Source organism: Hemicordylus capensis, chromosome 1, assembly GCF_027244095.1.
Source record: "Hemicordylus capensis ecotype Gifberg chromosome 1, rHemCap1.1.pri, whole genome shotgun sequence".
NCBI lineage: Eukaryota > Metazoa > Chordata > Lepidosauria > Squamata > Cordylidae > Hemicordylus > Hemicordylus capensis.
In genome coordinates, this window is record NC_069657.1 from 40,848,805 (window position 1) to 40,920,893 (window position 72,089).

At 42.6% G+C, this 72,089-nt stretch overlaps 1 long non-coding RNA gene across 1 annotated transcript; it reads right to left on the bottom strand.

Moving 5' to 3' along the window:
• Positions 1–23,316: 23,316 nt before the first annotated feature.
• Positions 23,317–47,995, bottom strand: LOC128342365 (uncharacterized). The gene is made up of 3 exons (XR_008314939.1): positions 47,868–47,995; positions 46,284–46,370; positions 23,317–23,421 (listed from the first exon to the last, which is right to left on the bottom strand). It is a non-coding gene; the product is annotated as an uncharacterized LOC128342365 (long non-coding RNA).
• Positions 47,996–72,089: the final 24,094 nt, after the last annotated feature.

Sequence of the window (72,089 nt, forward strand, 5' to 3'; positions counted from 1 at the left end):
CACTGCCTAGGGATGTTTATACTAAGCAGTATATAAATTCAATAAATAATAATTAATAATATAATAAAATTAACTTTGATCTGATCCACCAGGCTCTTATATTCTTATAACATTTTTTTAAAAAAATACAGTGAATGCTGGGGGGGGGGGCTCAGCATGGATTGGAGCAACTGTGCTGGAGAAGGAGATATTTTCCCCAAAATCTACTCCTGCCAGCTGCTTTTATGGGTAAAGGTGGGATTGGGCCAGGGAAATGGTACAGAGGGAAAGGATAAAGCACCTCCACACCAGCACCTATCTTCTGATCAAAATAGAAAGCCCCACCAACAGTTAGAAAAGTTAGAAGTTAGAAAAACAGTTAGAAGTCAGAAAAACATCAGGAGATTCCATTGTGGCTGTTTCACATCACATCAGTTTTGGCCCCATGTCTATCATTATTGTACCTGGAGGAATAACACTTGGGAAATAATATTTGTTTGTTTGTTTGTTTGTTTGTTTGTTTGATTGATTGATTGATTTCTATACTGCCCTTCTAAAAATGGCTCAGGGCAGTTTAGACAGAGAAATAATAAACAAATAATATTTGACAATTCAAATTTTCTCAAATATTCTTCACATACAGCAGGAGAGAATTGTTAAGATAATCCTCCCAGTTCAGAAGTAAGTATTTGTTTTTTATTAATCTCAGCATGTCCAGATTCCAGAATCTTCACACCTGCATCTTTGTAGTGGTTAGCATTAATGAACAGTCCATGAAGATGAGCATTAATGGTCAATAAAGGTGAGAATACAATTACAAATGGACATACTCACACCGACTCACTTGGAAGAAGAAAAAGTAGCCCAAACATTGTGAAATGGAAAACACCATATTTTGTGTGTTGCTTGTGCGGTGTGCAGCAGAAAGCAGCTGGATCAGGACCAGGGAGACGTGAGTTCAAAATCCTCATTCAGCCATGTGATTCTGTGATTTTCATGGTCTGTGACTCTGGGTTAGCTACTTATCTCTTGGCTACCTTCACTAGGTTGTTGTGAGAATAAAAATGACCATGTATACCACTCTGGGTTCCTTGGTGGAAAAGCAGGATATAAATGCCAAAATAAATATTGACTAGCTAACCGGGCACATAGCGTCTGTGTCCCTAGTTCGACTCTCCCCCCCCCGTCCCTTCTCCCTGATTCTGTCTTCCGAGATGCCCGCCCAGCCCACTTCTCTCCCCCACCCGCGGTTTCTCCTGCTGGTTTCTCTGTCCCCTATGGCCACCGCCTCCTGACCCCGGTGGGCACACAGGCTACTGCCACTTCCTCATTGCAGCTGCTGCCATTTCCCCTGGCAGCAGCTCAATGGCCTCTTGCCGCGCATGAGCTCCTGCCGCCCTGCCAATCCGGCACCTCCGACACCCAGCCAATCCGCTGGGTGCCAGGATGCATCCCCACGGCCACATTTTCAAGGATTAATTATAAAGATTCTGGGGACAGGAGTAGAACCAAGGTCTGAAATTACAAGAAAGCAGATTTAACCTAGATACTATGATGAATTTCCAAATTGTTAATGCTGTTTGACAGTGGAACAGTCTGCCTTGTATGGTGGTGAGCTCTCCTTTACTAGAGGTTTTGAAACAGAAGCTGGTCCATCTGCCAAGCTGTTTCTTCATTCTCTTCTCCTGAAAGAGGATGATGCTGTGGGAGTGGGGTGGAGGGTCATTTTTAGAAATTATAGCATTATTATTATTTCTTGTTTACACAGTCAGACAGGTGTTATTGACTGGTTTGTTTTATCCAGACATCGAGTCCTTCCCAAGGACCTGGGATGCCAGAATTTTATTGTCAATGGTTATAGATATCGTTGCAGAATATAGGCTGTTCCCAGTAAAGCTGCTTTTTGTAATTAGCTGATGGTGATTTCTGTGGCCCCTATGGTGCTGAGGTGCTCTTCAAGGTCTTTTGGAACTGCACCCAGGGCGCCAATTACCACTGGGATTATTTTGGTCTTTTTCTGCCACAGCCTTTCAATTTCCATTTGTAGATCTTTGTATTTGGTGATTTTTTCTATTTCTTTATCTTCTATTCTGCTATCCCCTTATTATACTATCCAAAAGCTCAATAGAAATTTCTAAGGATTTCCTGTCTCATATTTTCCCCCTGATAAATTTCGGAAAATATTTGGGGCGCATATTCTCCCCAAGAATGTTTGAGATTGAGTAGCATTTCACAGTGCAATCTGTGTGGTAAAAATTGGTATGGAGGTGTGGTACTGTGACCAGAGTGTTGTGTTAGGCCATGGAAAAAACGGTTTCAAATTCTCAGATTCTCAAGCACAGTGTGGTTCCATACAACCTCCTGTTTGAATCCCTGTGAGACTGAAGCACTACTTGAAGGAAGTGCAGAATGCAAAAAAGATTATCAACATCTGGATTTCAATGACTGATGTAACACACACACACACACACACTCCGGGTGGGGTACAATTGCATGTAAATAAGGTTCCAACATGTGTTCTGCTCCAGTTCACATATCCAATAAAGCTGAACCTCAAAGTCCAGGTTGACATCTAGCAGAGGTGGTTCAGTACATACCCCTGATTTCAAATGTATCAGTCTTACTAAATCTAGTCCCAGCAGGCTAGGTGTGGAATTAGTGTAGTACTTGCCAAGAACATTATCATCTATATTGTGCACTCTAGAGATGGCATGACAATGGCATAAGGATTGATTCAATGGCAAAAGACATAAGGACTGATTCAGCTGTGAACATGAAGAGCCTAGGCTTGATGGGTGCTTAATGTGTTTTCTAGTAGCCCTTGAGAGAAGTAGTTGTGATAAATGTGAAGATTCAAGACAAGGCCATGGATGACAGTTTTAGCTGTGAATTATCAAAAACAAACAAATGAAGGTGTTGATAATTTTGCATATTTAGAAAAACATTATACTTGTATTAAATTGACTTGCAGGGGAAAAAAACCCATGAGATTTAAAAAATGTTCTGGGAAGTGACTTCAAGGTTATTTCATTATTAACTTGAGCTGTATCTTTAGCTAGCCTATGTTCCATCACAATTCTTGTAGGGAAGGCAACACAATGGATCAAGGGTAAATTGTAAAACTGAATAGAATATTATATTGGCACAGTCGTGCCAGTATAGTTAAGATGAGGAGTGTTTTCAACATTCTGCCATTCTAAGCCTAAACATTCTATTGCTTATAAAGTCTACTCAATCCCTCTGAAATTGTGCACACATCAACTAGGGAACAAAAGGCACCACTCCCCCAGATTTGGTGCAAATGTTGCGGGAAATCCTCTGGAACCTTTGCCCTCCTTTTTATTCAGTCCCTTGCTTTCATCCTTCCATCAATATTTGATGGAGAATGGAGCGTCTTACTGAACCAAAAAGGATTAGACCAGGTTCCAGCATTTGAACTCGCTGTTTGACAGAGAAATTCAGTTCAACGACAAGGGTGGTGCTCTATTTAATTATTTATTTTGTGATCACGAAAGGCAGAGTACAGGTCAAGAAATCTGACCAGCACTGGGCCCAGAGGGCATTCAGCTGCTAGCTTATATAGATTAAAAACAAAAAAGCAAGCAAATCAAAAAGCAAATCAAACAGGACTCTTCAATACATGTCTTTGTCATTAAAATAGCTGTATTCATACTGTGCCAACTAGCCTTGGCATAAGCTACTGTTTAGTGCTTTATCCACTTCTTATCAGTATCTTCTGATGCCAGTCATGTTACTTTTCTGCTGAGAAGTGAATTTGTCTCATACCCTTGGCTACATTTTTATCTGGCCCTGGAATTTACCCCTGCTAACTTGGCAAAGAGGCACCTTTTGACGTGGTGATTCTCTTTATTTAGCAGGGGAAGAGTAACTGGCCCTATCCACCCCCAGCACAGTCCCTCCAGTGACTGTTGCTGGTGTCTATCTTATGTTTCTTTTTAGATTGTGAGCTCTTTGGGGACAGGGATCCATCTTATTTATGTATTATTTGTCTATGTAAACCACCCTGAGCCATTTTTTGAAGGGTGGTATAGAAATCAAATAAATAAATAAATAAATAAATAAATAAATAATATTTGCTACCTCTTTGGCCAAGACCTCACATTCTTTTTGTTCAGGCCCTCTGCAGGCCTAGTGGCCTAGAAGCCTGAACCAAACTTTACACTTATTGATGAGCCTGTATTAAACATTTCCGTATCACAAATCCATTGCAAAAATGGCTGAGATACAGCAGTTTAGGTATTTAACTCCTAAAAAGAGGCTTTAAAATGTTAGCAATGCTATTTGATTTATCATTGCATTACAAGGATGCTGGGCTGAAGCAGACTTGCCTTTTCCAGCAGCATTTTGATAACTGAACCTACAATTCTATTTGCACACCTAGAAGGAATTAAACTCCATTGAACTTAGCGGGACTTGCTTCCATATAATGAAGGAATAGTTAAACAATCCCTGAAAAATGGCCTTGTGGGAGAGGAGAATAATGGAAAGGTTGTTTTAAAAGTGTGAGTGGCAAACAATGTAAAAATCCTGTGAGGTAAACCCACCCGCACCCCACCAAACACACAGATTGTTCTCAAAGAATCTGACATTAGCCAAAGCATCCTACAGGGCATAAGATCTGTTAGTATATTTAAAACAAAACTGCCAATAGTCCATCTTCTCCTGCTTTGTAGGGAATACAGTTGGGGTGTGCACAAACAAAGTTGAACCAGCTCTGGTTCAGTCTGCTTGAACCAGACAAAGCCTAGTTCGATGCGAACCAGTTCAACTCCAAAGGGCAGGGCGACAGCGAGAAGGTTGTTTAAGGTTCTTGCTGCTCACCACTGCTTGCCACATGATGATGCTTGCCGCCACTCGCCACCCCCAGTACACCCCAATTTCCTCTGGAAATCTATTTAAACAGGCTCCCCGTACATGGTTCCAGCATCAGCGGATGTGCAGTGGCCATTTGCCTTCATCTTTTAGCTGGAAATTTTGCTGGGGAGGAATGTATCCAGGCAGACATTTAACAGGTGCAGTTTCCCTAATCACTTCCTAGATATGCCCCTGATGGATTTCTGTCTGATAAATCTCTGATCAAGGCAAAGAAGCTTTTCTCACGATCGATGAGAAGAGCTTCTTATGGGTCTGTTGGGAGAGCAGGCTTAGCCCGCTCTCTCCACAGATGATCAAAAGGCAGCCCTAGGTGGCCAGATCGGCTGCCCACACAACTGCCAGCTCCGTCACAGAGCTGGTGTGGGCTGCAGGGATTGAGGGCTGTGTGGCCCCCCAGAAGTTCTAGTATGCCCCACACGAGCACATGGGGCATCCTGGAGAGACCTCTGAGCCCGGGAAGCTGCTTGCAGCTTCCTGGTCAGGGGTCTACTTATGTGTCACTACACGCCACAGCGACACACAAGCAACCAAATGAGGTTAACAGAGTGCTCACTCCGTTACGCTCATTTAAAGGGAGGGGGAATTAGGTGGGCTAGCTGCTTTGGGAGCACTGGGCTCGCCTTCGAGCCCAGTGGTTCCCACAATCCCTAGAAAGTGGGCTAAGCTCCCTTAGCCCGCTTTCCAGTGATCGTGGGAATAGCCTCAAAGTGTGGGTGCATGGAGCCTAATTTCTGAAGCCATAATAATATACCAGACTGTACAAAATCTTTACAGCTTATAGCACGTGGAAGTTAAGATGGGCACGTTAACTTGCAATTTCCATTCTTTTTAGAGCACAAGTGAAAATGCAATGCATCTTAATTCTCATATTAAATGAAAGGTTTTTTGGATTATTGAATTAGAAAATAGATTCATTGCCAGCCTTTCTGAAGCATACATAATCAGCAGTGAAACCTTCAGTTTATAATCCTCTGCACACTTACTTAGGAGTAAGTGTGCCGTTGCTTTTAAAAACAGTGAAACTGACTCAATCCATATCCATATATTTTGAAGAATTTGTGTGAAATAAAGTCATATTTTACACAATCCTGCCACTGAAATGCACAATCCTGCCATTGCAGGATGCAGTGCTACCTTTTACACCATGAATATATACAGTTAAAATTTAAATACATTTTGTTATTTTTTTTGAAGAAATTTTGAATGTCATATTTTGCAATTACCTACAAATATGAAATTTTGTGTGAATAATCTTGCCATTTAAATTAGCTTTATGCACTACATTTTACACCAGAATATGCTGGTGTAAACTTTTTAAAAAGTTTGAATGGGATGTGATGTTGTTTTGCAGTTTTTAGAAGAAATGCTGAATATAATATTTTAACTGTTATTGTTCTCACCAGATTTTTAACAATCAATAATTAAATCAATAATTTCAAAATGACATTAGCCCAAGAGAAGGAGAAGATCCTTCGCAGATTCAAATTTCCTATTATTCAAATTTACCTTATTTGGTCATTATTCAATAAAATGCATAATGTTTGAAGTTGAAATCCTACAAATTTCAAACTGTTCTTTTACTTCTCTTTTGCAAGCACATTAATAAAAACTTCAATGACATGTATTTAATTTCTTGAACTTTCCTATAAGTGTAATCTACACAAAATAACCTCACCTGGTCAATGATGGGTTTCACCTACCAGTTTATTTATAAAATGTCTATCCTGCCCTTTGCTGTAAAACAGCAACAAGGCGACTTACCAAAAAAACCAAAAATAACAAAAAGAAAATTGTAAATACTGTTCTAACCAACAAGATAAATCAACAAACCAGCAGGTTAAAGACTATGAGGTCATTCACACAATCATAAACTGTGTTCTACCTGGGTTTGGGAACTGTGTGTACTCTCAATTTTTGATTGTGTGGAAGCAAGGTAGGAGGAAAACCTGGGTAGAAATGATTGTGTGGAAGCAAGGTTAGATGAAAACCTGGGTAGCTTTTTCTCCTACCTTGCTTCCACACAATCACTTCTACCCAGGTTTTCCTCTAACCTTGCTTCCACACAATTAAAAATTGGGAGTACACACAGTTCCCAAACCCAGGTAGAACACAGTTTTCGATTGTGTGAATGACCTCTATGTATTCATGTACCACACAAAAAGATGAGGTTCTTGGGATACTAACACATGCCACCCAATTAATAGTTCTGATATTTTCATGTTTAGTGTTAACTGGGCTGTTTTTTCCAATCTAAATGAATTAACATAAGTGAAGTTCAGACAAGCAACTAAACATGGTTGGTTAGAATAATGATCTCTGAGGCTATTCACACGACTGGGCAGGCGGATGGGCAGGAAGGCTTTGGCAACTTACCTTCCCCCACAGACAACCAGCCAGCTACTGCTGGGAGTGCTGCACACAAGCAGCCTAACCCGGGCAGCAGGAATGTGCATGAACCTATTTGGAGGTCCTTTTAAGGGCCTCCAAACTGGTTCAAATGACCGGCTGTTTGGCCGATTCGAAAACAGGGGGCATACCTTTAAGGGTGGGGGAGGATGCCTTTACCCCTCCTGCTGTGTTTCCCCCGCCGGCACTCCAGTTTAAAAATGTCCATCAGGGCGGCAGCGTACCACCCTGCCACCACATGCCACCACATGTCCTCTTTGGCTGGAAGTAACAGGAAGTACCTGGTGTGTGTGTGCACATGCTAGGCGTGCTCACACACCCGCCCGACATGCACATGAGTGAGCGTGAAGTGCGTGCGTGCCCTTCATGTGCACGTGCACCAGGTACTTACTTCCTGTTACTTTCGGCTGAAGAGGACAGGGGGCGGCAGGGAGGTACGCAGCCTCCCCAACGGACACTTTTAAAATGGAGCACCAGCAGGGAGAAACACAGTGGGAGGGGTAGGTGCACCCTCCCCCACCCTTAAAGGTATGCCACCCACGTTTGAGCCACCCGACTCTGGTTCCGTGCACATCACGGCCGGTCACGGCTGCCCTAGCCTGGGTTAGGCTGCTTGTGAGAACAACCTTTTTGTCTGAAGACTACTAAGCCCACACACTCCCTCCTCCTTCTCCTTTTTCCTCTCTGTGCAGTTTGGAATCCTGGTTTAATTAAACTTCAGCTCTGTAGCTCATGTGGTCAGGAACTCTGCTTTAACTCTGGCTTATTTTAAACCAGAGTTTAAATTTGATTTAACATCCTGATTTGTAAGGCAGAGTTTCCTGTAGAACCTTGGTTTAAACAAACCAGGATGCCAATGTCACAACTCTGCAACTAAGCTGAGGTGATAAGGGGAGGAGGGAGCGTGCAGGCTTGGGATTCATTGAGAGGCCTAATTATTCTTAGTTGATTGCCTGAACTGGCCCTATGGGGTTATAATTCTGAGCAAAATTTACTGTTTTTTCACATCTCAATAAATGTGTTGAAGAAGGAAGGAAGGAAAGAAGGAAGGAAGGAATCTCATATACTATCAAACGCCTGAGTAAACAGGATACACCTGGTACCTAAAAGATAACAGAGCAGACAGATAGGTAGGTAGGCAAGTAGGTGGGTAGGTAGATTAGATGGATATAGGAAGAGCATATGATCAGGCTGTGTATATCTTACAAATATAATCTTGTATTCTTTATTATATCTGAACTTCAGCAGGGTTACACTGCAGAAAAAGGATGAATGAAGACTAAATCCTGCCACTGGTATCCAGTCTATCACATTACAGCTAGGATCCTTTTGTGGGTTGGTTTTTGTTATGTATTGTAAAGACACAACTTAAAGTGAATTAATTTTTTTGGAAATGATATGGAATGGGGTTTTGAAAAATAAGACTTGTAAGAAATGTTTGATAAAATGTTGAAGTGAAATTGAAGGCGGCCTGGAATTTGAATGACTGTATCTGGAGAACTAATTAAAGGATGCCTTGGAAAGGAAGAAAACAAGGAATAGGAGAGAGAAGCCCCCTTTGCTTGTTCAAAGGGCTGGAATAGGTAACCCCACCATTTCCTTCTTTCTACTCATAAGACACCTGAGAGGGCCATTTCCTTCACCACCCATAGGCAACCAGCATGCTCCCACTTCTTATACTGAGCCACAAATTACTGAAACAAATCCTGATGAGGTCCTATGAAAACAGCTGGCTTTGTGGTATTGGGAGTCGAGTGTGAGCTAAAAGTCATAAAAATTGGAGCTAGGGAAAGTTCAATAGGCAAATGGAAAGCTTGGAAAGCACACACCAATCAACACCTAGTGCCACAATGTAATGCAATGATCTTATTTATACCAGATAATAAATGTAACAAAGAAATGCTTTCAAAACCACTGGTTGACTGAACATTGACCTAATCAGCTCAGTACTATTAAGGAATAAGAGGTCATCTATCCAAGAGTTAAGGCTTTTAATGTAAACCACAGACCACCTACTTCACTCGACAAAAAAAAGAAAGAAAGAAGTTCAAAGGTTTGGGAAATGAACAGTGCTGAACTCCCAAAGTCTGTGGATGGCTTGTCCCATGTATTGTGGTTCCTTGGAAAATCAGTCCTTAAAAATAACCTGAATAGCTGAGATTCAGCAGCTTCTCCTCCTCTAATGACTGAATGAATTTCTGCACTGCTCTTTCAAGGAAGGTAGTATTTGTTTTTATTATTTGTAAAAATACAAAACAAACACAAACACAACAAGCAGAATGTTACTAATTCCTTTCTGTCCTTATAACACACCAACACTAACATTCTTTTCACTAGTCCTCACTAACTACTAATCATGATGGCTATATGCCACATCCAGGTTCAGATGCAATATGCCTTCCAATACCAGTTGCTTATATCTCCTACCATTGCTTGTATTTAGCAATGATGGGAGAGATATATGAATCCCAGTTCTGGGCTTTCCAGAGGCATCTTCTGGTTGGCCACTGTGGGAAACAGGATGTTGGAAGAGATATGACTTTGGTCTAATCCAGCAGAACCCTTCAGTTTTTATGTTATTTTGTTCACAAAAAATTACAAGATCCTTATATGTACGAATAATACCATAATACTGCTATCAGACTAAAAAAGACATCTTCATTCTATGAATTGTTCACAATCCTGCTGTACTATGCTCTCAGACCAGGCAAGCAAACTAACTACCTGCATATGAGTCTCTGACATTTGACTTTAATTCTGTATATCTAACAGCATAGGTAAAATTTAGCATCCTTCATATTGGCCATGGTTTACACATGTGCTCTCTTACTGTTGGAGGTAATTTGATATTCCACTTTTGTGCCACTAAGTTGTTGGTTTTTTTGCTAAGGTACATCAATTGTTTATGAGTTCAATTTGTTCTGCATTTCACTGATTTTCCACATAGTTTGGTAATGAATACAGCCATGGGATCCACTGGTACTTCATTAGAATCCTAATGCATCCTTTCCCCAGTGCATGTTCTAAAGTTGGAATTTTTGAATAATGTGTCAGCAAATTGTAACATATAACAAAGGACATGCACAGCTTAAGAAAATAGGTGAGCGGAGATCAAATGGTTACTGTCCTATTAACTGTCAGTTATTCCTATTCCAGTTTAATGCTTGTGAGAAACATTCCTAACCAGTCCCATGTGTGGTATGTGCACTGTGTGCACTGTGTGTGTGGTATGTAAGCCATTATTTTGTGTTGCTGCTGTTGTATTTAGAAATTACTGAGACTGTGGTGTCAGTTCCAAACTGATACCAATTAATTTGTATCGTGTTGATAATGTGCAGGGTTTTATGTGTTGAATCGAGCCAATATACTGGATTGGTTCAATTTATCAGAATACGGGCTAGGGAGATTAGCTCAGTTCAAGAAGAAGCGGACTTCCTTCTGTCTTCTGATCTGAAAGCAGCTGCCTTCTGAGCAACCACAGTGGCAATACTTTGAAATGCTGCGACAATCACCCCACAATTGTCCCACATGACACTGCATCCTTTCCCCAGTGCATGGGGAAGTAGGTGGACATCCCCTGTAGTTAGAGGGGGGCACCATTTCCCCCCAGTAATGCACTGGACAAAGGGCACCATGTCATAATGTTGCTTCCTTCCCAAGGGTATTGTGGGGTGACTGTGGGGTGAGGGGTGGGGAGATGGCATTTTAAAGCATTGCTACTGTGACTGTCTGGAAGGCACCCGATTTCCAGTTACATGAAAGGACACCCACTTTTTTGAACCGAAGTAGCCTCCCACCACCAACTGTCTCTGACATGATACAATATGCTATTGTATTGTATCAAATTGTATCTTTGCATTGGATTTCTTTCATTTGATCTTATCTGATGAAAAATTGTCCAGTAAGGCTCGCATCATATTCATTCTGATGATCAACCCCATGTGATGCACAACTCTACAAAGTACTATACAAAAAATAAAATCGAAAGGTTCTTTCCACAATGGATTAACATCCAATATATTGACATGAAAATAAGACGAGCAGGGATAATAAAAATAAGCAAATTCTTGTACATTCAAGTTGCACAGTGAACAGGTACGATGGCCATTCCTGGAAACTATTCTGGAGGGGAGAAGGCAAGTGAGAGTTGGTACCAGTGAGACCAGAGGAGAGGGAACAATCTTACACAGAATCATTACGTGCTTCTCTTTTTCTTTGAAATATCTCTCCTGGAACTTTTCCAAACAGCAGTTAACTCCGGCTTCCCTATGCTTAGGATTGGGGCATGTTCATACCAAGGAAGAATTTTCAGCGACTTCAGAATTCACCCTTAACGCATAGCCAATGCATCCTTTAAACACTGGCACTTTTAAAAACACTTTCCTGGGATACGCCTTCATTTCTTTGGAGCCATATGGAGAGACCCACAGATAAAGGGATGAACAGAGGTGCGGCTTTATGGGGTGTCTGCTGACACCACTCTGGACAGACTAGTTTCATGTGCCCTGAAGACACTTTGTGCTCATCTCTTTCTATTCTTTTCTTTAATTTTTAAAATTTCTTTCTTTCTCTGATTCATTTGTAAACATTTAATTTGCTGTGGGCCTTGCTCACATCTGCCACTAGCTGCAGGGTTGTTGTTGTTTAACACAGAGGTTAATGGAAAAACAAAATAGGAGGGAGGAGGTGGGTGCGCCGGCCTCTTCAATATGATGAGTCTCAGAACTAAGTTGACTAAGAGATGCACAAGGAATCTTTGTCCTGGAATTCACAGCAATGCAACTTCATACAGGTCTTTTCTCCTAATATTTTCAGTTCTTGTTAGGTGGCCCTTCATGCTAAGCTAGCTGACACATTTCTTCCCCCCACCCTCTACACCTAGCTTAAATATCATCAATTAGATATTTATGTTCTGAAATTAGAATATGCAAGTCTATCTATATATTTATTGTCTTTTAGGTGGAGGAATTTAGCTCGAAGAAGTTGCTTTTTGACAACTGACACCAAACCACAGCAGAGACCACCCAGAGCCAGCGAAAACACTGGCTCTGATTGCCAAACAGAATGGAACGAATTAATGATAGCTTACTGGATATATTTTATGCCTACCGTCTTTTATCACAGCGAGCGGGGTCTGAGTTAGTGTTTATACCAAGTAAATAAATACAGGATGGGAGAAACAGCAGCCCAGAAGAATGCTGGTCGTTCTGAGTATTAAAAAGATATCTGAAAATCTGTTTCAGATGACAAAGCACTGTCCCTTTGTTCGAAGTGTCTGCCTTCCTTTCACTCATAACTCAGGAAAACCAAAATGAGCCGAAAGCTCAATGGGTTAAGCACTGAATTAAAGACATGGGCATGTTCAGGGGCTCCAGTCTCTCTGACCCATATGATTTATCATCTTGTATGCATTGTAAGTACAGAGTTCACTTCATTTTATTCTCGTGTATAGCTGATTCCATTCTAAATGGGTAGCAGCAGATTCAGAGACAAATATAAAATACCAGGAGGTGCAGAGCATCGTTGGCTGGGCAAAGTCATTTTGTGTGGATTGCACTTAGAGGAGAGTCCAAGAAATGAAATATGTACTATAGAATTTTTTTATGTGTTTGCAAAAAGAAAGTAAAAGAACAGTTTTGAATGTGTGGGATTTCAACTTCCAGCATTATTTGTTTTATTGAATAATTGCCATACATAGTAAATTTGAATCTGAGAAAGACCCCTGCTAACTGAGCAAAGAGGCACCTTTTAAAAATGTTGACTCTCTTTATTTAGCAGGAGAAGAGCAACTGGCCCTGTTATTATTATTTACATTTATATCCTGCTCTTCCTCCAAGGAGCCCAGAATGGTGTACTACATACTTACGTTTCTCCTCACAACAACTCTGTGAAGTAGGTTAGGCTGAGCGAGAAGTGACTGGCCCAGAGTCCCCCAGCAAGTATCATGGCTGAATGGGGATTTGAACCCGGGACTCCCCAGTCCTAGTCCAACACTCTAACCACTACACAACACTGGCTCTCTATCCATCCCCAGCACAGCATCCCTCCAGTGGCTGTTTCTGGTGCCAATCTTATATTTCTTTTTTAGATTGTGAGCCTTTTGAGGACAGGGAACCATTTTATATATTTATTTATATCTATGTAAACCACTTTGGGAACTTTTGTTGACAAGCGGTTTATAAATATCTGTTGTCATTGTCGTCGTCATCATCAGTCTCTCTTGGGCGTGATGCTATTTAAAAATTATTGATCTCATTATTGAGTGCTGCTAAACATGGGCAACATCAATTGGCATGCCCCATATTCATGGTATGCTGGGCCTTATTCTGTCACCACCTGAATATCTTACATTTGGAGAGAAAATCTTAAAATCCTGCAGTTTTCTCTTGCTACAGCAAATAAGGAAATGTCATCTTTCCACAAATGCTTTTGGAGCAGAAGTCTGAACTCAGTTCTAAATAGATTAGATGTTGTATACAAATGGAATTTCAGATGTAAAAGTGTAGACGACATTAATAACCTTCATTTGATTGGAATTCGAAGAACTGGGTTGTGCAATACATTATTTTATTCACCACCCTATCTCCCAAAGAATGCCCGTTTTTTCCCTCCTCAGAAATTATAAGCATTGTGATAGTCTTATTGTGGTTTATCTTATTAGAGTCTATAATTGGAGATGCAAACACATCCAGCTGCATTTACCTGAGCACAAAAGACAAATGATGATGCAATATGTTATCTACCTAGGCAGCAGTATTATAGCATTTGTCTATTGGAGTACTCTAATAGTGTCTAATGCGCCAATGGCCATTCAGTGTTTGAACTTTTGAACAATTGTGTTCTACTAAAATATATGGAAATGATAAGATCAAAACTTGTACAGTATGGGGATTAATGGGCTAGAAAAATTTAAACAGGTCTTAGGAATTGTATTGAACAAGAAATGCAGCTTACATTCTGCAAGCTTAATAGAAGAACTAGCCTGGGGAAGCAAAGAGTTAGCAGAGAACATTATTATGGGAACAAGGATTTTGCTATACATTAAATACTTATAGAGGTGAGATAATTAATATAATCAAGGGTATAATCAAGGTAATTAATGAACTACCTACCTACCTGGCTGCAGTGAATTCAACAGCATGTTTTGATAAATGATAAACTCCCACAAATGAGTGAATGACCTCATTTGACTAACCATGGACCTTTTTAGCCTACTTTCTAAGAGGCTTATGAGATCACCCGGCATTCTGTGTGTGTGTGTGTGTGTGTGTGTGTGTGTGTGTGTGTGTGTCCGTGTGTGCCCCTCTCCATCAACTTCGCAACGCCTGGACCAATGTGAACCAAATCATACAGTTACAAATCATACAGTCAACAGGGTACAGTTGTGGGGACACATAGGGACACCTCAATGGCGTAGTTTGTGATTATGTCTTCCACCCCGATCCAAGATGGCGGACATGTAAACTTTTGAGGCACAAGTGGGCTAACTTGTGAACTGCTTAATCGATTTGGACCAGATTTGCTACAGTTGTAGGGACACAAAGGGATGCCCAAATGGTCTGGTGTGTGATGATGTCATCCACCCCAATTCAAGATGGCAGCCACGTGAACATCTGAGGTGCAAGAAAGCTGATTTGTGGACTGTCTAACCAATTTAAACCAAATTAGGGACAGTTGCAGTGAGTGACACATAGGGACCCCTCAATGGCATAGTTTCTGATGATGTCATCCATGCTGATCCAAGATGGCGGACATGTAAACTAACGTGAACTGCTTAACCGATTTGAACCAAATTTGCTACAGCTGTAGGGACACATAGGGATGCCCTAACAGCATGGTGTGTGATGATGTCATCCACCCCAATTCAAAATGGCAGCCGCGTCAACATCTGCTGCGCAAGCAGACTAGTTTTTGGACTGCCTAACTCATTTGAACCAAACTGGGTACTGTTGCTGTGAGTGACACACAGGGACACCTCAGTGATATAGTTTGTGATGATGTCATCCACACCCATTCAAGATGGCAGATGCATGGACATTTGATTGATTTGAACCAAATTAGTTACAGTTGTAGTGAGTGACACACAGGGACACCTCAGTGGTGTAGTTTGCGATGATGTCATCCACCCCAGTTTGAGATGGCTGACAGGTAAACTTTTGAGGTACAAGTGCACTAACTTATGGACAGTCTAACTGATTTGAACCAAATTTGCTACAGCAGAATGGACACATAGGGATGCCTCAATGGTGCAGTCTGTGATGATGTCACATACCCCAATCAAAGATGGTGGATGTATACACTTTTGAGGAGCAAGTGCACTAACTTGAGGACTGCCTAACCAAACTGAACCAAATTTGGAACAGCTATAGTGAGTGACACACAGGGACGCCTTAATGGTACAGTTTGTAATGATGACATCCACCCTGATCCAAGATGGTGGACATGTGAACATTTGAGGCACAGGAGATCTAACTTGTGGGCCTCAATTTGCACTATATTTAGTCCAGATGTTGAGATAGTGAAAGGAAGGTAGGTTGATTATTTCTTACTAGAACATCTTGTTAAATGATATTCCAACTACCCCCCTTTAAGATTATAGGTACCCATGTCTCTCCCCACCTAGTGTACCAACAAACTGTTGCTTAATTATGTGGGTACAAACTATCCCTTCATTTGATTAAATTATGGTGCACACTGATGCAACAGATGGGGGAGAGACAAGCATGCATTACCACACTTCCGCCCCACACATTTCAGTAGGCCAGTCAGAATATTATCTGAACTAGCCCAGTTAATCCCAGATTATGTCAACTTTAAACAAGCAGGATGTTCCTGCTTATCTTAAATGTATATTCAACAGAACAGTAATTGATCCTAAAGGTACACTAATGTAACTATTGGAACTGAAAGGACTCACTTTGCTTCACTTACTTGGTCCTTTAGTACCAGAAAAATGTATTTTCAGAGATTTATGTTTCTACATTATGAAGAATGAATTATTCTTATTGAGGAAACCTCCTGATAGGTTGCAATTAAAAAAGAAAACCAGAATCCTTCTAGGATGCCAGTTTTCAATTGAAATTTCACATGAGATAATATGAAACAGAAATGAACGTATGAAATTAACTTGAATAGTTCATCGCATTTATTATTACGTTTTTTGGGTCTGAAGGAAAATGCATTACCTGCATTTGAAGCCATTTCAGACACCATTTTCCACCCTAGGGGAATATTTTGGATTGATTCCTGACAGGAGTATATGAGGAAAAAATTACATCAGCATGGAAAATCAACAAGGAAAGCTCCAAGAGAAAGTTATGAGCAGGATTCAAGATTCTGCTGGTTCTTTGTTACAGGGGTTTTCTTTCCCCCCTGCAAGAAACCAATGTTATTAAGTCGCTATTCTTTATTTATTTGGAGATTGTACTGAGGAAAATATTATGTCAGCATGGAAAATCAACAAGGAAAGCTCCAAGAGAGAGTTCGGAGCAGGATTCTAGATTCTCCTGGTTCTTGGTTACAGGGTTTTTTCCCCCTGCAAGAAACCAATGTTATTAGGTAGCTATTCTTTATTTGGTAATTATTTGGAGATTGTACTAGTCCAGCTTCTCCAGCACAGTACTGACTATTCTAATGGCAAGCAGCATGCACAGGCAGAGATTTTTTCAGCTTTGTTATCAATGGACTCTCTAATTGGAGAATGTAGGGACTGAACTAAGCATGTGCTTGTTAGACATAGGATAGACTCTTGTATCTACTAGGAATCTAGTAGAAAGCTGAAGCTAACCTCTGCATGGAAATGGTGCAATGAGGGAGACAAGCTTTCAATGCAAAAGCACTTAACATTTATTAAAGAAAAATCAAAATATATAATCTGACTGGGAAACTAGCAAAATAAATCATTTACTTGGAGAATTTGCTAAACTACACTCACTTAGACTATCAGCATAGAAAAAGCAATGCATTCAATATAGTGATTAAAATGGATGGGGAGACCATAGAGGTCTGGAGTTCTGACTCCTAGTAAGTCCACTTGATGTTAGAGCTGAGCTTCTAACTTTGCAAAGCTATGTGGGGATGGTTACCGAGAGAGGTGAAGGGGTTACCTGATAAGAAAAACAGCAAATTGGGGGAGCACACTAGTAAGAAAAGGAGGGGATAGGGAAAACATGATCGTGCACCTAAGTGGCAATCTAAGTAGACCAGGTGATTTAACTCGGGAGCAGTTAGACACAGGTTCAAAGAAAAAGTGGAGACAAAGGCTAGACGTGGTGAACATGAGAGTGTAATTATCTATCTATCTAACTATCTATCTATCTATCTATTAGATTTAGTCTTCTGCCCTGTTCAGGGTGGTATTTCATGGGTGGGGACACCTGTGATTTCCCCACTGTCATGGATGGACCACCACCTGGTTAAGAGAGGACTGACAACCACAAACTACCTCTACAGGGATGCAGGACCTATTAGGATGGTCCAACTGAGTAGGCGTGTGCATGGAAGCAAAAAAAACAACCCCAAACCCCACCATGGTTCAGTTCAAATTTGAATATATTCAAACCAAACCACATTGCTCCGAACCACTTCGGTTGAACCAAACAGCTGGTCCAGTCCATTTGACCGACTCGGTCTGACAGTTTGGGCAGCCAATATACTTGTAAAGGGGAATCTAGTGAGGAAGTGGTTTAGACCTGCCTGTTCTGGATGGGATTACAATCCCCCTGAAAGGTAAGGTATGTAGCTTGGGAGTACTTCTTGACCCAAACCTCTTCCTGATATCTCAGGTTGAGGCAGTGACCAGGAGTGCTTTTTTATCAGCTTTGGCTGATGTGCCAGCTATATTCATTTCGCAAGACAAACAACCTTAAAAGTGGTGCATATGCTGGTAACATCCAGGCTTGACTACTGCAATGTGTTCTACACTGGGCTGCCTTTGTATGTAGTTTGAACACTGCAACTGGAGCAGAATGCGAAAGCCAGGTTCATCTTTGGGGTACCACCCACAGAGACCACATTACACCTATTTTAAAAGAATGACACTGGCTGCCTATTAGTTTCCAGGCAAAATACAAAGTGCTGATTATCCCCTATAAAGTCCTGAACAGTTTGGGCCCAGGGTATTTAAGAGAGCACCTTCTTCTTCATGAACCCCACCACCTATTATGATAATTGTGGGGGGTCCAGTAGCGATTGCCACTGGCTCTCTTGGTGGCAACCCAAAACCGGGCCTTCTCAAAGGTTGCCCCGAAGCTCTGGAACTCACTTGCAAATTAAATCAGAATATCCCTGTGAACGAATGAGGCCTGAGCCTCCTCTTTTTGTGTTACAGATTTCTGTATTGCATGTGTATTTGCTTACCCCCTACGTTTGGTGTTAAAAAATTCTGTGCAGGGGTCAGAAGCTCACTGCTGCTGTTCTACAGTTTGGCTTTTGGAAGGAAAATAGTCTTACTGTTAAAAATTTTGGAGGGATGGGAGAGTTTGATTTGATGCTCGGCCTTTTGGCTGAGATCAAGTGTGTTATTTGACTTAGTATGTTTAAAAAATTGAAATAACTTGAGTTTGTATTGATTGGTTTATTCAGAAAAATTGGAGAGGGGGACTGAATAAAAGGAGGCTGGCCTGCAGCAGAGGTTAGTCAGAGTCAGAGTTGCAGCTCAAGATGAAGTCAGTTGAAAAGTGGGAGAGCGGAAGAGTTCAAGCTAGTTTGATTTGGAGTCATAGAGAGCCTGGAGAGAAGAGCTGAGAAGATCTGCTGAAATTAAGAGCTGAGAAATCACTGGGAGAGTTAAGCTGAAAACTCTCATGAGATCTGAATCACCCTCAAAGCAACTGTAGAAATGGTCTTGAATTTCACCTCCATTATGGGAAAGAAAGAGCCAGACCTCAAGCTGAGAAAGGGAAAAAGGCAGGCTTGCTGCAAAAGCTGATTAGAGGTGGTTGATTATAAATAAACTCCTGGTAAAGATTTTGGATTAAGACACAGTATTAGGTGCAGGTTAGATTGGATGTGTTTCTCCTCTTTTATTTGTTCCTTTATGCTCATATGTCTGCTGTTTCTATGTACAAAATTTTGTGAAATAACTACTGCTTGAATTGAACTGTTTTAGAGTAAAATCTCTCTTTTTGAATTCAACAATCTATAGCATCTGTCTGTTTTTCCCATCCCATGCATAGAAGCCTTTCCACACTACCTAACTTTGAGAGAAACAGAGGTTTGGAAGGTAGGGGTGTGTGTGCACAGAGGATGGGAGTGCACACAGAGGATGTGGGTCTGTGGATGTGCAGAGGACATTTATTTATTTATTTATTTATTTATTTATTTATTTATTTATTTATTTTTGACATTGTGTATTTTACAAACACCTTTCCCAGTCCCCATCCCCCACCCTGCCCCTGAGTCCAGCCTTCCCTTCCCCATTCAGCACTGGTTGGGGGGAGATGAGAAAAGAAAGCAGAGTTGGAAAGAGAAAGAGGGAGAAGGGGAGGGAGGGAAGAGAAGAAGGGATACTCACTATTGCACCAGTAGGTGTGGGTGGATCAGAGGGGTTTTTATTCTAAGAATAGTTCAAGTACGTTGTCCCAGATTTCTGACTATTTATCCAATTTATTTACTTTTATGAGGGCTCATTTTTCATGTGCCGCCAAATCAAGCTGGTCATATTTATTACATTTTTATACCGTCCTATCCAAAGGCTCTGGCACAACAGATAGTGATCCAGAGGCAATTGGGGTATTTTATTTATTTATTTATTTATTTATTTATTTATTTATTTATCTATCGAATTTGTATACCTCCCCAAACTTTTGTCTCTGGGAGGTTTACAATAACATAAAACCAGTTGAAAACGTATACAAAAACTTAAAAACAATTTAAAAATAACCAGAAATTAAAACCCCAAAATATTAGGAAGCTGAGAAAGCTTGGGGGAAAAGATGGGTTTTCAGGTGTTTTTTGAAAATTGCCAGAGATGGGGAGGATCGTATCCCAGCAGGGAGCGCATTCCACAATCTCGGGGCAGCAACCAAGAAGGCCCGTCTCTGTGTAGCCACCAAACGAGTTGGCGGTAACTGGACACTGACCTCCTCAGATGACCTTAATGGGTGGTGGGGCTTGTAATGAAGGGGGTGTAGGGCAGTGAGCAGTGACGAGTGGGGAGAGCCAGTAAGAACCTTTGACAACCTTTCTCACCACTCCCTCACTGCCCCTCGCCCTTAGATGTTGAACTGGTTTGCATCGAACTGGACTGGTTCGGTGTCTCGATCATGAACTGGCCCAGTTTGATGTTGGACTGAACTTGCCCCAGTTCGGTTCACAATCAAGCTGCCAAACCGGCCTGGTTCGATGCAAACTGGTTTGACATCAAATGGTTCATGCACACCCCTGTTGGAAGGCTGTTTCAGTAGACACAGCCAGAAAAAATACAAAAGTCTACTTGGTAGCAGCGGTAAAGCTGGACACTGATATTATTTCTGTTATGGCCAAGTTTTGTTATATTATTTGTAAAATACGTACTGGTTTATTGTAAATGTTTGCTGGTCAATGACCGAATAAACTTATTACTTCAAGATCACAGGGCTGGTTGAGACTGGGCCATGACACATCCTATCTCTGGTTGTTTTTGAACGACTTTTAAAAACACACCTGTTTTTTCAGGCTTTTAGTTCATGATGTTTTAAAATTTTTAAGTTTTATATTTGGTAATTTTAATTTTTATATATGATTTTTATGTTTTGGGTTGATGTGAATGAAATATATATATTTCATCCATCAATCCTCTGACACATATTGAAGATTGCAGCAATGGTTGACCACCGCTTCAGCTCCAGCTGCTCAAGTTGCCAGGAGAGAAGAAAGGTTTGTTTCTCCTCAAACCTGCATGATTAGGGACTAGAATAAGGAGGAGAAGGTATTGATCTGGGGAGAAACACAAATCAATGAAGGCTGCTGTCAAGCTGCTATCCAGGGGGGACTAAATAACATAAAACTTCTACATCCATATAGGTGATCTCTGTATATACTTAAATTAGTTCATCGCAATGCACAGCACACCCCAGGCATTTATAAATAAGAATATTAATTATTAACTGCTAACTGCTTTTGATTTAGCATGTATCTCTAATTCATGCTCATCTAGTTTTAATTTATTTCTGCCTCCTGCACAGTTCTATTTCAGAAATTTGAGAAGATGCTGGGTTATATATCAGTACATAGCAACGCATCATCTGCTTCCTAAAGAACAGATGTTGTATCCCGACAAGGCTATTACTTAGGTACTTTGGTGTAAGTGACTAGACCAATGATGACATCTTTTCTCAAAATGTTCATCCTGTGTGGACATGCAGTAAGTCTTTAAAAGGTTATTGATCTGTTGAAGGTTGAGCTGGGTAACATTGCATCCATGAAGGATGTTTTATTTTGCTTTAATGAATTGAACTGATATTCCACTCCCAATTTGGTACACTAAGCCAGCCAATTGTTTGTATCTACATCTGTTTTTGACCTGTTGATTTCAACTGGCTATGAGCTTATCCTGAAGATGTAAGGATTAGGAGTTCATAGACTGAATTGCAAAAGAGACAGCAGGCATACATTTACCTTGCCCACCCACCCCAAAGGGCAGGCCTTCTCAGTTGCTGCCTCTGAGCTTTGGGAAGCACTCCCTGCAGAGATATGGAGTTTGATCCCGCTGCCAATTATTTGTTTTTGAAAGAACCTTTTAAATCAGGGTCAGGGATGGCACCTTAATTGTTTTAATTGCTTTAATGGCTCTAATTTTATTGTTTAAACTGTTGATTTTAATTGTTTTGTAAACCTAGAAATGTGTGTGATATAGAAATGGAATGAATGAATGAATGATTGTATGAATGAATGGAGAGCGACTAAAACTCCAGTGCAAAGGGAGGGCGGGATAACCCAAGCAGCCAGTTTTAGTAAAGATTTGTTAATATCTTCAAGATAAAACCAGATGTGACACTAACTAATTTGTGGTTGATCCCCCCCGCCCCAGCAATTCAAAGTGCAGTGGCAGGGGGACAATCAGGATTGGGACCACAGTATGCTGGGAGGAGGCTAGGGGTGGAGCACCATTGTGTGAGGGTTCAAAGAATCCAGGCCGCCATGCCCAGGGGCCACACCTGGTACCACAGCCAACTCCCTGCATCTGATGTCAGATGCAAAAGGGGCGCGGTCAGGTTTGCAAACAGGGTTGTGCATCCCATTTGCAAGTAAATTACAGTTGGTGCTGCTTTTGCTGCAGTGGCAGGGAGCACCTTTCCCTGCTTGCAAAGGCAGGGAGACACGTTCTTGGACAGTCTGGGAACCCAGTACTGGCTGAAGCTTTTAAAAAATGAAGCTGCATCAACCTGCCTTTGCAAGTAGGGAAAGGCGCACTCTGACACTGCTGAAAATGCAGCTCTGGCTCTAAGTTACTTGCAAACAAGGGTGTAGCCCCATTTACAAACCTGACCATGCCCCCTTTGTGTCTGACATCAGACACAAGGTGCATCTGATGCCAGAAGCAGGGGTGTGGCCAGGGGGCTGCAAGCTGCTGGCAGCAGCTGAGCACGGGCCACGGGTGGCATCACTAAACCCCTGGAGGAGGCATTTCACTTTGGACCACTTGAGCCACAGTACCAACACCAACACCCCGAAGCTGATATAAGCCCTGGAGATGAAGGGAAAGCTTCCACTGGTACCAATGAGTTAAAAGCTCACTTTCCATGTGCCACAGTCCTGATTCTGATTGGGACCCAGCCCAGAGTTGCTATTGTAATTAATTAAAAATGCAAGAACAAATAACACACTTAGCATCACAATTGGTTTGCACTTCAATCTAAATAATCAGAGCTTTTCTTTTTTTAAAAAAATCTTTTTTTAAAGTTAGTTAGTTAGTTAGTTAGTTAGAATGGAATGGAATGAATTTGCCACACCACCACCTTTGGGAAGGAGGTGCATAGGGAGGATGTTCCTTCCAACTCTATTACTCTACTGCTCTAGTACTCACCTCCCAAAAAGTAATGCTCTGCTACTCACCTGCCAAACTTCAGGACTCCAAAGGGCCTCTCCACATGACTTTAAGAAACAGGGGCATATCTGAGAGAAGGTACTACTCCAGTATTCAAGTCCATTTAATTGAGCCTAGAAACAAATAAGTAACCAGTACAACTCCTTGACCAGTATTATGTAGTTTCTTATACTCATTCGAATCTGTTAAAGCTCATTAGGATCTGTTAAATGAACATCAGCTGACAATGCATTTAACACATACATTCAACAAATAAGGAGCAATAAACAAAAAAACGTGAAGATGAAAAGCAGATTTTTTTTAACGCCCTATGAGGCTTAACAGAGAAACTGGCAGAATACAGATATTGAGAAGGTGAATATACAGAAATTGAAGATGAAAGATAAGTTGGTGCTAAGGAATGGATACATATTTATGTTAAACATAAATAACATACATAATCTTAATTTGAATGCTAAGTGGGAAAAGTAACCAGTGCAAAGAAGTAAAACATAATAATAACAGAGGAACATGATCATATCATATTTGCACGCAAAAAAAAGAGACAGGCAGCAAAATGAAAGATAGTAACAAGAAGCTCACATCTGATGTTGTTTGATCAGCTAAACAAGCATTACAGTAATCCAAATGAAACACACTTTATTTTTTAAAGAGAATGAAACAGTGAGGTAGAACCAACAGAAAGGAAAGATGAATTTTAGTGATGTCTAACAACTGTAGACAGGTATTGACAAAATCTGAAATGAAAGACACAAGTAACCAAAACAGCACCAAGTTTTCTAGTTTTTTATAATAAAACTAGCCGGGCCGGACACAGAACATCTGTGTCTCTAGTTCTCCCCTCTCCTTACCACCCACTGCTGTTTCCTTTCCCTCCCTGCCTGCCCACCCACCACAATTTTCTTCCCTGCCTGCACACTTGCTGCCGCAGTTTTCTTCTCCGCCTGCCCCTTCCACCCCACCGTTGTCATTTTCTCTGCCCGCCTGCTGCCATTTTCTTCCCCCCATCTTTCCCACCTCACCACAAGCCTGTCCGATGGCATTGCTGCTTTCGATTCCCCCCTGCCAGCAGCTCGCTCTCAAACTCTTGTGAGAACTGCCACACATGGGATTAGCAATGGGTACACCTTAGAGAAATATAGATATAGAGATAAATAATAACCACAGGAACTGATTACAGCCCTCTTCAGGTATTACACAATTATGTGTGGGACACAGGATTGGGACTACATTGAATAGTCACACACCCTGCATTGACACATAGCCAGCAATAATTGTAAATTGTACAGGGCCAGTTTGGCTGATACTTTTCTGGCCCACATGATTAAAAGGGGGATTTCCCAACAGCACACCTGTGAACATTTTCTGCAAAGGTCCATCTGCCCTCCTAGCATCCTGTGGGGAGCTGTTAGTTCAAACAGCACTAGTTTAAACAGGTTGGCTGAACAGACAACCCTGCAATAAAGGGACTTGGTAGGAGGGCAGAATATCTGTGACAGATGTCACAATGGACACACTCTTGGCATGTCCCCCTTTTAATCACGTGGGCCACTAATGTATCGTCTGAACTTTGTATTTAGGTTACTTATGCAGACAAGTGTTGAATGTGTCAGCGCTTTGTGGACTAGCTTTTTAAACTTTTTTTTTTAATGTATGACTGTATTTTTTTTATTGTGTTTTAGTATTGTTGTATTGGATATGTTTGTTATTTCTATTTCTGCTGGCCAATGGCTGTAATAAAATTGATGATGATGATGATGACAAGTGCTGAACCAAGAGATGAGGCTAGCTGGCATATTCCTGGTTCCCTTCACACATTTACTAAAAATGTAGGAGGAAAATAATTGAGGAAGTCAGGAGAAAGATTGGAAGAAGAATCTGTAGGGGGGGGAATGCATTTCATGTCTGAAAGGAAGTGAGAAGACAGCCATGAAACAAGAAGACGAGGTGAAATATGAGCAAGGGAAGAGAAGAGGCTAGGAGTGGAAAGGAATGACTGATATACAGCTATGATCATTATTAATACTACAAGACTCAGAGATGCAGCTAGGTAATTTTGGAGCTTGAACCTAGTGGGCTTATAGGGAGGCCCCTTGCAAAATAAGCATCATTTCCACTTACACATGCATACACATATATGCTTAAGGTGCCAGCATGGTGTACTGGTTAGAGTGCTGGACTAGGACTGGGGAAACCCGAGTTCAAATCCCAATTCAAACATAATACTTGCTGGGTGACTCTGGGCCAGTCACTTCTCTCTCAGCCTAACCTACTTCACAGGGTTGTTATGAGGAGAAACTTAAGTATGTAGTACACCGCTCTAGGCTCCTTGGAGGAAGAGTGGGATATAAAATGTTAATAATAATAATAATAATAATAATAATAATAATAATAATAAAATAAATAAGAGCCAGACAAAGAGTGCCTCTCCCATCAACAATATGGTGAGACGTAACTTCAATAAATCTATACCGGATCGCTCGTCGCCCAGGTCAACAAGGACCGCGCCAGGTGCTGGAGTCCCTGGACATCTGGTGGCAAGTGGGCAACAGGACTCAGGATCTTCAGTTGAGCAACCAGGGCTGAAGACAGCAAAGTTACTGGAAGAAATGTCGCTAAACCGAAAAAAATATACGAAAAATGCGAACAAGGAAATAATGATCTGCTATTACAAGTCTAGTCCAACTAGAAGAGGTTATTTAAAAAGAATGTACCAAATTTGGAAAGAGAAGCATCCAGATACAGAAATAACAGAACAAAGGCTAGCAGACCAGAGAAGATTCATAATAAGAAATAAAGTATTCACAGGAGTTGAGCTGGAAGAACTGCAAAGAGCAACACAGGCTCGAGATATGGAAAAAGAATTACCACCAACTGAAGCAGTTGCTCAGGCGCAGGTGGAGGAGGTGTTGGAAATAGAGGATGCCATTGTTGCTGAACTGTTTCAAAATCAAAACCAGGCAACCTCCCCTTTGCCTTCACCTCAAAACCCCGAATGCCATTTAACAGAAAAGCAACAAGAACTAAAGCAAAAAATAACTGAGCACATGAACCAAACAACCACCAGGGTTCGACTTCCAGCTCTAAAAACAGTTGCCAAAAAACAACTTGCTCAGGTATTAAAAGATGTCAATGCTGCACTTGCAAAAATAACAACCAATAATTTGCAAGAAACAAACCAACTAATGTACAGTGCAGCAACAATAACAACACAAGAGCTCGGATATAAGATCAATGGACCTGTCAAAAAAGAAAGTAGTACATCACCTAAATGGAAGATTAGATTAGAAAATAAAATCTCCAGGCTTAGATCAGATGCTAGTAAATTGAAAGATATGAAAGACAAGAAGCTGAAGAATGAAAACACCAAACAGTATCTGATCCAAAAATACCACCTAGATTCAAGGAAAATTAGAGAAGTCCTGGAAATAATAAAGCAGCAAATAACAGCAGTGCCAAAGAAGATTAGCAGATATGAAGCCAGAACTACACAACACAGGCAGAATCTCCAATTCCAGTCTAATCAGAGACGTTTCTACCAAAGCATAGAAGGAGAAACTGCAAGAAACCTGGAAACACCAAATAAAGAAGAAACAGTGCAATTCTGGGGGAAGTTATGGGACAATCCAATAGATTATAATAAAAAAGCAGGCTGGATGAAAGAGGTCAAAAAATGTAACCAACAAATGCAAGATCTAATAATAACACCAGGATGAATTTATTTTATATTTTATTTATTTTTACATTTCTATACCGCCTTTCGTTAAAAGAAAACCCCAAGGCGGTTTACAAAAATTAAAACATACAATAAAAGCAATAAAAACACCAAGCAATAAAAACACCAAGCTAAAAACATATCAAACAAGCATAAAAAACAAGACAACAAATAAAAACACACTGAAGCAGCAGTAAAAATGATTATTAAGTGAAAGAGCAAAGAAAATTAAAAATTGGACTGCTCCAGGCGACGGTGAATTGCATGGCTTTTGGCTTAAACACCTAACAAGCCTTCATAAACAACTATCAAAACAGTTCAATCACATTTTGCAAGGAGGTGATATTGAACAATGGCTAACAACTGGGAAAACTCATCTCATCATGAAAGACCCAGCAAAAGGTGCAGTTCTAAGTAATTATAGACCGATCACCTGCCTGCCAACCATGTTCAAATTATTAACTGGAATAATAGCAGATGAAGTGATGCAACACTTATTAACTAACAAACAGCTTCCAGTTGAACAGAAAGGAAATTGCCCGAACACCAGAGGAACAAAAGACCAGCTGCTGATTGACAAAATGATTTTAGAAAACTGCAAGAGAAGAAAAACCAAACTAAGTGTTGCATGGATTGACTACAAGAAAGCCTTTGATTCATTGCCTCGCACATGGATACTAAAATGTTTAGAAACAACTGGTGTCAGCAAAAACATTCAGATATTTATTTAAAAAGCAATGAGCATGTGGAGTACACAGTTAACAATCAGTGGCAAGACACTTGGACAGGTTAGCATTAGAAGAGGCATTTTCCAAGGGGACAAACTATCCCCTCTGTTGTTTGTAATCGCCATGACCCCACTTTCACAAATACTAAATAAAACAGGCCTCGGATACCAAGCATCTAAAACATCAAGTAAAATAAACCATCTGCTGTACATGGACGATCTGAAGTTGTATGGAGAGTCCCAGTCAGAAATCGAATCATTGCTAAACACTGTCCGTATATTCAGTTGCGATATAGGAATGGAGTTTGGACTAGACAAGTGTGCTGCATTAATAATGAACAGAGGGAAAATAACAAAAACAGAAGGAATAGAACTGCCCAATGGAAGCAAGATCAAGAACCTGGAAGAGAAAGAACATTACAAATAATTGGGCATTCTCCAGGCTGATAACATTGCACACACTGAAGTTAAAAGAAAAATGGGAAGTGAATACATCAGGAGAGTTAGAAAAATCCTCAAGTCTAAACTCAATGGCGGGAACACCATAAAAGCCATAAACACCTGGGCTATACCTGTTATCAGATACACTGCAGGAATAATAGACTGGACCCAGGCAGAGCTAGAGACGCTGGATCGTAAGACCAGGAAAATCATGACGATCAATCATGCTCTGCACCCCCACAGTGATATTGATAGGCTATACCTCCTTCGCAGCTCAGGTGGAAGAGGAATGCTGCAAGTCCATCAAACAGTAGAGGAGGAGAAAAGAGGCCTTGAAGAATATAACAAGGACAGTGAAGAAGATGCACTTCAAATGGTCAATAACGCGAAACTATTCAACACCAATGAAAGAAAGCAGGCCTACAAGAAAGAACAAGTTAAGAACCGAGCAGAAAAATGGAAAAATAAGCCCCTGCATGGTCAATATTTGCACAATATAAGTGGAAAATCAGACATCACCAAGACCTGGCAATGGCTTAAGAATGGTTACTTGAAGAAAGAAACAGAGGGTTTAATACTGGCTGCACAAGAACAGGCACTAAGAAGAAATGCAATAAGAGCCAAAGCCGAAAAATCCACAACAAACAGCAAGTGCTGCCTTTGTAAAGAAGCAGATGAAACAGTGGACCACCTAATCAGATGTTGTAAAAAGATTGCCCAGACTGACTACAGACAAAGACATGACAAGGTAGCAGGGATGATACACTGGAACATCTGCAAAAAATACAAGCTACCTGTAGCCAAGAATTGGTGGGACCATAAAATTGAAAAAGTGGTAGAAAATGAAGATGTAAAAATATTTTGGGACTTCCGACTACAAACAGACAAACATCTGCCACACAATACACCAAATATCACTGTAGTCGAGAAGAAAGAAAAACAAGTTAAAATAATCGACATAGCAATACCAGGGGATAGCAGAATAGAAGAAAAAGAAATAGAAAAAATCACAAAATACAAATATCTACAAATTGAAATTGAAAGGCTGTGGCAGAAAAAGACCAAAATAATCCCAGTGGTAATTGGCGCCCTGGGTGCAGTTCCAAAAGACCTTGAAGAGCACCTCAACACCATCAGGGCCACAGAAATCACCATCAGCCAATTACAAAAAGCAGCTTTACTGGGAACAGCCTATATTCTGCGACGATATCTATAACAATTGACAATAAAATTCAGCCATCCCAGGTCCTTGGGAAGGACTCGATGTCTGGATAAAACAAACCAGTCAATAACACCTGTCTGAATGTGTAAACAAGAAATAATAATAATAATAATAATAATAATAATAATAATAATAATAATAATAATAATAACAACAACAACAACAACAACAACTGTAAATAAAAATGGTTTCACACAAAATTCTTGAGTGTACAATTCCCACTGTTTGAAAGTTTTTAAAACATTCAAAAATTCATTAAAAATCAATAAATTGTCCCATCTGTCTCAATTAAATATACAGGGTCCCCCCACCCTGCCCTATGTCTTTGCCCAATTTCAAAGTCTAATGCCAAGCCATTCCAGGAGATCTAAAGCATTGGGCAGAAAAGTGGAGTGCTTTACCCTTTTTTAGGAAGGCAAAGGGCAGATTCTTACACATGGGGGTAGAATGATGGTCGAAAGCAGGGCTTCAGTTCCAGACGTTTTTGTAATTTTCTGCCAGAAAACAAGTCACTTATAGGGCTTTTTTGATATTTATTTTCCCCCCAAAATTTATTAAAAATAAATGGATTAACCAATCTGCTTCCAGTTATATATACCGAGCCTTCCCACCCTGCACTACATCTATGCCAGATATCAAAGATCCAGGCCATGCCATTTGAGAAATAAACAAAGAGGGGATAACCCATACAAGCCCCATATAGTCCCACCCACCCACCTTCTGGATGGCTTCCACAATGAGGCAGGCATGCTACAAGCAGGCAGCAATGGGGGAGGCAGGACAGAGGGCTTACACAAGTCTGAGGGCAGCCAATACTGGCCTCCTGACTCTCAGTCCTCTGCTGCTCGACAGCCTTCCAGCCTACGCTGCTGCAGAGTCAAGAGCAGTTTGCCCAGGAGCAAAGGGAGAGAAAGTCTCCTGATGATCAGTGCTAGGCTGCTGGCATGCTAGATGCAGAGGCATTGCAGAGCCCGTGCTGGCTGCCATGCAGGGATAAGATTCCTGGTGCTGGCCACTGGCTGCTGCAGCCCTCCAGGGGAGTGGGGAGGATGGGGTCTCGGACTTGCGCCCTGAGGTCCAGGCCTATTGGTGCCACTGACAATACTGAATAAGTGAACTTCATGCACAGGTGGTACAGAGTGGTAAACATCTTGTCCAATGCCCAAAATGTTGCACTAGTGCAAGGATGTTGTGTTAGCTAGTAGGCTTATGCATTTCGATTTGGGTACAAAACGTTTTGTGCCTGAAAATGGCAATTTTAGAGGTTTTGTAACCAAAACAAAATCAAGAATTAAAAAACAGAAATTTTTGTTTCCAAATTGTTTCAGACAGAATGCTTTGTTCTTTGGGAAAGCATTGCAATTGAAATTGACTTCTCTGACCCTCTCCACTCCAGCTGAGGCACTGAGTGATTAGCAGAATATAAGATATGCAAAAAGCTATTGAGCTTGAATGGTTTAGTTAAGTAAGTGTTGTATTCAGTGTGATTGAAATGCAAACTGACCTTGCAAAGGGATTTGGAAGAAAGCATTTTGAGACAGAAATACCCAAATGCCTTTGGGAGCTCAATGCAATTCCAAAGCTCTTGCTAAAAGCCATGGTATAAATTGTATGGAGATGCTTTTTGAGAACCTGGTTAGGAAAGTTCTGAAATTACACAGGTTTTTCTTTCCAAAGGTTTAGAAAGAATCTCTTGACTTGTTTAGGGGTCTTTTGAAGAGCTATTTTGTATCTCTTCTGATTTTTATGAGTTATAGTGGTGTCTAAGTTTTGTTGTCCAAGTTGAGCAGTAAATTTAGTTTAGGCCACAATGTAATTTGGTGGGACATGATGTCTAAGCCTGTGGTTCACAACTTTTTCCATTGCAGGGACAGGTCATCCTCATGGGACTACAGGAGATAAAAGGAGGGGGGTGGGGAATATCCCAGTCAATCTATTGACATCCCCAGGAATCTTAATTGCTTCTCTCTTTCTTGTAACCATGATCCATGGTTTTGCACTTTCTTAAATGCAGTGAGGATAAATCTCAACAATTCTGAACAGTAGGCTGATTTGTTTGGGCTATGGCTCACTCCACTTCAGTTCAATGAACATTTGAAGCTGTTCCATAGTACCAAGGCAGTTCATTGGTCTATCTTGCTATCTCATATGACCTGTGGTCACTGTTCCATGGGGAGGGAGTGTTTTTATCTTTTTATTGAAAGATTGCTTGAATCCACAAATGGGTTGTGCTGCTGTGCTAGTGCCACAGGGACAGGCCCCCAACCACTGCAAAATTCTCAAATAACTGTGCCAAAAAATTAAGTGTCGTTGTTGTTCATCATTCTCTTCACTCTTTCAACTTGTTTATGTGGAGCTTCAGGGACAAAACAGTGGGTTGGGTGGCAGTGCCCCAAGGGTGGTGCACCCAGATTCCAAATTGGGCAAAGGGCTGATTTCTTAGGAATTTTTGAGGTTTATGCGTCTAAGATTTTTCCCCATAGGGAATAATGGAGGTTTCAGCAGCCCCATAACTCCACCTTGGGGGCACTGGGATGGCCAGAAGTGAGTGGTGGTGTGGTGCACAGAGGGTGCCAACCACCCCCCTGGATTGCTAACCCATTGAGGTACTGGGCTTTGTTGTTTCTGAGGTGTTGAGTTTAGATTTTCTGGCAGCACGAGATTTTTCATGAAAAACCATGAATTCACTCTCATATGCTACTAGAGTATCTACTCTTAGAACACTTCTAGAACAACAAAACCCTGTACTTCATGGGTTGGCAACCCACGTGAGTGGTTGGCACCCTATGTGCACTACACTGCCACTTGCTCTGAACCACCCCAGTGACCCTCAGGTGGAGTTATGAGACTGCAGGAACCTCTATTATACCCTACAAGGAAAATCTCAAAGACGCGTAACTTCATTAATTCTTTAAAAATCAGCCTGTAGCCAAATTCCTCAGAAAAAATTGTGGTAGCTTCCTTGTACCAACTGGGCACTACCACCAACCACACTCCACTCTGGGCCACCCCTCCCCCCCCCGCGCGCGAAGCTATACTTTTCCTGAAACCTCCATCGTACCCTATGGGGAATCTGAAAGATGCGCAAACTTCAAAAATTCACCAAAAATTGCAGTTTACCCAATTCCTTTGAAATGTTTGTAGTAGCTTCCACTCATTGGGCACTATAAGCCCCACTCACACTTTGGACCATGTGACCCATTTTTAAATCTGAATTAATTTGGATTCAGATTAATTCTGATACAAAACAAAACTGGGGTGATTCGGAAGGCTTAATTTTGGACAAAATACAAAATGGGGTTGATTCGTATTTGGTACAATTCAAAACAGAAAAAATACAAAACGCGCAACCCTATTAGCTAGTTCCGCTAAACCTGTAGCTTCTTTCCCAGACTAGTGTTGCACCAGTGCAGCAGGGGTGTACTTGCACAACCTGTGGCACCTCTTCCTCAGCCCATATATGCTGCAGAGAATGAAGCAAAGCTCTGCTTTGTTGCACAAGTGGACCAAGACTGCAAGAGACTGTGCAACTTTGATCATCTGTTCAGCAACACAACCTTCTTGCACAGGTGCATCTTTGTTCGTAATAGTGTTAGCCTGGCTGTCAGTCAATATCTATAAAGCTGCAATTGGATGTAGAAGACTCATGTGGTTCTATTTAGCAATGAGGGCATATGCTCCCAGACAACTCACCAACTCACAGCTTAATCACCGCATTGTTCTGATATCTTTGGACATCTGGGATTTCATTCACATCCCAACGTGCTGTAAAATGTATAGCAGTTTTGTCTTGTACAACTTAAAAAAGTAAAGGAACCTGTGCACGGGGAAAAAACATTTTATATGGTTGAAAATACTCAGTAGATTATGCATGTGTTAGATTACATGTAAAGCCACCTTAAGTGGCACAGCGGGGAAATGCTTGACTAACAAGCAGAAGGTTGCTAGTTCGATTACCTGCTGGTACTATATTGGGCAGCAGCAATATACCCTGTTTCTCCGAAAGTAAGACCTAGCAGTAATTTCTGATGTACCACTAATTGCCCTAGTGCATTTTTGGGGGCTAAAATTAATATAAGACACTGTCTTATTTTCGGGGAAACACGGGTAGGAAGATGCTGAAAGGCATCATCTCATACAGCACAGGAGGAGGCAATGGTAACCCCCCCGTATTCTACCAAAGAAAGCCAGAGGGCTCTGTGGGCACCAGGAGTCAAAATTGACTTGATGACACACTTTACCTTTTACTTTATATTACATGTAGAAAAGCTTTTTTTAAATGCTATTAAAAAACCAACACTTATTTGTGATATCTGCCAGAGGCACAGGGCTGGCCCTTCTTACCAGCTCTAAGTTCCTGGTTTTTCTGTTTTAGATATTTCTGAACAGCAGACTTCTGTCCAGTTCACAGGGAATGACTCAAGAATTTTTGGTATATTGGGATTACTGAAGTACCTATAAATGTTATTCAGTATATGGTTTCAAGTTAAACAACATGCTGTTTTTAAAATGATAAAGGTAAGTAAAGGCAGGTCTGTGTGTGTGTAGAAAGCCCCCTCTGTGGAAAGTCAAACTGAAATTTTCCCCCTGTCTTTTGTGCAAATAAAATAGTTCACACACAATGACCATTCTTGGATAATTTTGGAAATTCTTTAGGTACTTGGGATTTCACATTCTGCAAAACTTGGCAGTTTTGTCTCAGTCTCATGCAACTAAAAATAAGATAGTAAATTAAAAACACTTTTATATCACAAAGGCTATGTTAATTAGAAGTGACAGGAATGACAAATGTTGAGTTCTTCTGTCATAAATGACAAAAATCATGAGAGATTTGATCTGCTGAGAGATTTACTCACACACTGCTTCATGGCCGGTTTGGTTTATAAGGTTCTTATCCTAAACCAGTAAGAGCTTGTTGGTGTGGAAGGGGAATCAGTGGCTGACATCCAGACTAATGAAGCACTGGTGCAGTTATGATCACTATGGTGCTATATGGTGCCATCAATTTCCCTCTCCCTCTGAAGCTTACCCGACTGAAGTTGCACAGACTTCAGGGACATATTTTCAGGAGTCACAGTGGGCTTCATAGGGATTGGGGGATTACTGAAAATTGCCTCTTCCCCCAGAGCACCAGTGCAGTCAGGGCGGACTTTAGGGGTGGGTGAACCAAGCAGTTTCTCGGGGTGCCTGCTTGAAGGGGGTGCTGAACAGAACTTGGAGTTTGCTATTTGTTGGGCATACTGTCTGCAATGTCCTAGAGCAAGGGTTTATTTATTTATTTGTTATTCATGTTTACATTCATATCCTGCGATTCCTCCAAGGAGCCCAGAGCAGTGTACATAGTATTTGTTTATCCTCACAACAACCTTTTAAGATAGGTTAGGCTGAGAGATACACGAATGGCCCAGAATCACCCAGTGAGTTTCATGGCTGAATGGGGATTCAAACTCAGGTCTCCTTGGTCCTAGTCCAGAGGACTGGAAGGTAGCCCGTGTAGCTCTGATTTTCAAAAAGGGACCCAGAGGGGATCCGGGAAATTACAGGCCAGTCAGCTTAACTTCAGGGCCGGGTAAATTGGTGGAAAGCATACTTAAGGACAAAATTGTTAATCATATAGAAGAAAAGGCTTTGCTGAAGTGCATTATGGTATTTCCGGGGGCCAGGATGACATGTTTTGGCCCCTGTCCCTCCCTGCCTCCTGGGCACACAGGGAACCATCTCGGTGTGCAGGGAGCATGCCCAGCACAAGAGGAGTGGTCATCTGTGGAGACGGTAGGTCTAACCCACCTTCCCCGCAGCCCGCTCTGGAGCCCTTCTCACCAGTAATGCGAAGAGGCTCCATGTGTCCAGCAGCTTGAATGGGGTGGATGACATCATCACAAACTACACCACCAATGTGTCCCTACAAATATACCCAATTTGGTTCATATTGGTCAATGCATTGCAAAGTTGATAGGAATACACACACACACACACACACACACACACACACACACACACACAAACACACTCACTGGACCGGGTCTCACGATCCGTGAGACCCGGTTGGGGGCGGTGAGCGGGAAGAGTGTGCTAAGCCCGCTTTCCCTGCTCACGAGTGAGGAGGGAGCCCTGGGCGGCCGGATAGGCCGCCCACATGATTGCCGGCTCTGAGACGGAGGCGGCGGGGGCTGGGGAGCTCAGGGGCCGTGAAGCCCCCGGAAGCCCCAGTATGCCCTGTGTGAGCATGCAGGGCATACTGGGGAGAGCCCCGGAGCTGGGAGGTGGCTTTTTGCCTCCTGTCCGGGGGTCTACTCATGAGTAGGTGTGGCGCGAAGCCACACCGTGGCTACTCACAATTACAAAAACCAGGTATGCGGAGCGCTCACTTTGCAAACCTAGTTTTGGGGCAGGGGTTCTTGAGCGGGTTACCCGCTTCAGAACCAGCGGGCTCGCAGCCGAGCCAGGTGGTTCTGACGATCAGGAAAAATTGGGCTAGGCTTTCCTAGCCCGATTTTTCCCATTTATGGGAATAGCCCCACTCACTCACACAATGCCGAGTAGGGGTGTGCACCGGACCGCGGACCTGCGGCTCGGCACTGGGGTGGGGGGTTCCATTAAGGGCGGGGGGGGCTTTACTCACCCCTCCCGCGCTTTGCTGCTCTGGCGCCATAATTATTTTTAAAAATGCGCCGCAGAATTGCTCGTTGCTCGCTGCTCCTTCTTGACTTCAAAATCGGGCGGCAGGATACTTCCCTGCCGCCCCCGAAGCCCCCTCAAGCCATTTGAGCTCTTGAAATCTCGCCCGGACCGAGTGCTAAAGCGCTCGGGCGGGCGGCGGGGAGATGTCTGTCTGTCCGCCCGCCCCCTTCCCTGCCTTCTGCGAAGTGCAGGGAGCCTTCTGCGTGCGCGTGCGCAGAAGGCTCCCTGCTTCTGCGCACGCGCGCGCAGAAGGCTCCCTGCACTTCGCAGAAGGCAGGGAAGGGGGCGGGCGGACGGACAGACATCTCCCCGCCGCCCGCCCGAGCGCTTTAGCACTCGGTCCGGGCGAGATTTCAAGAGCTCAAATGGCTTGAGGGGGCTTCGGGGGCGGCAGGGAAGTATCCTGCCGCCCGATTTTGAAGTCAAGAAGGAGCCCCGGAGCGGCAAGCAACGAGCAATTCTGCGGCGCATTTTTAAAAATAATTATGGCGCCAGAGCAGCAAAGCGCGGGAGGGGTGAGTAAAGCCCCCCCGCCCTTAATGGAACCCCCCCCAACCCTCCCGAACCAAAACCACCCCTTGTCCGGATCGGTTCGGAGGCCAGTGGAATGGCCTCCGAACCGATCCGTGCACTCTACTAATGCCGAGTGATCTCATAAGCTGACTTTCCTTAAGAAAAGTAGGCTAAAAATGGGTCAGAATGGATGAGAAGTCCCACCCCAGGACATTACTCACATACCTCAGAAGAGCAGTGTTCATATAAGGAGGCAAATCTTGCCTATAACCATGATGGTGAGCATTGGTCTAAACTTAAGCAGGCCCTGGTCTAATAAAATTTGCATATAACTTAGTTATTTCTGCACAGATTTATAAACTCTATATGATAAATAATTGTGGAGCCATATAAGCATGTTTATCATAATCTGTTCAGAATCTGTTAAACTGATTCTTATCAGCCTGTTTTAGAGTCTTTGTTCCTTTCTCCTTTATTTTTCAGCCCATTATGTAAAACCTGAAATTTAGTCATACGTTTCAGAGGCCTCTCATAATGTGAAGCCTTAAGCTATAACTTACTTAGCTTGTGCTTGAATTCGACACTGATATGAAAGTCTATCAGTGGCTATTAGCTAAACTGAACTTTCTTATTCAAAGGCAGTACACCACTGAATACACCACTGGTGCTGTTCATCAGGAGACTTTCTCCCTGCTCCTGGGCAGGCTGCTCATGACTCTCTAGCCAGAGTCAGATAACATGGGGAAAGCTGTTGTGTTCATGCCTAGCTTATGAGTGTCTTATAGGCACCTGGACAGCCGTTGCTGGAAATAGAATGCTGGTGCAGATTAATCTTCATACAAGCTCTTATGAAGCTCTTACTTAGAAGTTTTGATGGGTTGAGTTGGTTCCACAACCTTTTTGATAAAAGCTGTCTCTGTTTATACAGATGTCTACACTGTATATTCCTGGGCACATGAAATTCACTTTATTGATTATTGTATCCTATCCAGTAATTTTTTGCAGTTTGTTTGTTCAGACATGATTTGTCCCTGGGGGTATCCTGTAGAGAGTGTGGGGGACAAGTAAGAAAGGAAAAGGGAGAGAAAGGAGAAGGAGAAAAATGGAGTTGTTGCTGAATAGACTTTTTGTTAAATCCACACAATATTTCATTGTGTATATGAGGGAAGCAGCTATAAAACACTGGGAATACATACCATAATGGAACAAAAAATAAGGCCCCATCATGGGGGCCCTCATTTTGTTAACCCAACCAGGCTGTTTATGAATCCCAGCGAGAACTAAAGATGTAAAGAACCTTCAAGAAGCCCCTCTGCGTTTTTCCTTTTGCATCTGTGCCTTGATCTCTGCAATATTTTAGTGCTCCTTATCATTAGCTGCCAGTTGACAAAGCTGTAGCTTAGCCATATCAACAATGTTTTTCTCTTGAACCAGTTGCTGAGACCAGTGTGCACTGTATATCATCAGGCAATGACAAGAACAGAAGCATTGAATTCACTTGACAGATGATCTGTAATACTCTTTATTTGTCTTGACTATATCTTTTGTAGCAGATACATGACCATAAACATGCCTGTTATTTATCTGCAGATTTAAAGAAGTAGCCCATTACAACATCAGGGAGAAATCTCTCTGGCTGTATTAAACATTCCTGAACAGACTTCAGAGAAAACTGCTGAGGAAACAAATTTTGGAATTATTTTTTTTTTAAAGCCCTGTTTGCACCCCAGAAGCTCTATTCTCTCACAAGAAGAGGCCAAAACATGAGTTTTCACAGGGTTTTAAAATAACAGCTGTATTTTGCCTATTATACCAAAACCATGCTTTCAGATAACATGAGGAAAGCACTGCTGATACTGCTTATTTTCCCCACCGTTATTACTTTTTGAAATACAAAATGTGTGTCACCATATGCTCATACGAATGACTGTAATGTAGGCTCGCCATAGAGCTGAAGATTTATGGTAGTTGTGAAACTTTTGAATCTTGATTTTAAAAGCAGTAAGGAATCCCTTGAGAAACTTATCAAAATTCTCCTAACTTGCCTCACAATTCAAAATTCTTTCATCTCAGTAAGACCCTCCATATGCATCTCACGTTTCCCTTCAGGCAAAAATGGGTGTTATCTAGAAAGCTATCGGGGAGAAGAGACAGATTGTAATCTGTCTGGAGGTTGGCCTTCAAATCTGTGTTCCAACGCAGCCTCCCAATCCATACATATTTGGCCCCCGGCTGCCATCTTCCTCTCACCCTCATTTTAAAAGGGTGAAGAACATTTGAAATGGTGGTATACTGTTTGTTGTAAAAATTGTAGGGGAAGGATGGCAGTTCAGTCCCCAAACAGCAGAGTAAAACCAGTTTGGCGAGAAAGCAGCAAAGCAAGAGGTCTTGAGACAGTTCTTTAATACTGAAGAACTACAAGGATTTATTTAAAGAAAAGGTTACAAACAAATGTGAAAGAGCCTGCAGCTTATTTCAGCTGTAGCTCATGACTGAAGAGAGAGACAAAACAAACAGCCATCTCTGGAGAGAGAAAATGGAGATGAACACTGGAAGAACAGAGGAATCCAGCACTTGTATCCATGACCCTAAAACCCTACAGTGGTCACTATGAGACATAGCAGCTGAGAGCTGATGCTGCCAGGGTCCTAGCCCCACCAAAATAAGGAAATTTATTATCACTCAATAAGATCCCTTACTGCCTTCTGTTCTTCCTGAGCTTTTAAAGATTATATTATGTTTCTGTGGCCACTTTATTTCATCTATTCAGTGTCTACTTTAAAAAAAAATACTTTCAGCAGCCACAGAATAAGCCTAAGGCAAAAGGTCCCTCATGGAAGCATCAGTATGTTATCAACGTTTGGGTCCATTAAGGTTTGTAACCTAATTTAGGCATATTGTATCACATCCAAATTCATGTACACCACCTTAGTGACCAGCAATTTATTCTGTTTTATTAATCCATCATTGGAATTCATTACTAATTTGTTTACTAGTAATTACTAGTTTGTATGGGCTATTTTATTTGGATGACAGGAATATATATATATTCTGCAGAAAATAAATGACTAAATAGCATAAATATCTTTAAAGGACATAGAGAGAGAGATTGACATAAATGTCAGTAACTGCTTCAGATACTCTAGCTGACACCTCCCTACCACAATAGTGACAAATAACTATCCACATAATGTTGTGAAGATTTTGGGGGTAATTCTGTCAGAAAATGTATTTATACAATAATGACTTTTCCTAGCCTTTCTGAGCATTAATTTATCCTCAGGCACCACATGAGGTAATGAGTATGCTTTAGACAAAAATAAGTGGGGAAAATGAAAGGAAGGTATGTAAACTGCCTGAACTCTATGAGTCAGTGAAGGAATTAAGCACAAAATGCCAGTTGTGTGTCATTAAAGCTATGGATGAAATAAAACTTCAACACTGTGTGGATGAGGCTATATAGTTTAACAAGAGGGGTGGTGTCCACTGCTCATAGGGTGGAATTTAAGCACTTCTGTATCTGTAAAACTCCATCTGGAATGAAGACAATTGTCTGGATCATTTACTGAAACGTCACTGGATTTATGATGCTAGGTAACCAAATATACTATATATGACAGATCCAGAGTCCGCTGTTATTAATTGTACTCTAAAAATTGATATTGTTAACCCTACAGCTATTATATAACAAAAATTATATTGAAACGTACTGAATACTTCCTATGAAAATAAATTCCATTACAGTCAGCAGAACATTATGCAAATGCCTACAGTGTTATGTTTCAACAAGATCTTAGGTGTGAGGATATTACAGTTGTGTAAAGAATTTCCTTTGAGAATCTCTCATAATATTATAAAACTAACTAGCTTACTTACTTACTCACCTTCCTTCCTTCCTTCCTTCCTTCCTTCCTTCCTTCCTTCCTTCCTTCCTTCCTTATCTTTCTTACCTATACCCTCTCACATGCACTCTGGCACCACTCACATGGCGGCACACACATGGCCATTTGTGTGGTCAGCATGGTTGCTGACCATGCAAATGGCTGGTGTGCATGTGTGGAGGCCATGTGTGTGCCACCACCATGCCGCCAGGGCATGAGTGGTGCTAGGGAGCATGACACCGCAGCAGGAAGCTATGGTGAGTGGCAGAGGAGTGGCTTTCCAAATGACAGGTTTCATTTTCGTCCCATTTCCATTTTCAGCCCATTTCGGGGCTCTCCTTACTCTTAAAGTTGCCCAAACTGACCCTTCGAATCGGTGCACGAATTGTGATTCATGTGCATTCCTACTATCTTGGTTAGTTAAAGCAATAGGGCTTGTGTGTCTGGGCAAAAAAAGTAATTCACATTGCCTAGTTCAGCACACTCATTATTGAACAAACCATTTCTTCACTATTGCCTATGTCTGCGTTCGCACTTAACATGAAACGGGAGTAGAAGGGTTAGGTTGTCAAACCTGAACGTCCAAATGCAGGACAGCTTCTCAGAACTCCAGTTCCACACAGAGAGCGACCCAAGGTTCCATTCTCCTAACTGCAATTCATACCCTCAGGTTGTAGTGAGTTTTGCCACCCCAACCTGAGGTTTAATGCAGCCTGCACTACATCCAAATTCAGGAACGCAGGCTCCTTTCCCTCAAACTGGAGTTGAGGGAGGAAGCTCCTCCTTCTCTCCAGCTGTCATTGGCTGTGCAGGCTGTCCTTCATAAAATAAGGAAGCTCAAATAGCCAGTTCCCCCTAATCTCTGCAGTCTCGCTGACTACAGGCTCTCTGCTCTCTGTAACATCTGAATTAGGACAGGGGAATGGGGTGGGTGGGGAGCAGAACCACAGGTCCATTGGACCTGTGTTTCTGCGTTGTGTGAAAACGTGGCCTATGTCTCATTTGGGAGCAAATTCTCATTTGGGAGCAATGTTCAATATCTCATTTGGGAGCAAGCTCAGGGGCGTATTAATGCATAGGCAATATAGGCACTTGCCTACAGTGGCAGATTTTGAGGGATGGCAAATTTTGAGAGTGGTGTGTAAGTAAAGGCCTTGGGTCCCATTGGGATGGCGGATGGATGGCGGCGGCACAGTGGAGATGGCAGTGAGAGCTCCTCCCATGGGCCCGCCTGCCTCCCAAATGACAGGTTAGGCCATTTTTTGGCCCATTTTGGGGCTCTCTGCACATGGGAAGAAGATTTAACTCCCACCCCCATTCCTTTACTTGTAATGGGGAATCCTTGCCAGATTCCCATTTACAAGTATAGCTGCCGAGTCCCTCGAGCTGAGGCAGCAAATCTTTGGTTGCCTACAGGTGGCAAAAAGCGTAATCCGCCCCTGAGCAAGGTTTTCGGGTGTGTGGTGGCTGCTCAGCTCAACTTGCTCATCCTGTGGATGACTTGCAGAAAAGATAGACAGAGGCAGTATGACTCTGCACCTCTCAGGATCTTCTGACACCATCTTTCCAGACAGCCTTTTAGGGGTGGGATTTGTGGGTGCTGTGTTCAGGTGGCCATTTTCATTCTTGGAAGGTAGGGTCCCGGAAAGTTATGTTTGGGAATTACTGTTCTGCTGTTGGCCAGTGGAGTCCCAAAGGGACCCATCTTATATGTGCTTTTCCACATCTACATGAAGCCACTGGGTAAAGTTTTCCAGATATTTGAACTGATGATATGCAGAAAGTACCTTTATTTCCCTCATTTTCAGTAATTCACAGAGAGGTGATGAAAACCCTAATCCTTCCTTTGTCAGCTGTATGGATCTGGATGGGAGAGAACACGCTGAGCCAAGTTACTATTGGATAGCACCTGATCCAGGATTAGATAGTTCACCTAGCCTAGATGGGACTACATTCTCTCTGAAGAACCAGGTCCCCAGCTTTTGAGTGCTCCTTGATCACTGTGTGCATTGTCTCAGGTGCCAGTGGTGAGTAGATGAGACTCACATACATGAAGGCCCACCTGTTTTTTTGTGTACCTGTTCATACACTTTCTTCAACTTTCTTCTTCTTTATTTATAAATAAAATAAATAAAAATAAAATAAATAAATAAACTAAAGCCCTGCTCCATTTTCCATTGTTGAATGAAGCTTGGTGAGCTTCCACTACAAGCAAGACCCTTTCTGTGGTAGCAATGACTGTGGAATGTCCTTTCTATGGAAGTCCAGGTGACCTCCTCACCATAAAGCCTTAGATGCTTGCTCAGGACCAGGCTATGTACATAGACATTCAGTTGGTGTGATCTGTGGTGGATGGTCATTTTTGTTTTGTTTTGTTTGCTTCTGCTGCTGGCTTTCTGTGAATATTTGTGGTTTTTCTTTTCTGTTGGATTGTTGATTCTTGTTTCCTAAATATGGCTATGTTTCATAGGACAACATCTTGACTAATGAAGCACCAGATCAGCACAGTTGTGTTCCAGACCAAGTCTGGATCAGCACACACAAGGGGGTGGAGTATGTCACGAGCGCCTTCTTCTGCACGATCCCTACCACACATTAAGGTCATCTGAGGAGGTCCATCTTACCGCCGGCACGTCTTACAGCCAGCACTTCCACTCAGTAGTGGAACTTCTCTGTAGCTGTTCCTGGGCTGTGGAATGCATCAGGAATCCATAGTCTGAATTCATTGTTGGCCGGCCTTCAAGAGAGCCCTTAAGACCTATCTGTTTGGCTTGGCCTTCCAGGGTTTTTAAACTATTTTTAAAATGTAAACGTTTGGCCTGGTTTTCCAGGATTTTAAAAACTGTTTTAATAATGGTATATATCTATATCTATATCTATATCTATATCTATATCTATATGTATATCTATATCTATATCTATATCTATATCTATATATCTCTCTCTATATATAGAGAGAGAGAGAGATACATACAGTTAATTGATCTTAATTTTATTTTAATGTAAATCGCCTGGAACCATTTTGGAAGGGTGATATAGAAATAAAATAAAATAAAATAAAATAAAATAAAATAAAATAAAATAAAATAAAATAAAAATTCCCTTCTTTCCATAGCTATGTGTGCCACCCAAAAATATGTCCCTGAGGCTCAGGGACATATTTTTGGGTGGTGCAGGCAGATGCAGAAAGAAGGGGGGATCATTAGTCCCCACAACCATGTGTGCCAATGTAGCCTTAGTCTGGAACCATGCTGCACGAGTCTATCAATTAGTCAGGATATTAGCCATCATTTTTAATTCTTGTGTTGAAGCCTATTTGGGTTAGCCAGGGATGCTTAAAAAAAAAATTAAAACAAAAATTAAATAGCATGTTGATCAAAGGTTATTTTGTATTTTGGCCTATTAATATGAATTTAGTTTTGTAATACCCCTACTAAAGTAAATCCAGTCCCACTAAGCTTAAAATCAGAGTTATTTGATTAGCATGTATAGTTACAGTTACAATTTTGTTTAAATTCCAAACACAAATCTTCTAAGTGATATTTTTTTGAACAAAAATCATCCTTCATTAACTTGCACCTGTTAATAAAATCAGTGAAAAGAAGCAGATTTATGTGTTTTGGCAAACAGAAGTAGAAAGGTTTTGAGTGACAGCTTCATTGGTGCAGCAATCTGCCCCCGCCCTGAAATTACTACAATTTTTAGAGTATTTTTAAAAGCTGAAAAAAAATTCTTCTTGTTGGAGATGCAGCTCCTGCATGGCATTGATTCTTACCTCCAGCAACCCGTTAGGGGTAGAGACAGCCAGGAAGGGCATTTCCTCTCTGAACAGGCTTTCTCTACTCTACTTCTCCTTTGTTAGACTGATAGTCTCCGGTTTCATTCTCTCACCTGGAGGGCCAGACTTCCTTCCTCTCTCTTCCTCCACTTCCTTTATGTAGCTAGCCATGAGGCATGATAGGTCTGATGGATTTTCCAAATAAACTGATGGATTTTCCAAATAAACTGCTCTTTTGGAACTTTAACTCCATGTCTCCAGACAATATGAATTAGCAGAGCTCTTCTTACCTGTGAACTTTTGCTGTAGCTGGGGCAGATACAGAAATCTCCCCCCGCTGGCCCCGAGCTCTCTAACACTTCTGCAGGTCAGAACTGTTATATCAAGTACTTTCCCCCCTATGTATTTTGCAAAATGAGAAATTCTTCAAAGGTTTACATTACTTCTGAAGGCTTTTGCATGAGTCTACCTGAGGGCTTATAAATATTGACCTAAAAGATTTATTTCAACTTTTTCGCCACACGATAGCTCTTATCCTATTAAGCATTTCATAATCAAGCACCCAGTTGCCTTTCTGAATCACATCCTTATTCACAACCCAGTGAAGCTCAACCATTTGGATTTAAGACAAAGTAGTCCCACTGACTTCAAATCCAAGGTTTTTATTTAACTGCAAATTACACGGGAGAGGCTGGGTGTGTGCCTGACAAATCAAACAGGTAATGCTTGCAAAGTGCTTGAATCTAAAGTAATAGTCTGGGTATATAAGCAGGCATTGGAGTGTTTATAGGAATCCAAATATCACTTTTCATTTTGATATGGCAAAATAACTAGACATTAGTATTTATTCTTGTGATTTTTTTTGCATGCTGAACGTTTCATTTGAATGTGCCTTCCTGTTGTAACATCTAACATCTTGGCTTGAGTCAGATGGCACACGTAAAGGAACATAGATGAGCATATCCCAATCCTGGCATGATATTTACTTTCTCTTAATTATGTTGGAGGGGTTCATTGGAACAGTGATCTATGTATGACAGGCAATTAGGAGAAAGGGAAAGGAATGTCAGGAGGTAGAGCAGGATGTCCTCATTCACAAACCTAACTGCATGTGGGTGAAAGTGTCTCAGACATATAATCTAAACCAGCCCACAGTCACCTCATCATGAACTCCCCCTGTTATTGTGGTTTTTGTTGTTTAAATTGTTTTATCTCTGCACATGGCACTTTATAAGTAATGGGAAGACTGTCTCTATCCCAGCAGGCTCAGAATCTAAAACTGACACAATGGAGACAGCAGAGTGCTCCAAGGGAGACTCCTCTTAGGAAGAGCCCTTGGGCAGCCAGATTCTTGATCGGGAACCCATGACCAACCAGCCCCGTGATCCAGAACCAGAGATTCCAATTTGCCTATCCCTATACCTCAAGGCCTAACCCTGTTCCTCAAATAGGGGGCCATATTCCCAAACCCTCAAACCCCCAAATCCAATTTCTTCTATAAACCACCAGCATCATCACTGAATCCCTGTGATGCCACCACTGGACATTTGGCTGGGAAGCGATGCATCCAGGCAGGCATTTAACAGCTGCAGTTTCCCTAATTGCTTCCTAGCAATGTCCCTGATGAATTTCTGTCTGATGCATCTCTGATGAAGGCAAAGTGTAGGTGCACAGGGCATCATTTCTAAAGCCATCATCATATTCTAGCCTGTACAAAGCCTTTATAGAGTTTATATGGCATAGAAGTTAAGATGGGCACCTTAACTTGCAATTTCCATTCTTTTTAGAGCTTGAGTGAAAATGTAAAGCTGAATTTCCAGGTGTTTTAGAAAGGAAATTCTAATTAGAAACTATGGGGAAAAGTTTATCCAAACCACAAGGTAGAACTTTTTGATGCTGAACACCAAAAACTTTGTAAAACCTTCAACTAAGATAAAGTCACACTCCCTCTTCCACCTGGAAAAAAACCCAGTAAATGAAATTAGTGAATTCAGTTATAGTTACAGTATGATCTCACCTCATGATTCTTCAGTGAGTCAGGATACAAGAAGCAGGCAATTTGTTCTTACTTCAAATCTGTATTTTATTTTATTTTTTCCTTTTTCTAAAAAACGCACAAACACAAACAACAATGATAATTAAAAATAACAAATGCTTTAACAACCATGTCCAAAACTACAGATTATCTTCCCAGAAATTTCCCATAAACCTGCTTGATTTAATTTCCTTCGGGATGGTGTTATCAGCACAATAATGTAAAAGTTGTACATGTGTGATGTAGCCATTCACACAAACAGACACAGACACACTGCAGCCATTCACGTGCACATGCAGGCACAGCCACACGCAGGCGCAGGCAGAGGCTCACACATGCGCATGCACACCCTCACCCATTCCGGTGCGCTTGTCTACCCTGCTCCTGGCTCCGGCAAGCCAGTGTTCCCTGCCGGCAGCCCTGCACCCAGGATGCACAGGTGGCCTCCACCCATGTGCCAAGTCCACACATATCTGGAAGCCATCTGAGCCCTGGGTGAGGAGGCTGGGCAGCCTGCAAGACTTGCCGAAGCCAGGGCAAAGCATAGCATCCGAATGGATGAAGGGTGAACGCCAGAATGGAACAGCGGGCAGGAGCGAAGGTCTGGTGGGAAAGCTGGCTGCTATCTGCACATGGGGTGCCATCTGAGCACCAGGAGGGGAGCAGCTGGAGGGGCAGAGCGGCGAGGTCAAGGAGGCCAGAGCTACACTGGGCCAATGCTGGAGCGTGATGCCATCGCGGCCCTGAAGGCATTGAGTGGCCAACAGGCCACAGGAGCAGGATTGGAGCAGCTAGAGGGGTAGAGCGGCGAGTCAGCCACCATGTTTATGGTGGGCAGCGCTGTGGGCAGTGTAACCTCAAACTTGCTACTGCATATTCTGTTAGCACTAAAAATGCATTTTTCTGCCTCTTAAACCCAACTTTGAGGATCAATTGTAAAATAATCAATTGAGTCCCAGGGGGATATATAAAAGGCACCCCCCCCACACCGGCATGCAGTCTAAAGGGTGAAACTAGGCAAATGGACTACAAAATCATTGAAATAGCACTTCCTCGGTCCAAATAAATCTCACCAACCCTTTAAACCCCTGTTCAAAAGAGAAAAACTTACTGCTCTATCTAAGCCATTTTCCAACGGATCTTCACCAGATTTACCTAGTGAATGTAGGCTGATGGCCAGGCATATCAGACAAATGCTTTTGATTTTATAAGTAATAGAATGTTGAGGGCTTATAATGGTGGAACGTTGAAAACACTCTTCAGTTTAACTATATTGGCACAATAGTGCCAGTATAATTAGTAATAGCTCCCTGCTAAAATGTATTCAGACAAACTATTCACACACAAGATGGATGTGATCAAATTGCCTCATTGAAAGGAGCATAGGGACTGGGCTTGAAAAGCAGCTCTCTTTGTAAAATAAATTGTCTACCTCAGAATTAGAGCTGTCCAGTAATATAAGCTTTAAATCTGTCACTTTTCACTAGCACTGAACTGCATTAATTCCAATGGTCCTTCAGAGATTACACAATCATTCTGAGATTACACAAGGCGCATGTTACTTACTTTCATGCAGAGAAGGCAAAAATCTGAGAGGAGCAATATGTGCTGCAGTCGACGGTATCATAAACCTGCCATATTTTGATCTGGCGACAATAGATACACTTGCTGCTTTGACAATCCGATATTGTTCCCCTCTGATATTTTGACAAGCAATTTCAGCAACAATGCTCATTTGGCCAGCTCGTGTATGTTGTACACCACATCTCCTGAATTGTGCATGGTTTGCACTATGCTAAGAATGACAACAATTACCGAACTCAGCGCATCTGCTGAGAGAACAGATGGCCTTGTATGCCGGGAACAATGGGAATGGGAGAGCAAGAAAAAACCCCAAAATAAATTCCCGCATAACAAAGGCAACAAAACCCAAAGGAATGGAATGGTGTTCATATATAGCTGTCAGAATGGCACGACAGGCTTTAAAAGTGTGCCATCTGTAGAAACATGAAGGCTTTAGATTTAAATGTGCTGAAATATACCATTTCTGATGCTTGGTCTACACGTGCAGCAGAATCCTAAGGTTGTAGAACAGGTTCTACAAACTTCAGGCAAAGAATTCCCCCTGTCAAAAGCACATCTCTAGAAATTAGCAGCAATAATAACAATTATATCACCACCACCTAACGTATTGTCAGGAGCCACCACCAGCAGCAGCTGCTGGACATCCAAGGAGGTGGATGTCTCCATCCATGGCTCCACGTGTGCCTTCTGATGCGGGATTGACATCCAGATTGATGATGTCATGGGATGTGCACCAATCATGGCAGATGGATGCTCCCTGAGCTGGTTCTGGAAGAAGGGGCGAGGGATGGGCTTGGGGGCAGTGTGGTGTGGTGCGTGACCCCGCAGGAGTCTAGAACACTTCTGGCAGGAGACCTGCCATGTGGGGAGCATGCCCAGTGTGCCACAATCCATTTAAGGTCTGCTCGGCCAATGATGAGGGCCGGCAGCAGAGGAGTGCAATGGAGCCTCCAGGAGAGAGCTGGAAGCTGCCCTGTGACTCTGGCAGAGAACTAGCAGGAATAAGGGGAATAAGGTGCTGTCAACATCTCCTCCCAGAGACAAACTCTGAGGCTGTCTGGGAGCCCAAAACTGAGGCTAATGGGCATCAGGGAGCTGGGAGGCTTCACACACATATAAAGGAGAAAAGTCTGCTTTTACTTCATTTTCCAGGCTCCTTGGAGAAATGTAGTCAGGAAGCAACATGTGCGGGGGCCTGCAGCTAGATTTTTTGGTGGCTCCTGCTGCTGCCAACACTCACCCACAGACCCACCTGCCCGCCTGCCTGCCCACCTACCCACCTGCCCACCCGCCCACTGCCTGCCTGCCTACCCATTTGGAGTGTGTCTCAGGGTGTTGATGTCATTGGCTCAGGTGCTGGATCTTTTGCTGATGGGGATGAGGGCAGTGGGAGAGAGGTGGGCTGGTAGCTGGCTGCAGGGGTAGGCTGTGTCTGGCTTCCCTGGCCCCATTGGGTGGCCTGGGTTCCCTGCACATGGTTGCCCAGTGGTAGATCTGCCCCTGTGGCAATGGAAGGGCTGTCTGTTGCCCAAAGTGCAAATAACAGAGGGAGCCATATTGAGCTAGGCTTGAAGCGTCTTCGGCGGGGGTGGGGGGGACCCAACTCCGAATTTCAGCTGTAACACTCATTTTTCTCAACTATCTGTCTGCTTATTCAATCCCTTTGTTATGCTTACCACAATTCTACAGATATTTGGCTTCTTTTTATAATGGAATTGAGTAGTCTCCAGTAGCATGGTAAAAAATAGTCAGGGGGCAGCTTTGGGTATCATTTTTTGTAAGTTCGGGGTCTTGTGGGGAAACTGGGTAGAGTACAACATCAGGGGATGGTGGGGACATTCTTCTCTCCCTCATCGGTTTCCATGATAAGGGGCAGCTTTAACTATTTTTAAAGTCACGAAATCCCACTAGACATGTGAAAGCCCTTGGGCATACCTTAAGTAGCTCTCTGGATACCAGCCACTGATTTCTTAGGGGAATTACTGTAATAATTCTTAAATCTTGAATTACCAGCTTTCTCTATATCTCCATGCATAACATTTCAAGTAAAATAATGCATAACATTTTCAAGTAAAAGTGAATCCCCCATGGGAAAAAAGGCATTGTCAAATCTGGAGTATGAATTAGTCTGTTGATCCATCAAACAGGTGTGGCATGATCCACAGCACATAAAATTTCACCATACGACTTCACTAATTATTGCAAGGCTTGAAGCAATGACCTATGCATAAAAGGCTTGAACATACATGGATATTCTGGTCCACCCATTCCCTCTAGGCATGGATTTTTATTTTTTTTAAACCCAGCTGGCCTATGATGAGACAACATTTCCATGCCCACAAATGAATAACCTCAGAAGCAGGTTATTATGAGCAACACCCGTCCTTAAACATTGTCAGGAAGGAAGAAGAAAACTCAAATCACAGGGTCAATGTAACAATCAGGATTTCTTCCCTGCTCTCTCCCATAATCATACAAGCTTGCTGCAGGCACATGGTTGAAAAGAGTGGCTTCTTTGTATCTGCAAGGAATCATGGAAGAATTCATCTCTAAGTTATATTGGGTATAATCTAGATTAGAATGATCAACCAGCACAAATTCAATTATGGTCTGGAAATTGCACTTACATCAGCATTTGTTGTCACAGCCTGTCTGAATATGTCTCATTGCATTTCATTTGGAAGTCTTCACTGCCAGACACAGTTTGTCAGATGTTGTTTCTGTCTTATTGCACCCATACATCAACAGCATCCTGATTTGTATAGAGAAGAGATTCAGTGACTCCATGAAAGTCTCAGGTCGATTCCAGAGCAACCCTATGGTCCTGCTATGTCAGCAGATGCTATGTCACAGTTAAGCGGCCATTACAGCACTGTAATGTACTCACAAGCCTATGTACTCCCAGCATTAAAGCAGAAAGCAAAATAATCCTGGGGAATCAGGAACTCATGCAGTGACACTGAAAGGCACCTCCGTGGCATTCATAGCAACTTCACTGCCAACCACCAATCACACAATTGTGCACCACCAATATCCCCACATGCATTCATGGAGGTACCAGTTAATGGACAGCAATGGCTGAATGACTAAGGGGTCAATCTATCCAGTACACTCTCCATCCATACACATGCACAAACAGGCAGCAAAGGAGAATCTACAACAGTTAACCCTCTCCTTCATAATTACAGTGTCCACACATGTACCACCATGGCACAGGAGAGTACCAGAGAGAACAGCTTCCATGTGGCTGGTGTTCAAGAGCTCAGCGGGGAAGATGTATTTGTTTAATTTATATACTGCCTGACTCCAAAGGCTTTAGGAGGTTCACAAAAATAAATACTATAAAGACAAACCAAACCAAACTGTTAAAACAACAATTTAAAACATTCAAAGATTAATAAAAGCCAGGCTAAAATGCATCTTAAGGGTTCTTTTAAAGGCTGGTAAAGATGTCAAACCACAAATGTTTATAGGGGATCTGCCCCAGCTACAGTGGAAATGCACAGGTAAGGGAACACTGCTAATTGATATTGTCTGGAGACATGGAGTTAAAGTTCCAGTGAAAGTAGTTTATTTGGGAAATCCATCAGGGAGATAGACTGAGACCTACATACATGGTTGCTAGCTACATACAGGAAGTGGAGGAAAGGGAGAAGAAGGATGGCTCTCAGGTGAGCGAATGAAACCTGAGACTATGAGTCTAACAAAGGGGAATCAGAGCATGGTCAGAGAGGGGATGCCCTTACTGGCTGTCTCTACCCCTAATGCTGCTAGTGGTGAACAGGATTGCTGGTGCTAAAAGTAAATGCCATCAGGGGCTGCACCTCCAACAGTTGGTTGAGTGTGAGTGTGTGAAGGCGGAGGCCCACATCCTTCTGTACTGAAATAGATTTGAGAGAAGGAGTCAGAAGAGGGGAGGGAGATTAGAAGGGCAGAATTTAAAGGCCTGGTCTTGAATATACTGAAGAGAAGCTATTCACGAAGATGATATATTTGCATTATTTCTGTTTAAGGATGAAGCGATGTCTTCCCTGAACTTCTTGCTTTCTGCAGTAATTGTGTTGTGTTAGCATTTGAGTTGGGAGACCTCACTTTGCTAGACGAGACAAGTGTACAGATGGCCCTCGTTATCTGCAGGGGTTCAGTTTTTGCCAATTTCCACAGATAACGAAACAACAGATAACAAGACCTTGAGGCAATCGGGGGGTGGGGTGGCAGTTTGGTTCATTGGGGTCAGAAATGTTGCGGAATGTGATCTGTCCGCGTGGTTTTCAGAACAAACAGGTTTAAGACGACTTTACTTGTGAAACAAACGCTCAGAGGTCAGTACAGAACTTGCTGACTCACACACAGAAGCAGGAACAGAAATAGCAGGGAGAATAGAAACTCCTAGCTAGCCCAACCAGTACTGAGGAAGCTACAGTGCCCCCTCTGGCTTCATAGCAGATTACATGCAAACTATACACAGTAAGTTAGGCTTCAGCTGTTGCATATCCCAACAAGAAAAGGGACACAAAAAGCAGGGAGGAGGCAGGAAAAAGTGAAATAATATACTGTGCCATGCTCTCCAGGACTCCAGCTGTGCAGCAATGCCCCCCAAACCCCAATTTGGCCGATTTGCTGAGAACAATTGCAGGATTTTTTTAAAAAACAAAAGAGCCACAAAATGGCTCCATTTAGCAAAATGGTGGCCGGAAATGACGTCAGAGGTCATTTCCAGCCACCCAGGAACTGTGGATAGGTGAATTTTGAATATTTTTAAAACCACGTATAAGGAGGTTGAGCTGCCCGACCGTGGATATATGAAACTGTGGGTGCCAGGACTATGGATATTGAGGGCCACCTGTATTCAAGTAACACTCATCATGTTCGATCAAGGCAGAGCTATAATTGGGTAGACATATTCTAAGAACATGAGCTGCCTAGATTTTGGGAGCCACCTGGTTCACCTACCCACTTCCCTCACTCACTCCTGCTGCCACTCGCTGTACCAGCCCACCGCTCGCTGGCCTGCCTGCTTGCTCTCCCACCCCTCTCTTCCCCCTATGTCACCCAGCCACTGACCAGGGTGCAACTCATGCACATCCTGAATTACCAGCAATTTGGGGCTGGTACAAACTGAGAAGGCCCCATTAGGCACTTTCCTGTTTCCCACCTGCCCAGGAGTCAGGAGAGTGAGCAAGCGAGCAGGCAGGAGTGGTGAGTGGCATCTGCAGCAGCCAGCGGGTAATCTTTGCTGCTGGCGGGTGGGGTGCACAGAAGGTGAAGGGGCTGTTCCTGTATGGAACACAGGCCTCTCTGCCCTTGCTATGCTACTGAGTTGGATATAATTTGAGTTTACCACTTGTACAAACACTCAACATACAATATATATATTTGGTAGGGATGTACAAATTGATTCGGATACAAATCAATTTGTACCCGAATCTAGCTGAATCTACAAAACGAATCACCCCTGTGGTCCATTGGCTAGATTCGGGTACAAATTGAATCGCGGCTGATTCGATTCGAATCGATTCAGGTTTCGGATCTGTCCTATTAATTCCCCCAGATCCCCAGCTTTCATTTTTTTAAGAAAAGCTAAGCTCTAGCCCTTATAGAAGTCGAGTTATGGAGCAAAATGTGTGGTCACTATTTTTCAAGTGTTCAGATTCTTTGGTGTATAATAACTTTCACTCAATGAATCTTTATGAGAATTCATTACACACCTTCATTTCTTCTATTCATTTTGACTGTCTTTTCGACAGCGCCAATTATCAACTGCCATGTGCCAACTACACCCCACTCCCACCCGTAAGGCAGTGGGGTACTACTCAGTTAAGTTAAGTGCCTAATGGGTAGAGGCTACCACCCAAATTGCAGAGGAATTGGGCAAAGGGCTGATTTTTGGTGAATTGTTGAAATTTACACATAGGGAAAAACCTCAAAAATGCGTATACTTCAACAATTCATGATGTCCCACCATCGTGCACAGTTCCTTTTTTGTTTTTCCTGCTGACTCAGTGTGCATCCCGCTTGTTTTCTGCTTTCATTCCTCATCGTTTGTGGCCATGGATGCCCTTAAGAGTACATTTGCCTTCACAGATGAGGATAGGGATCATATATTAGGCAGACTGCCAGCTGATTATATCACATCATCCAATCATGACTTATCAGAATGGAACAGCTTTTGTGGACTAAAACGGAAATCCGTTAAATTACAACATCATGCCAATATGCTTAAACAGTATTGCCAAGAAAACAAAATTCCTAGGGGATTGCGTATTCAGAAAGCCCCGGCTATATTTCTAGATGATGAGAACTTCAAACATCGTTGGATTTCCATTCTTAATCAATGTTCTTTGGACCAGATGCTCCTTCTTATTCAAAGGTCATCTCAAGAAATGGAAACGGCCACTGTGGAAATCATCTCCTTAAAGGACCATATTAATAAGCAATTCTCTCTGGAGACTTTGGATAAAAAGATGAGTGATCTAGAGGCTGATTTATCCAGGTTTCAAGAGAAACTCATGGAATTCCGGACTCGGAAAATGAATCGTGACACTCCAGACTATTTGGGTGGTAGCCTCCACCCATTAAGCACTACCACCTCACCACACTCTTCCACCCCAGATCTCGCTTTATGCCCCAAATCTGCCCCAAAGACACTAAACCTTCAACAATTCACCAAAAATTAATTTAAAAAGCAGCTCCATCATCTGTGTTAAGTCTAGCAGTGATATTAATCCAAAAAGAGTGGTCATATATTTTTTAAAACAAAGGAATATGACTTACTCTCACATAACTTGTACATAAAATAATGCAAACCTTTAATGCAGTTGTCACTCAGTGTGAAGAACATGGGAGGAGAGCTGGACTTGTGGTATCAAGTATGATTTGTCCCCTTTGCTAAGCAGGGTCCAGCTGGGTTTGCATTTGAATGGGGCACATGTGTGAGCACCGTAAGATATTCCTCTCAAGAGATGGGGCCACTCTGAGAAGAGCATCTGCCTGCTTGCATGCAAAAGGTTCCAAATTCCCTCTCTGGCATCTCCAAGATAACATTGAGAGAGATTCCGGCCTGCAATCTTGGAGAAGCCGCTGCCAGTCTTTGTCGACAATACTGAGCTAGATGGGCCAATGGTCTGACTCAGTATAAGCAGCTTCCTATGTTCCTAACCAGTGAGATGGTCAGAAGATTTGGATCTGAGACCTCAAGTGCCTCAATATTGCTCCAGACCTCATCAGAACTTGTAAGCACAGTTCTAATAATAACTTTAAAAGCCAGTGGTGTTTGTGTTTTCTTTAAGAGTAAAGGAAAGTCTCAGGTTGAGAAGACCAAGTGAGAAAACTGGGGGTTCAGTTTTATAGCAGAAACCTGTGTTGCAGAAGCCTATGTGATCTCAGGTATCATCCAGTCCTAGACCTAGCACTTAGCAATAGCACTTACATTTATATACCACTCTATAGCCGGAGCTCTCTAAGCGGTTTACAATGATTTAGCATATTGCCCCCAGCATTCTGGGTACTCATTTTACCGACCTCGGAAGGATGGAAGGCTGAGTCAACCTTGAGCCCCTGGTCAGGATCGAACTTGTAACCTTCTGGTTACAGGGCGGCAGTTTTACCACTGTGCCACCAGGGGCTCTGTGCCACCAGCGGCCCCTAGACGTGGGCCCCAAGAGTTTGATGCCTTGATGAACTAGAAACATTCTGAAAAAAAGTTTTTGCTGCTTCTTTTTTGAATGTTTTCCACCAAACTGATGCACTGGGCTTTCAGTAGCAATAAACCGTTGAGTTATCAGAAGAGGTCTACTGTGTGATGCTGTTCTTATAGATGTGATCCTGATGCTGATTGCAAAATCATTGGCTGTTGAAAATCCACCCATGTGGAGACATACCTATTAATAAAGGGGATTTGGGGGTCCCTTTATTTTCTCCAAGGAAAACCTATCTAGCTTGAAAGGTCAAGTGTTAAATGATGGATGGTGTTGATTTATAGATAATAGTCATTTTATTTCTGCAGTGGGAAATCAGAGAATAAACCTGGTCTCCAGTCTGTGATAAAATATTCAGTAAGTGTGCTTTTTTTATTGCATGAACTATGGTGATTAATTGACCATTTGAAATACTGATCATTTAATCATCCAAAATATTAATCAACAGACAGTTAAACAATAGTATAATACTATTGTATTATAATACCAATGTCCAGGTGAACCCAGAGGTGCTCTTTGGACTGGACCTCTGGTCCGAGGTCCAGTCCCTCACCAGTGGGGGGGCTCCAAATGCCCCCCTTGGGGCCTCCAAATGTTTTTGTGGTGGCAGCCCATGCTGGGCCACCATAGCCAGCCATGTGCGAGGAGGTGATTCAGCCACCCTGCCCCAATCTCTGTTCTTGTGGGGAGGGGCTGCCATCTGCACGACAAGATTGGGGGACCTCCACCAGTTGCCCTGCCCAATTGGCCGCCATGTGTGTAGTAAGAGTGGTGGGTCCTCTGCCAGCCGCCATGCTCCAATCTCTTTTCTTGTAGGGTGGGGCTGCCATGTGCATGGCAAGATTGGAGGAGCTCCGCCAGCTGTCATGCCCAGTTGGCCACCATGTGCACAGCAAGAGCGGGGCCTCCGCCAGCTGCGCTGACCTGACTTCTGTCCTCTGTCCATGGTAGGCGGGGCTGCCATGTGCTTGGCAAGAGCGGTGGGGCCTCCACCAGCTGCCCTGCCCCATTTCTCTTTGCGCTGGGGGGGAAAGCATGCTGCACTGCTGCTGGGCAGCTGAATACACTGCGAGACCTGTGGAAGGGCCCCCGCACCCCTGCCATCCAGTCAGCCCTGATCTCTCTTATGTGTGAGGAAGGGGTGCATGGCTGAGTGTGGGCCGTGGCAGCCCTCCTGCCTCCACACGGCTGCTTCCTGGCCAGGCCAATTTCAGGCTCCTGCTTAGTCAGATCTGAGCACCTGATCTGACTGATGCAAGATGGTACCACCCACACGCACAGCACACACGAGGCAGAGAGGGAGCAGAGGCTCTGTTGAGGATCAGGTGAGCCCAGCTCCAGCATAGCAGCAGACAGCACCACGCCAGTAGCGAGGCTGGGTAGCTCCAGAGGTATGGTTGCCAATAAGGGTGCTGGTATTTTAAAATAAAATTACAGTACACATTTTCGCTTGTCCTCCTGAGAACTCAGCCTGCTCCCACCCTCACTTGCTAAGAGCCATTTGACTTTGTAGATTACTGGAAGGGAAAGTAAAAGCGAGGGAATGGGGTAAGTCTCATTTCCTGAAGCCTGGGAGATGTACAGTATTCCTGAGTAGAGGGCCCTGAAGAAAGAGCAGATGCAGCCCTTCCTGCTCACACCACAGTACAAGGCAAGATTGCCAGAGCATGGAGAAGGATAATAAGAACACAGAACATAAGAACAGTCCTGCTGGATCAGGCCCAAGGCCCATCTAGTCCAGCATCCTGTTTCACACAGTGGCCCACCAGATACCGCTGGAAGGAAGCCACAGGCAGGAGTTGAGGGCATGCCCTCTCTCCTGCTATTACTCCCCTGCAACTTGTACTCAGAGGCTCCTGCCTTTGATGCTGGAGGTGGCCTATAGCCCTCTGACTAGTAGCCAATGATAGACCTCTCCTCCATGAAGTTATCCAAACCCCTCTTAAAGCCATCCAGGTTGTTGGCTGTCACCACATATCGTGGCAGAGAATTCCACACGTTGATTATGCGTTGTGTGAAAAAGTACTTCATAGCAGACACAAGGCTCAAAATAGTGGGGAGCACGGAGCTATACCATATCCTTGTTGGAGCTAGGACCCTAGCAGCACCAGCTCTCAGCTGCTATGTCTCAGAGTGACCACTGGAGTGGGTGGGTTAGGGACATGGATACAAGTGCTGAACTCCTCCCCTCTTTGTTCTTCCAGTGTTGATCTCCATTTGTCTCTATAGAGATGGCTATTTGCTTTGGTCTCACTCTTCAGCCATGAGCTACAACTGAAATAAGCTGCAGGCTCTTTCACATTTGTGTGTAACCTTTTCTTTAAATAGATCCTTGTAGTTCTTCAATACTAAAGAACTGTCTCAAGACCTCTTGCTTTGCTGCTTTCTCACCAAATGCATTTTGCTCTGCTATTTGGGGACTGAACTGCCATTCTTCCCCTAAACTGCTGACTGCTGCTCCCCCTCTTAAACAAATTGGATAACCTACTTTCCGCCCTACACACACACTGTTAATCCTTTCCTTGCCCCCCTTCTTTGTTCTTTCCCGTTTTTTCTGTTGCCCCCTTTCTTTGTTATCTCTTGTTCTCAGTTGCCCCCTCCCTCTTTGTCGCCCCCCTTTCTTCCTACCCTGCCTGCCACAGCCTCTCATCACCTCCCTGAGTTCCCATCTTGCTGTCCTCTTCCCACTGTGCCACAGCCTTAGCATTACTTATTTGAAGATTGAATAAGGTGCTGCTCAGATATCTATCTGAATTTGCTGAAAAATCTTTTATCGAATCTTACTAAATATAATGTAGTGAAATGTATCTGGTAGTTTTCAGGAGCAAAGGGAATGTCTTACTATATATATATCCCTCTGTAGTGTGTGTGTGTGTGTGTGTGTGTGTGTAATTTTGACTTCTGAATGTTGCCTCAGTCCCATGTCTCTCCCTCTGTCATAGTTGAGATGAAGGCTATAATAATAAGGGCATTGTCATAATCAATCGGAACTTCAAAAGTGATGTGGGGAAACCCATGACCATAGCTGTATGTGGCCAGAGTATTTTAAGAGGTGACCAGTTTTGCTTTATTATATGTATAAAGAACAGCCAGGCTGATGTGGGGGGCTGCTGCCTTGTTGTCCCCACGGCACCTCCTGCCAGTTGGAGATGCTGTGGGGATCTTTTAGATCTGTGGCCTAGTGGAGGTGAGGCCTTATTCCCCCTGGAATGTTTCCACTAATGTATATCTGCACAGAAAGTCTTGTACATCTTTACATTCTTGAAAATTCAGTTGCTTAAATATTGGGTCCTTTAGAGCCAGAAGCGGGAGTGGGGAAAGAAGTATGTGGGATGCGAGTATGTTATGTTGTACTGTATGTTGAAATGTTTCTGCTAATGCATATTTGCCTAAATATATTTGTTTTATATTCTAACATTATTGACAGTTCAATAACTCTCTGCTTAACTTGCAGTGGGTGGGGGCTATTTGTGCTCTCAAGAACCCATATGTTAAAAATACTGTGTCTGTGTCTCTCTCTGTGTGTGAGAGAGAATGTGTGCGTAGGGAGAGGATACTTAACTTGCAGCAGGGTGGTGGTGGTTCACAACCGAGTGGATATCTGGAAAAAAAAGATCTAGCCTTAAGAACATAAGAACAGCCCTGCAGATCAAGCCCAAGGCCTATTTGGCCCAGCATGCTGTTTCACACAGCGGCCCACCAGATGCTTCTGAGAAGCCCACAAGCAACATCTGAGGGCATGCCCTCTCTCTTGCTGTTGCTCCCCTGCAACTGGTATTTAGAGGCATCTTGCCTCTGCTGGAGGTGGCCTTAGCTACCGGTAGCCATTGATTGACCTGTCCTCCATGAATTTGTCTATGCCCCTTTTAAAGCCATCCATGCTGGCGGCCATCACCACATCCCATGGCAGAGAATTCCATAGACTAATTATGTGCTCTGTGCTAAAGTTCTTCCTCTTGTCGGTCCTGTTTCCTGGCAATCAGTGTCATGCGATAACTGCTGGTTCTAGTGCTGTGAGAAAGGGAGAAACATTCCTCTCTGTACACTCTTTCTACTCCATGCATAATTTTATACACCTCTGCCATGTCTCCCTGTAATCATCTCTTTTTCCAAACTAAAGAGCCCCAGATGCTGTAGCCTTGCCTCATCAAGAAGGTGCTCTAGGCTAGGGATGTGCAAACTGGCTCTCTCTCTAGCTGGTTCAAGCTCAAACTGGTTTAGTTTGGTCCTGGTCCTGGAACTAGCCGACATTTAAACTTTGGAGATATAAAACTGCTGTAAATGTGTTTCCTTGTTTGAGAATTCTGTTGGAGGGCATTAGCCTGAACTGCTGGGCTGACATCCTAATGCTGTGTTTGCACAAGGATGTTACACTAGTGCAAGGCTGCTTTCATTCTAGACAAATATTGAACTAGCACAAACATGCTGGCACTTGCACAACAGAGAGGTCCTTCACACAATCAAAACCTGTGTTCTACCCGGGTTTGGGAGCTCTGTGATTGTGTGGGAGCAAGGTAGGAGGAAAACCTGGGTAGCTTTTCCTCCTGCCTTGTTTCCACACAATCACTTCTACCCAGGTTTTCCTCTTACTTGATTCAACACAACCAAAAACTGGGAGCACACACAGATCCCAAAACCACGTAGAAGACGGTTTTTTTGTGTGTGAATTATTATTATTATTATTATTATTACATTTATATCTTGTTCTTCCTCCAAGGAGCCCAGAGCAGTGTACTGCATACTAAAGTTTCTCTTTCACAACAACCCTGTGAAGTAGGTTAGGCTGAGAGAGAAGTGACTGGCCCAGAGTCACCCAGCTAGTATCATGGCTGAATGGGGATTTGAACTTGGGTCTCTCCGGCCCTAGTCCAGCACTCTAACCACTAGACCATGCTGGCTCACAATGACCTCAGTGTGAGTAAATCCATGGCATGCATAATCTGTTTTTTGCACATGAGCCAAATTCTGAAAACCTCTGTCATTTGGCACAGCTATACAATCTTCTTGCACTAGTTTAACTTTGTTGCACAAGTGCAGTGTTAATGAAGATGTCAGCCAATATAAATGCAGAGTCGATGGAGGTGATGGATAGGCCCAGTATCTCTTTCAGTTTGCTGTTACTCTTTAATAGGTACAGGAAAGACCTCCAAATCAAATCAATATTCAAGGATTTGGTTCTCCAGTCTTATTTTTGTGGATCGTTATATGAATGCAACATCATTTGCTTGTTTGTAAAGTTTTGTGAGGCTTAAGACACTCGCATATTTCTACAGTTACAACAAGCAAAGTGCTTGTCATTTCTCTGGGTCTTTTTTTTTTTTTAAGAACAAAGCACTGTAAATTAGTCCAGATGTTTTAAGTAGCTCACCCTATGTATAAATGGTTGCTATAGTTAACTGCTACCCTTATTCCTCTACTAATGCCATACAATGAGAAAGAAGTGGGGGTTCCCAGCTGTAACCCGATGTTGTAGTACTTTATGCTTTTAAAATGTGCACTTTCGTAATGTATTTATAACAATTCCCAGATTAAGAGCAAAATCCATAGACAATGTCCTTAAGCCACCATATAATTTTGCATATTTGGCAAAGTATATTCTGAAGAGGCTCAGCAGTGTAAAAGCCAGATAATTAGTAGCTGGGGCAGAGTCCATTGCTAGGGCAACATGGGGGCCCTGCATGAGAAATGTAGGGCTTACAAGTTAAACAATAGAGCTGCACTGATACATATGTGTGGGAGAAATACACAGAGCATCAACCTGAACTATTCTTGGCTCAAAGCTATGTGACATTAGCCACCTACTGTCACGAACATTTCCTTAGGTACACACACACACACACACACACACACACACACACACACACACACACAGGCATAGATTTAGAATACCAGGAAAAGGCTATTTAAATACAAAGCATATACTGGCAAATATACTTTTCAAGTAGTCTGGCATCCTCTTGCTATGGCACTGCAGTCCTATTACTGTCAATCCTAATCATTCCTCTCCACCTGCTGTGGGACAGGGCATGCCACCAAGAGGGGCATTTTAATAACCCCAACAGAAGATTCTAGAGTGGGCACCCTACCATCTTTTTACCATCATAAAGTCAGGGAGAGCCACTCCTGATCTCACTGCCAAACCAGCAGGGGCAATTGATCTCCCTCCTAAATGGGGCTGTGCCGCCCTGTTTAGGAGAGAGATCGGCCCGCGCTGCATTGGCAGCATGACTGGAACATCTCTCCCTGCCCTTAAGGCAGGGAGAGTTGCTCTAGCCCACACTGCTCAACACAGCGCAGGCCAATCTCCCTTCCAAACGGGGCCATGAAGACCATGCTCCTGCGTCTAACATCAGATGGACTGATTTTCTCCATTCCAACAGGCTTCCATTATGCCCAGTATAGCTGTGTTTTCATCTATCATAGAGCAGTCCAGTGTCCCCATCTTCACTCAAAGACTCTTAGCATTACTATATAAACATTGATACATTTTGTCTGACTCAAATGTCTTTGGCATATGCATTTCCCATATAGCTCTTAGGCCTCTCTGACCCATTGTCATGTCCTACTGTGTCTGCCAAGTTCTACTCTGTCTGCATTTGGATGATCTGGAACGTTTACATCTTAATTCTGAGGGGATTATTTGTCCCAAAGCTGCATGCTCTTCCAAAGACCAGTTTAGAAGCAGATGTTTTAATACTCTGTCCCGGTGATCTGGTTCCATTTCAGGTCAAATGGATCCTGTCTCTTTCTGGCCCAAAATGTCCCCCAGTGCCTAACACATCTAATGTCCCTTCCATACTTGCCAACATGTCCCTATTTTCCCATTTACCTGAATGGGAAAATATGGACATGTTGGCAGGTATGCCCTTCCTGCCGCCACCACCATCTTCTTCGCATTGATTCTGCTTATCTAGCTGCCCCTGTGCATGTTCATTTTATTTTGTTATTTATCATTCAATGCTGCCTTGGAGGCCCTGGACTGCAACTTCATTCCTAGCATCCTAAATTTTGTTTCTTTGGACCACGTGCCTACATTCCCCAATGGCATTGGTGCCGACATGAGGCAGAACTGCTTCCTCCCTAACACTATCTACCAGCCTGACAAGATGATGTGTGATTTCCACACCCTGCAAATCTGGCAGACAGTCCAGGATGTAGTTAACAGCAGAAACCCATCTCTCTGTATTCCTAAATATCAAATAGTCTTTCACTAGGAGCCCCCTGCCCCACACACCCCCATACTCCCTTTTTTGAAATATTGCTGTTCGTATCCTAATGAACACTGGAGAGGGAAATTAATTTGCCTGATAAATCACTCCTCGGCCCTGTTGTGAAGCAACACCATCTATAACACTGAGTCTATAACACTGCCTATAAGTTATAAGCCTATAACACTCAGGACCCTAGAGAAAAAACTGCAAGGTAAATAGCTGCCATGTATCATGAAGGCTGGCCTAAGTTTATAAAGTTCAGAAGTTCACTCTGGATTGGAACTTATATTCTCTACTCTAGCCTACAAATTAGAACAAAAATGTTATATGAAGAGGCATTCCAATTACATGCCCAGCCTTTCAGGATATGGTTTCCCTGGAAATAGCTCAAGTACATATCTTCTTGTGGTATTTTCATTTCCTTATTCAGCCACATACAGAAAAAAAAACAGAGTTATTACTTCAGCCATTTTTTTTTTAAAAGATGTGTTCTTCAAACTAAAAGGCAAACTCAATGGGGAGTTAAATCCCTCAGGTTTGGCATTCACCAAGTGAGGTTTCATTTGAAGTTACAATTCTCCGTTGTCCAAGGATGATGCATCTGTGCAACACATTGGGCTACCAAGTCAACACTGCAGAAACAAATGACTCCTTAGCAATGGAGTTTCTGAAATCAGGAATACCCATTATATTCGATGGACTTCTGATGTTATATGAAAAAGGATGGCCCTGTATATGAGGGACATCTGGTAACCTGATTTGCAAATGAGAGAGGAATGTAATGTCTCAATAGTCGATGTAATGTCCCAACTAGGGCTACGCTGATATTCCCACTACCTTAGTTCTGTGACCTTCAAGGCCTTCATGGGGTGGGGGCTCAATTTGGAGATTTTTAAAGGAATGAGCCCCTGGTGGCGCAGTGGTAAAACTGCTGCCCTGTAACCAGAAGGTTACAAGTTCGATCCTGACCAGGGGCTCAAGGTTTACTCAGCCTTCCATCCTTCCGAGGTCGGTAAAATGAGTACCCAGAATGTTGGGGGCAATATGCTAAAATCATTGTAAACCGCTTAGAGAGCTCCGGCTATAAAGCGGTATATAAATGTAAGTGCTATTTCTATTGCTATTGCTATTGCTAGTTACATTTTCAAAAGGTTTGGTTGTTCCTTCACTTACCACTGGTAGTGCAATTTGGTGGCTGATCATTCTTTTTATGTGGCAAGAGCTGCTCCTGGCAGACACTCTCTGGCAGCATGGCAGCATTGCTCCATGGCATTATGGGAAAGAAAGATAGTGAGGCTCTTCACATGATTGGTGTGCAGAGCCTGCAGGGCTTGTGCGGGGAGAGCAGACCTGCTCTCCCTGCACATGATCAAACATCAAGCCCTGGGTGGCCGGATCAGCCGCCCACACGGAGCCAGTAGGGGGGGTGGGGATCGGGGGCCACTTGACCCCCAGAAGTTCCAGAATGCCCCACCCCACACAAACGTGCAGGGCATCCTGGGGACACCCCCGAGTCAAGGAGGCTTGTTGTGGCCTCCTGGTAGGGGGGTCTACCCGTGTGTCTCCACATGTCGCAGGAACATAGGAACATAGGAAGCTGCCATATACTGAGTCAGACCATTGCTCTATCTAGCTCAGTACTGGCAGCAGCTTCTCCAAGGTTTCAGGCAGGAATCTCTCTCAGCCCTATCTTGGAAAAGCCAGGGAGGGTACCTGAAACCTTCTGTCTCAGTGGCTGGCAGCTGCGGAGACAGGCAAAGGATGACTTTAAGAGTAAAATAAAAAGAACTGTCAAGTGCTACCACTCCACCACCAGAGGCATGATGCCTCTCAATACCAGTTGCAGGAGACAAACAGCAAGAGAGAGGGCATGCCCTCAGCTCTTGCCTGTGGGCTCCTGTGATGAAACGGGGGTACTCTTTGCTTTCCTGGGATCTACCCTCAGTCGAGAGATTGCTCAGATCCCAAATCTTGGAGCATACCACTCCGTCACTGTAGGCTGCCACCAGTTGAAGACTGATCTAAATCCACTGACCAGGCTTAGACACTGCTTCAACAACCTAGAACTGTCTGGCTTGGGACTTACAGACACTGTACAGCCAGAGTCCACATGACCCAGCTCTAGACCACAAAATATTATTCTGAGAACAACTCAACAGTAGCTAATGACCTTACAAGGCACATGGGGAAGAGTTTTGCAAGTAACCCTCCAGAATCTGTTAAATCATACTGAAGCTATGTATAAATATATGGACTTTATTGAGAAACAAGGGTTGCACAGAGAATAAGGAATTGGGGGGGGGGGGGAAATAGGTTGAAACTGGCATCTGGTGGGCCACTGTGTGAAATGGGATGCTGGACTAGATAGGTCTTGGGCCTGATCCAGCAGGGCCATTCCTATGGTAAGTGAAAATATCATTTTTGAAATTGCCCTTAATCCTGGAGCACAGAAGTTTACTTTCAACCTAACTTCAATATATAAGTCCATGGACTGGTACACCAGTCACATACAAGTGCCTCCATACATTTTGTCGTTTGGGAAACTAATCCATAGCATTTAATTATCATTTCAGATATGTGCCCACTTATTTATTTAATATTTAATCATTTGACAATTGAATTTAAAATGTCAGTTTAATAATTTCTTCTTCATATCAACCTAGGTGTGAGGAGGTAACAGCTCATATGTATATGAAGGCACCAGCTGTCACCATGAGCTCACCAAGGCTTAAGTTTCTTACCATCTTGTGATCTCTCCACCACGTCCAGGGAGGTAGCTGCTCTTCAGCAGGTTCTCCCAAAAGCCTCTGATGAGGACACTGGGCAGGTTGGGCAGCTGGGATTAGAGTGAGCATGCACTGCAGCTGCTGCTTTGGCTTCTCCAAATGGGGTGAAAAGAAGCCAGCATGCAGGTTCTCCAAACCCCCAGGGACTGGCAGTTGCAGATGGAAGGGGTTGGGTGGGGGGAATTGCATCCTTGCACAATGAAAAACCCGGGCATGTCACATATCTGCTCTTACTGCGATAATCAACCTGAACACTATCATAAATGCCTTTTGTCAGCAGATTCTGAAGGAAGCAATGCAAATGGTAAGATTGACGACTGTAATGTACTCTACATGGGGCTGCCTTTGTATGTTGTACAGAAATACACTGGCTACTGATATGTTTCCAAACAAAATACAAAGTGCTGGTCATTGCCTATAAAGCCCTTAAAGGTTTTGGTCCATTGAAGAGAGTGCTTCCTTTCTCATGAATCCTCCCACCTATTAAGAACATCTGGGGACGTCTGCTTGCAGTCGGCACTGGCTCATTTGGTAGCAACTTGGGACTGGGCCTTCTCTGTGGTGGCCCCAGGACTCTGGAATGCTCTCCTTCTCAAAATAAGAGCTTCTCTATTTCTAGCTGCTATTAAAAGGGCCCCTTTAAGATGCATCTATTTTCTCAGGCTTTTAGTCAAAACTGATTTTAAATTGTTCATCTGTTTTTATTCTGTAAAGCTGTTGAAATTGTTTTTATTCTGTTTTTACATTTGTTGCATTTTAAATTATAGGATTTAAACGAACTCACTAGAGCAGTAGATACAATCAAGTGTCCTCTCTGACCTGCTTCAAAATTAGCCCCGTGGTATTCGGAAGAATTACAACTGAAGTAGCGAGGTAGATGACTGGAGTGCAAATAGAGAAAGTCTTGACTTGAATCTGACAGGTTACAACATAGAGCACATCTGAGGATCTATGCTGTGGCAATGTGTACAGCGAAGAAGGAATTCTTTTCTGCCTGTATTGCATCCATAAGTTCATGTCCAGCAGAGGTGTCTAGGGTTATGAGCCCCCTCCCCCTTGAATCAAAATTTGGAATCATCATTTACTCACTGTGATGCTCTTAATGGTGTTTTTTTTTTTTAAAGGACATAATCTCTTGTACTTGGGCCAAACTGGATCCTACAATCAGGGAAGAATATGTTATGGAGGTATCCAGCAATTCCTCTTTGGACTGTGCATCCTATCACCTGCTCTCTTGATCCTTGCCCAACTTGGCTTATTTTATCTAACAATCAGATTATTGGACAGGATCTGGTAAACATCATAAATGCTTCTCTGAATAGGACACTTCCTTGTCTTAAGAAAGCTATCATTAGACCATACTTGAAAAACCTTGGACACTACAGAGTTAGGCAACTATAGGCCCGTTTCTAATCTCCCATGGTTGGGAAAGGTGATTGAGAGGGCAGTGGCCTCTCAACTCCAGACTGAGAGGCCAAACTTGGAGGAAACTTATTATCTAGACCCATTTCAAACTGGCTTTCAAGCAGGCTATGGGTTTGAGGCTGCCTTGTTCAATGTGATGGATGATCTCCAATTAGGTATAGACAGAGTGAGTGTGACTCTGCTGATCCTTTTAGATCTCTTGGTGGCTTTTGATACCATCGACCATAGTATCCTTCTGGGTTCCCTAAAGTTGGTGAGATTGGGTGGTACTGTTTTACAGTGGTTCTCTTCCTACCTCTCAGGTAGATTCCAGATGGTGTCACTTGGAGGCTCTTGCTCTGCAAAGCTAGAGTTACTGCATGGAGTTCCACATACTGTTTCCAATCCTCTTTAACATGTCCCAGAGGTTTAATGTAGATTAAACCTTGGGAGAGATCATCAAGAGATCTGGTGCAGGGTGTTATCAACATATTGATGACACCCAAATCTATTTCTCCCTATCAACTTCATCACAAAATGGCATAACTTCCCGAAATGCTTGCCTGGAGGCAGAAATGGCCTGGATGAGGGATAACAAATTAAAGTTGAATCCAAATATGATAGAGCTGAGTGTGTGTGTGTGTGTGTGTGTGTGTGTGTGTGTGTGTGTGTGTAGACCCAAGAGATGGTTTAGATCTACCTGTTCTGGATGGTGTTACACTCCCCCTGAAAGATCTGGTATGTAGCTTGGGAGTGCTCCTGGAACCAAAACTCTCTCTGATTTCTCAGGTTAAGGCAGTGACCAGGAACACTTTTTATCAGCTTCAGCTGATATGTCAGCTATGTCCAGTTCTGGCAGTAAATGACCAAAAAGCAGTGGTTCATATGCTGGTAACCTCCAGGCTTGACTACTGTAATGCACTCTACATGGGGCTGTGTGAGTACATAGTTCAGAAACTACAACGGGTACAGAATGCGGCAGACAGATTGGGACAATCCAAAGGGACCACATAACTTTTTAAAAGTATTTAAGATTTTAAAAGTATTACACTGCCTGCCAATATGTTTCCAAGTGAAATAAAAAGTGTCAGTTATCACCCATAAAGCCTTGAGCAGCTTAGGTCCCAGGTACTAAAGACAGTACCTCCTTTGTCTTGAATGCTGCCATCTATTAAGGTCATCTGGAGAGGTCCGGTTACGGTTTCTGCCAGTGTATCTGGTGGTGACTCGGGACCAGACCTTCTCTGTGGCTGTCACATGGCTTTGGAATGCACTCCCTGAAGAGCTTTTCCATTTCTGATTGCTTTAAAAAAGACCCTTAAGACACACCAGGCTTTTAATTAAAATTAATTTTAAACTGTTCATTTTACTATGTGAAATTATTTTAACTGTTTTACTCTATGAAATTGTTTTTAATAGTTTTTATTTTGATGAAGCATTTTAATTGTTTTTATTTATTTTTACACTGTAATTGGGATTATGTACACCAAATTGGACTATGTACACCATATATATGTAGTGGTTTATAAACAAGATAAATAAATTGATTGATTGATTAAGTGCAGTTAAGTCGGTATTGTCTCTTACCGACCACATAGATAGATTCTCTCCAGGATGATCTGTCTTCAGCTTGGCCTTTAAGGTCTCTCAGTGGTATATTCATTGCTGTTGTAATTGAGTCCATCCACCTTGCTGCTGGTTGTCCTCATCTTCTCTTTCCTTCAACTTTCCCCAGCATTATGGACTTCTCAAGGAAGCTGGATCTTCGCATAATGTGTCCGAAGTATGATAGTTTGAGTCTGGTCATTTGTGCCTTGAGTGAAAATTCTGGATTGATTTGTTCTATGATCCATATGTTTATTTTCCTGGCTGCCCATGGTATCCTCAAAAGTCTTCTCCAGCACCAAAGTTCAAAAGCGTCAATGCTTTTATCTTGTTTCTTCAAAGTCCAGCTTTCGCATCCATAAAGTATCACGGGGAAAACCATTGTCCGAACGATTCTAATCTTTGTAGGTGTAGACACATCACGGCATCTAAATATCCCTTCCAAGGCCTTCATTGCAATCCTACCAAGTGCTAGTCTGCAGCATATTTCATGACTGCTGGATCCTTTACTGTTGATGGTCAATCCTAAAAGGCAGAAGCTATCCACCACTTCAGCGTCTTCATTGTCAATTCTGAGGCTGGTTGCTGTACCTGTTGTCATTAGTTTAGTCTTCTTTACATTTAATTGTAATCCCATTTTTTCCAGTGTGCTCCTTGACTTTCATTACTATAGCTTGCAGATCATCCACATTCTCCGCTTTCAGAGTGTTGTCATCAGTGTAACACAGGTTATTGACTTTTCTTTCTCCAGCTTTCAAACCACACTCATCCTCTTCCAATCCAGCTTCTCTCAGTATATGTTCAGCATATAAATTGAATAAAGAAGGAGAAAGTATACAGCCTTGTCTTACTCCTTTGCCGATCTGGAACCAGTGTTTCACCATGTTCTGTCTGGACTGTGGTTTCTTGTCCTGTGTATAGGTTTCTCATGAGAACATTGAGATGTTCTGGGATGCCCATTTTCCTAAGGATATTCCACAACTTGATATGGTCAACACAATCAAAAGTTTTTCTGTAGTCAATACAGCACATATTGACTTCTTTCTGTTATTATTTGGCTTTCTCAATTATCCAGCATGCATCAGCAATGATGTCTCTTGTTCCTCGGCCTTTTCTGAAACCAACTTGAACATCTGACATTTCCTTTTTCATGTAGAGCTCTAATCTGCATTGGATGATTCTGAGCATTATTTTGCTAGTATGCAAAATTAAGGATATTGTGTGATGGTTTGCGCTATCTGTTAAGTCTCCTTTCTTTGGTACGGGTATTTAGACTGACCTCATCCAATCTGTTGGCCACTGTGTTGTTCTCCAAATTTGCTGGCATAGCTTGGTTAGAGCCTTGACTGATTCTTCTTTTGTTGCCTGACATATTTCTGTAGCTATTCTATCAATTCCTGTAGCCTTCCGACTTGGTAATGACCAGAGTGCTGATTTAACTTCATCTTCCCATACTAGAGGTTCTTGCAAGTAGAGAATATCTTCTAGAGTATCTTGGAGGTTGATGCCCCTGCTGTACAGATTTTCAGTATACTCATTCCATCTCTGTTTGATCTTCTCTGAGTCAGTTACTATCTGTCCTTTGGCATCCCTTAACATACCAGTTTGAGGTTGGAACCTCCCTCTGAGTTCAGAGATCTTTTTGAAAACTTGCCTTGGTTTTCCGTGTCTATTTCTATTCTCAAAGTCTTTACAAATATCATTGTAGTATTGCTCCTTGTCTCTTCTAACAGCTTTCTGAAATTCCCTATTAATTTCCTTCCTGAGGTCTTTATCTTTCTTGACTTTAGCTTCTCTCCTCTTCTGGGCAATTTCCACCATCTGTTACAACATCCATTTTGCTTTCCTCTCTTTCTTGGGTCTTTGGCAGTCTCTTTTCACATTCATCCTCAACAACTTCTTTGATTTCATTCCACAGTTCCTCTGGTTCCCTATCAATGAGGTTCAGAACTTCAAAGTGGTTCCTGATGTTCTCCTTAAAAATGGTGGGGACATTCTCAAGATCATATCATGGAGGGTGGATAGCTTTGCTTTTCTGCTTTAGCTTGACTTCGAACTTGCACATGAGCAGTTGGTAATCGGTTTCATAGTTGGCCCCCAGCCATGTCTTTGCTGTTATAACTGAGCTCTTCCACCTTAGTGCACCAATAATGTAATCAATTTGATTTCTGTGTACTCCATCTGGTGATGTCCATGTGTATAGGCACCACTTTGGTTGTTTGAAGAATGTGTTAGCAATGAAGAGATCATTGACTTGGCAGAAACTAATAAGTCATTCTCCTGCTTCATTTCTGTTTCCCAGGCCATATAGGCCGACTATGTTTTCCTTCTTACCTTTTCCAGCATTGGCATTCCAGTCTCCAACCACCAGCATCACATCTTGCTTGCACGTTCTGTCAATTTCAGACTGAACTTGAGCATAAAACTCGTCAACTTCCTCTTCTTCTGCATCAATTGTTGAGGCATAGACTTGAAGAACTGTCATGCTAAAGGGTTGTCCATGAAATCTAATTGATATTCGTCGATCACTGACCACATTGTACCCAAGTACTGTCATTGCTATATCCTTCCTGACACTTTGGTTTTTGTGCCCTGAATATTAAACAGTATGATTTTCTGACTGAAAGTGTCCCATTCCAGTCCATTTTAATTCACTAATGCCCAAGTTGTCAACATCTGTAGTCAATTCATTTCATCTTTCACTGTGTCAAGCTTTCCCATATTCATGCTTCTTGCGTTCCACGTTCCCATTGTAATTCTGTCTTTGCAGCTTCGGATTTTCTTTTCCCGCCCGGCAACATCAACTGCTAGATGTCCAAAAGGCTTTAATCTAACCACGTCATAAACACCATCAGTACTCTGAGACATCCTCAGCTCTTCCTCAGTAGCATGTTGAGTAGCATCCGACCTGAGGGGCCCTTCATCCAGTACTACATCAAAAATCATTCCATTTTGTCTATCCGTGTCTTTTTCTTGGTAAAATACAGGAGTGGTTTACCATTGCTTTCTCCCATGCAGTATGAAATGATGCCTTTGTCATTGTCACTGAAGAGATAGTCTGCCTCCAGCACCTTCCTATATCACTGCTGCCCAATATAGATGCTTTAACTGGGCAGCTGGGATGACTTTCGTGCTTTGGGTGACCCTGCTGGGTGTATATCTCCCGGCGTACTTCGCTTATCCCTCCCAGGAACACCCCCTGCTCGCCACAATGAGACAGAATAGCAGGACTTGGGGGGGTGGGTGTTAAATAAATAGATAAATAATATACACAGCTTAGGGATACACATATCAGGTGGTATATAAATATGATAAATAAATAATTAATACATAAATAAGCAAAATGTACCATTCAAGCTAGAAAGTTCTGCATACCATTTTTGTCTGTTCTGTATTACAGTAACACACTAGAACCAAAATATGTTAAAAACAAACAGTGTGCTTTTATACTGCAGCCATTACCAATCACGCTGGAGTGAATTTGAATGATTTTTACCTTTA